This window comes from Equus caballus, chromosome 25 (genome assembly GCF_041296265.1).
Source record: "Equus caballus isolate H_3958 breed thoroughbred chromosome 25, TB-T2T, whole genome shotgun sequence".
In the NCBI taxonomy this organism is placed as follows: Eukaryota; Metazoa; Chordata; class Mammalia; order Perissodactyla; family Equidae; genus Equus; species Equus caballus.
Genome location: NC_091708.1, coordinates 18,858,008 through 18,930,096, shown reverse-complemented (window position 1 = coordinate 18,930,096; position 72,089 = coordinate 18,858,008). Strand labels below are relative to the sequence as shown.

General features: G+C 36.3%; 2 protein-coding genes and 5 pseudogenes across 2 annotated transcripts; 4 read left to right on the top strand and 3 right to left on the bottom strand.

Moving 5' to 3' along the window:
* On the bottom strand, nucleotides 7,046–7,966 carry OR13C19P (olfactory receptor family 13 subfamily C member 19, pseudogene; annotated as a pseudogene).
* OR13C9P (olfactory receptor family 13 subfamily C member 9, pseudogene) lies at nucleotides 9,649–10,166 on the top strand (annotated as a pseudogene).
* On the top strand, nucleotides 17,125–18,081 carry OR13C2 (olfactory receptor family 13 subfamily C member 2). Its single transcript, NM_001391134.1, is given in 1 exon segment — nucleotides 17,125–18,081. A coding segment is annotated over 1 exon segment (957 nt).
* OR13F9P (olfactory receptor family 13 subfamily F member 9, pseudogene) lies at nucleotides 32,012–32,957 on the top strand (annotated as a pseudogene).
* On the bottom strand, nucleotides 39,926–40,869 carry OR13D2EP (olfactory receptor family 13 subfamily D member 2E, pseudogene; annotated as a pseudogene).
* On the bottom strand, nucleotides 56,631–57,179 carry OR13AB1P (olfactory receptor family 13 subfamily AB member 1, pseudogene; annotated as a pseudogene).
* OR13F1F (olfactory receptor family 13 subfamily F member 1F) lies at nucleotides 66,743–67,702 on the top strand. Its single transcript, XM_023629785.2, has one exon. It carries the CDS (start codon nucleotides 66,743–66,745, stop codon nucleotides 67,700–67,702), a length of 960 nt encoding a protein of 319 aa, XP_023485553.1.
* Nucleotides 67,703–72,089: the final 4,387 nt, after the last annotated feature.

The window sequence follows — 72,089 nt, the reverse complement described above, 5'->3', positions numbered from 1 at the left end:
ATTTGAGACTTTCAAATATGAGCTCTCTTAAATTACCTTGCAAATTTGAACACTCATGAAAAGTCCCCAACAAAAGATCAAGTGGTTTGATCAACCCTAGTGCCCTTACTCATATTTATCTTATAGTCTGTACAAATATACTCTCAATGGATCATCTCACGGATCTCCGATCATATTGCTATTGTTAGAAACCTTGGGCATCCACATATTACATTTTCTATAATAATGCTCACATTTCTAGATGCAGATGAACAAAGTATTTGTTCGCCAAAACAAACCCCTAATAGAACAGGTTCCCCTTTGGGAATGGTCATGACTACAGCACAGTGATTCTGAGTCGAAGTGATGAACAGTCCTGTTACAAAGTGTGCCAATTAGCATGATTATCTATTTACCATTCTTTACCTACTTCCATTTATCATCCTATTGGCCCTGAGTTGCACACTTGTGCCATATTTAAATATCATTGCAGGTTATGTAAATTCAGAGTTAGAAAAAAATCTTAATACTTATTGAATCCTACTCTAGGCAGGAGGAGTCTTGTTCAGCATTCTCCTTTATAGCACCCTGACTGATTGTCCTGGATTCATATGACTACTGGAGAAAAAGAACTCTCCACTTCTAAAGTTAGAACTATTTCCAAACAACTGTAATAATGTTTTAAAATCAAAACATTAATTACATGGGCTTTCAGTTAACTTCCCAGGATGAAAATGGATTATCTGCATGATTTCATGTCTTCTGGGAGTCACAAAATGAAATATCTTCAGTGCTATGCAGTGAACGTATTTGAGTAAAACAAGCTGGGTCTAAAGCAAAATAGAGGGGTGAGGACTGTGTCAAATCTCTTTAATTCTACGAGATTAAACAAAATGCCTGTGCTATCATATTCCCTTTCCCAGCAGTTTATCACCTCTGACTCTCTACTCAATATTTTCACTAGAATGTGTCTTCATTACCCTGTCTGATTGCATTTTATGAATGATGGGTGATGGCAGTGCATAGAGGAATGCTTTCTCTCCACAGAATCAAATGATTCTGCTCTTAGAATTTTCCACATGATGATCTCATATACTCTTTTATTTCCTTTTAGTTGGAACCAAGGAAGAGAAATGAATCTCCCAAGAAGAGTTCCAGATCCCCCCTAGAAATCTTGTGGAGGAAAGAATGTTGTTGCCAAAAAGTTACAAGTTTACTTTAACAAGCTTGACTTTAGTCTGTGGCACATGGGATCCCATCCTTATGTAACCTATTTGTACCTTAATATCAGAGAGAAGTAGGTCAGTCAACTTTTAATGATGTCCTCTGAGATGTAGTTCCCTGCTCAGTGTAAATATCAGACTGTGTTTTATATTACTGTGAGAAGAGATGACCAGTCTACGAGATAGCAAGTAGAAAAGAAATGATGTCTTCCTAGGTCAACTAGCCTCTTTAGACTCCTGTCTTTTCTCAGCTAGAGGTCATATAGAGCTGAAAATTGTCCTTTGTCTTTGGCTAAAGAGATGGATAAGGAGGTCTTTTAGCAGTCAAAAAAATTGAGATATATGATGAGGTGAGGGGAAGTGTATGAATTTTGGAGTCTGTTTAGAGCTCCAATCCCCAGTGTTCAACTTCCTAGCTGTGTGACCTAGGGCAATTTGGATAACATTTTCAGACTCCACATTCCTTATTGTATAAAACTGTGTACATCTTTAGGTTTTCATGAGGATTCATTGTATCTGTAATGTAAGTCATGTTTAGTGTGTTCCCTTCCCTGAGCTACTGACGACATTAGTCACTGAAGTAGTTGCTTCATTTTTAATTAATCTGCCAACAGTCAAGAGGATTCTTCTTTCCTTTTCCTATTTCTCTGGAAACCTCAAGAGGGTTGTTCAGAGATAGCCATGAGAATTTACTATCTGGGCTCAGTAAAATTGTTTCTCTTTTTTCTTTATTTAGGGTCCTACTGATCCTATGACAACTTTGGATTTATTCCTGGTGGCTCTCCAGCCTGTCCTACAGGAGCCATTCCTGAACCAACTGGGTCATCTTCCCTCTTCTTCACATTAATATCTCTCATATTGCCAAGACCCATGTCTCCAATTTCCTTTATTGAAGTTGGGCTATTCCCTTTTAGGCTTCTTGAGGTTCTCCCTTTTGTGATCTTGATGAGTCTACATAGTCATGCCTCTTTTTGTACCTTTTGGGTACCTACTTGCCTCTCCTTTTAGTGGCTCCACTTCTTTCTTCCCTGAAAATTGGGATGCAGTTAGTGATGGTTGTGCTGTTTTTCTCAGATACTGCAAAGAGCTTACCTATAGTATTTGCATCAAAAATAATATCATCTACAGCATCAAATGGAATGTCCATAATTAGTGTTTAAATTTTCATCTCCATATACTGGCTAGATGCCATCAACCTGGTGATCCACCATCACCACAAGCAAACCTGGTTATTGTTGAATTCTCCCTATTCCTCAGGCACCTTGGTTTTTCAAATGCAGACTCTTTCTCTAGAGTGAGAGAAGTGCTGTAAAATGTGGATGAACGAACTGGCACGTTTAGTCCTCCCAACAGATGAGAAAGTGAGGTTCAGAAAAGTTGAATTCCTTGCACAGGCTATAGATTAGTAGACTAGATGTGGAGGTGTGATTCCATTCTAAATAGTTTGACATCACATTCAGTCTCCTAACCAGTAATGTTTCCCCACTTCCCTCGATAAACTAAAAATTCTCACAACCTAAAAATCCATCTTTGCTAAAGTACATCAGATTGAAAACCCATGACCTTGGGTTTAATCAGCAATTTTCCAGTTGGTTAAAACACTCGGTTCCCAGTGATTATCTGTTATCTGTAAGCACAGGGATATCAATTAATTTCTAGGGAGGATGATGCAATACTGGGCTCATGACAAAATCAAAGTATTATCCACTCTTATTCATGGCCTTTGCCACAATCACCAAGGATTTGATCATCATAGTCCCCTGAATTCCCCTTGTATCCAATTAACAACTTTGGAGAAATACTGAGGTTAAATCCAAGAGGAAATCTTAACTTTCTTTCCCTCTAATATTTGTAGATTAATTTTCCTGATTCAGATGGAACTGGACTTCAGGATATTTCCCTCCTCACTAGGAAGCAGTAGAGAAAATAATAACTTTATAGAAAAAACTACGGTTTGAAAACTAGATTTCTTACTTAGAACCTGTATGATCTTAACTTCTATGTGTCTTAGTCTCTTCATCTACACATTGAGAGCACAGAGATATACCTTTTAAGATTATTATTAAGATTTAGTAAGAAATAATTAGATATGAATATATAGCACAATGCTTTGTGTATTGGCTTTGCATTAAAATTCTCTAGATAGTTCCTTATTCTTATCTTCCTTTTCTTTTCGTTTCTTTCTTTCTTTCTTCCTATGAAGCCAAGTTTCCCATAGAATTGAAGTATGAGCATTTCCCTCAAAAAACTGATTTTCCTGTATCCAGTAAATTTTAACTTGCAGTATTCAATTATATTTCATTTCTTATCAGAGTTTCTATTGAAAATATTTTACAAAGACTATGACACAGCTACCACCCAATCAGAATGGACACTAAGCTGTGAACAACCAGTACAGATATATCAATGAGTACAAGCTCAGGTCTAGTTTTAATTTTTTGGTTGTAATTTTTCCTCTGATCTATAAGTAAAACTGAAACTTAGCTGGCATGTATTACTATGGCCACATTGATAGCATATGGCAGGTAGTCATACTTTTATTGCGGCACTTGCCATAGAAGCTGTTAAATATTTTGAATATCACTGCTACTCATTAGTCATTTAGAAGTGCGATTTAGTTATCATAGATTATGGGGCTTTTTAATAAATTAATTATTTTTAATTTAACTGAGATAATATGGACTGTTTAATATAATTTGCTTGAGATTTGCTTATTTTTTCTTTTAGTCTAACAAAATATCAATGTTTGTACATGTTCCATGTGTGGTTTAGAAGAATGTGTGCTCCATAATAGTTGGGTTGTTAAATTTGTTAATGGTTTTATTCAAATCAAAGAGTTCCCACAACCTGGTTGTGATTTCAGGTATTTCTAGTTTTCTGAAACTAGATTTTCTGTTTGTAAATTTGGGGAAATATTAGCTCCTTGAAGAGTTACCATGAGGCTCCAATAATTTCATCTTGATAAATCATTTTGGAAACTATTTGTAGCCTCCTGAAAATTGTTTTCATTCATTATTTACTTGCTTATACATTAATTCAACAAATTTATAGAAATAGCATAGTATGTGCCAGTAGAGAAATTAGGTGGGTGCTACATATACATGGGTGAAAGGAAAGAGGTATACTCATGCTTGTTTCTCTCAAGGTCCTACGTTTGTCCCTTCTCACATGTATTTCAGTGTTTGGTAAGCTACTCAATGTTTTCCTTTCATAGGATCATATGGTTATTATTATGTAATTTTATAGTATACCAAAGAGATTTTCATAATCTACATTTTAGACACAAGAAAGCAGCTGCAGAAGAAACACAAATGTCTTTCCCAGGACCTTCTGTTATTTAGTTGTGTATGGAAATGATAGTCTGACCAAAGCTAGTGCTCATGCTCCATCTGAGTTGCCAAATTTCTCAAGCAGAGAATTGCATATTCCATTGCTTTTCAAGATACCTCAAAACAGAGTAAAGAGTTGACATGGCTATTCATTTACAAGAAGTAAAAGCTGAGTGACAGATTCAAACCTCTGAGGAGGTGGCACTGGTAGGCTACTGGTCCTGGGGTACAGAAAAGAAGACACAAAAACTGAAACCAATACTGGAAGCAGCTAAGGAGCAGCCATTGTCATGGTGAAGAATCATAGCTGGGGAGATGCTGACAGAAACAAGAAGCAAATAGGGAGGCTCAAGTCCCCTATCTTCCTCCAATCTTCCTTTCTCTCTCTGCCAACTCTTTTGGACGAATTTAACAGAAGCCTGCTAGGAAAGCAGAAATATGGTTTTCAGTGTCCCAATCCTGACTCATACATCAGAGCATAGGAAAGTGGATTTGAAGCTGAGAGACAATATTTTGATAGCATCAAAATTCTCCATAAAAAGTAAGGATGAAAATCTTGTGGTTACTCTAAGCATTATGACCTATTAAAGTGCACCCAATGCTATTAGTTTAAAAAACCCAGCTAATGTTTACTAGACATTTAGGATTTTCTAGGCGCTATTTAGCACTATGCATGAATTAACTTATTTAATCTTATGAGTAAACCCTAATTACGTGTTAACAAGAAAGGAAGATATTATGGGCTTACTTTTACAATTTGGAAGTAGCTATAGTCTTTTTCTTTAGATTTGTGTTCTGTGTTTTAAATATCCTAGACTACTCAAAGGGCTAGAAAAAAAGAATACTTTCCTCTATTGATGTATCTAACTCACGTCCTTCGATGGAAATAGGGCCTCCATTCTTCACATTGACAAAGCCGCACTCTTTAGACAATGGAGATTAGGTCAGTTTTGCACCATATTTGTCTTAGCCCCCAATGGCCAAAACCTTGTAGCTCCTCGGTTTGATATCGACCCTGATATCAGTTTCCCCACATTAAACCCAGTGTATATGAGGTTAAAACTAAAACACTCATTCCCTGCTTACTCTCTGGCTTCCTGGCTCCAGAATCCACTATCCTCCATGGAGACAGACACCGTCAAGGACAAGCACCTGGACTATCTCCTCCCGCAAAGAGATATGGGCTGGTGGGAAAGCTGCTGACCAGCAAGGTCATGAGCTCCCTCCTCTCTTCAAGTGTCTCAAGGCCAAAGACAGGCTGGTGGGAAAGCTCTGACCAGCAAGGCCGTATGCTCCCCCTCCCCTACCTAAAACCCCAAATAAAAATCCTTCCTTTTAGCTTTTCGGGGAGTTTGGGATTTGAGCGTTAGCTGCCCTCTCTCCTTGCTCAGCGCTGTGCAAAAATAAAGTTCCTACTTTCTTCCACCACACACGGTGTCAGAAATTGGCTTGCTGAGCAACGGGTGAGCGAACTCACTTCAGGTTCGGTAACAGGTTCATTGAACAACTTGACTCTCTCTTTTGCCACTTCTTATCCTCTTATTGCAATTTTTGTCAGTTACCAGTTCTTTCTAGTTCTCCTACTGATTAGGAGATGTATGGTCCAATGAAGAGAAGAAAGGAAGTCTTCATTCCTACCAGATATTGAAGTCCATAAGGAGTTCTCTGCTACTATGTCAGCTTTATTTTATTAGGTTAAAACTTCAGGTGCATTACTAGGGGATTTTTCAGTTGTCTTTGTTTCATTATGTACCGAATCCAGAAAAGTTATGGCAGCTGGTGAATAAAACCATTTCCTCAACAATATAATACACATCACATAAAAAAGAAAATGTAGTACTTTATTAAGGAGTTCATATGATAAAATGCCAATCTAGTTTATTTAGAAAATATTATACAGAATCAAATTTCGTTTTGAGTAACCTTTATCCCCTCAGATATATCAAATATAAATTTCTACTTTTATAATGCTATAGTTCTCTTATTTATTCAAAAAATATTTATTGAGCATCTACTATGTGTCATGTTATATTCTAGATCTTTGGGAGGTTTTAGGGTAATTACAGAGAAGTTCCTACTCTCAGAGAGCTTATATGTGTGGTGGACACACACAGTAAATAAATGAACAAATAAATAACGAATATACAATATGTCATGTGCTGATTAATAATTGCTTGCAATAATTAATTAATAATGTACTTATTTTAGTTTACAAAGTGCTTTTTAGAACAACTTTTGCCTTTTTTATTTCTTAAAGGTTTAAGAGTGATTATTTTTTGCTGGGACTTCCTAAGAGATTTTCAACTTTTTACATTTCCATAATAGTATTTTGTAAAATCACAAGCATGCTTTACTTCTGCAGTTAGAAAAAAACTAATAGTAATAACTGCAACCAAAATATTCCTGTATATAGTTTTGGGTGACAGGTGGTGAATTTTTTTTCACATGGTGATTTTCTCCATTTGGAGTTTGTGTCTGCTGCAACTTTGTTATACTGAGTCACGTAGTGAAAATCAGTATGTGTTCCCTCAGAGATTTTCCTACCCAGCATGATCTTCACAGCAGTCTTCACATCCTTGTTCCTCAGACTATAGATGATAGGATTGAGCATGGGAGTCATCACTTCATAGAAGAGGGAGATGAGGGCCTCAATGATGTCTTGGTTATCTGGACCAACAGAGCTTTTAGACTTGGGCTTTGCCTATAGGAAGAACATGGTTCCATAGAATATAATCACCACTGTCAGGTGTGCTGAGCAGGTGGAGAAGGCTTTACGTTTTCCTTCAGTGGAAGGGATCTTCAGAATAGTGTCAACAATAACAGTGTAAGAGATGGAAATTAATAGCAATGGAATAACCATAAGAATATATTTCACCCTGCCATACTGATCACATTGATTGCAATATCAGCACAGGCCAGTTTTAGAATAGCCTGAATTTCACAGAAAAAGTGGTTAATGACATTGTTAGCACGGAATGATAATTGTATTGTGAAAGATGTTGGCATCACTGAGTCAACAAGCCCAGCAACTGAGGATGCAGCTGCCATGGGCACGTAGGCACCTTTCCTCATTATGGCAGGGTATCTCAGTGGGCAGCAGATGGCAGCATAGCGGTCAAGTGCCATCGTGCCCAGAAGCACTCACTCTGTGGCCCCCATGGCAAAGGAAAGAAATATTTGCACCATGCACTCAGAGAAGGAGACCCTTTTCCCTCCTGTCAGGAAGCTGTCCAGAATTAGTAGGATGGAGGAACTTGTGTAGCAAATGTGCAGGAAGGAAGGATTACAGAGAAAGAAATACATGGGGGTGTGCAAGTGAGAATCACAGAGGATTACTGAGATGAGGACACTTTTCCCAGCAGGATCAAAATAGACTAGATTCATTTCTTTTAAACATATGTCAAGACAGACTAAAGACTTCACAGGGCTATTCATTTACCAGAAATAAAAGCTGCAGTGACACAATCAAACCTCTGAAGAGGTGGAACTGATAGGCTACTGGTTCTTTAGTGTATAAAAGTATCCCAAAGTATAAAAAGTGGTGTTGATTAAAATAAAGGCAAAGGCAAAATAGTAATCAAAAATAAGTACCCTAACAATGGCCAAAGGCAGACATAGATAGTTAGAAGCTGGCTGAGATAGGTCCAAAGGATTCAATTCAGATGTAAAATTTGCACCAAGTTTCATGTATAAGGAGAAATGGTCTACATATTAAGTGCCTGTTTGTTTTGTGAATGAATTAGAGCACTTTCAATGGATTCTGTGTCTGTGAACAAGGATATTACTGGAAATGTGTGCGTGTTGAGAGAGAGGAGCTTTTTCTGAGGAAAAGTTAAAAGGAATGGCCTGAGACTTTATGTGGCAACATCTTTGAATGCAAAACCTACTCTGTCTGCTCCCTGTGTGATGACAGTGGCTATTTCCCTGAGGAATCACCCAAGCTGAGAAGTGTCAAAGAACTGCCCTGTTGGAAGATATCTTTTGGTCTTACTCTTTCTGTGTGTCCCCTTCAATTGGACTTAAGCAGCAACCAGTTAAAATGTCAATTAAAGCTGTTTATATTAAGATAATGTGAAGACAAGTCACACACTTATAAACAACATACGCAAATCATACATCTTATAAGTAATTCATAGCCAGAATATATAAAGGGCTCTCAAAACTCAACAATAAGTAAACAAACAACCCAGTTAAAAATGGGCAAAAGACATGAATGATGCTTCACTAAAGAGAGTAGAATGATGTCAAAAAACCCCAAACCTGGCCAGCCCTGTGGTCTAGTGGTTAAGTTCTGTGCCCTCTGCTTTGGTGGCCTGGGTTTGGTTCCCAAGCATGGATCTCTACCCCTTGTCAGTGGCCATGCTGTGGTGGCGACCCACATACAAAATAGAGGAAGATTGGCACAGATGTTAGCTCTGGGTGAATCTTTCTCAGCAAAAAGACTATAAAACAAAAAACACCCAAACTATAGTCATTGGGGAAATGCAAATTAAAATCATGGTGAAATATCACTACATACCTATTAGAATGGGTAAAAAATATATACTGATAATACCAAGTGTTGATCAAGATATGAAGCAGCTAGAACTTTCATACATTTCTGGTTGAAATGCAGAAATGTACAGCCACTCTGGATAACTGTTTGGCGGTTTCTTTAAACTTAAATATTCATGTCTCATATCATCCATTCTGCCACTCCTGGATATCTACCCTAGAAAAATGAAACCTTATATTCACACGAATATCTGGGCATAGATATTTATAACAGCTCTACTCATAATTGCCAAAAACTGGAAAGAACCCAAATGTCTTTCAAGAGGTGAATAGACAAACAAACTGTAGCATATCCATACAATGGAATATTACTCAGCAGTAACAACTTGGATGAATCTCAGAGACTTTATGCTAAGCGAAAGAAGCCAGACAGAAATGGCTCATATGATTCCATTTATATAACGTTCTGGAAAAAGTAAAACTATAGGGATAAAAGTCATACTAGTCTTTTCTAGGATTTGTTTCTTTTCTTTTTTTTTGTGGGGAAGTTGGCCCTGAGCTAACATCTGGTGCCAATCTTTCTCTTTTTTCTTGAGGTAGATTGGCCCTGAGCTAATATCTTGGAAAGAAAGACCATCTGATTCTCTGGCTGTGCAGTGCAGATGTTCCTCGGCTTGGCCATGGGGACAACAGAGTGTGTGCTCCTGGGCATGATGGCCGTTGACCGATATGTGGCTATCTGCAACCCTCTGAGATACCCTGTCATCATGAGCAAGGATTCCTATGTGCCTATGGCAGCTGGGTTCTGGATCATAGGAGTTGTCAACTCTGCAGTACAAACTGCATTTGTGGTACAGTTTACCTTCTGCAGGAATAAAGCCATCAATCATTTCTCCTGTGAAATTCTGGCTGTCGTGAAATTGGCCTGTGCTGACATCTCAGGTAATGAGCTCATCATACTTGTGGCCACGACATTGTTCACATTGATGTCCCTGCTTTTGATTGTCATCACTTACTCATTAATCCTCAGGCAATATATAAAGGTGTAAAGAACAAAGCTGAAGAGAAATCGTAATTAAACAACTTAGTGTTAGTATTATCCTTTGGATTCATTAAAATCTTCATTTATTTTGGCCCACTCATTTTATGTCTAGAATTCTATCCTAACAAAATAATTTGAGCTTATTTTGTTAAAAATAAATTAAAAAAAATAAAAAACAAGAAAGAAAAACACAAAAGAGAAGAAAAAGAAAAAATATTGCTCAAAAGTGTCTATACTTAAGGTGCCTCATTGGATACTTAGGAGAGAGGGGCAAATGATTTTAACCTGAGTTATTATATTGTTTTACAATGAAGATAAGTTTCTTTTTGAACAATGGTTATCACTAAGTTGTTTAATTATAATTTATCTTCAGCTTTGTTCTTTATACCTTTATATACTGCCTGAGGATATGGTTTCTTTCCTTGTCTTAACTTCTTTTCACTTCTCTTTTCCCCTTCCTTCTTTCCCTCCCATTCCCTCCTTTAGAAAATTTCCTTCTTCTTTTACAATGACTATGTATTACTTTTAGAATATTTACAATAAAAATATTGATTCAAAAAATCTACATTTACTATAAGCTAAATGCATAAAGTGAATATAAAATTTTTCTGTTCAGTAAATAATAATACTTCCAAAATACTGTATGTGTGTGTGAGAGAGAGAGAAAGAGAGAGAGAGAGAGAGAGAGAGAGAGAGAGAGAGAGAGAGAGAGAGAGAGAGAGAGAGAGACTGAGAGACTGAGAGACAGTTCAGCTGGGGAAACTTTGATGACAATACAGGAGCCCCCTTCTAATTTTCGGTATGAAATAGCATAGCAGGCCTGCTGTAATTAGGTCTTTAGGGCTTTGTTTCCGAAGTCTCATAAGTTTTGTACATATTTCATCTCTCAAGCAATTTAAAGTTGTCCATGGAGGTTTATAGAGATCCTTAAGAACATTTAAATTGTGTCCTAAAGGCTGATGCAGATTCTTTGGTTATTTCTGGATCTCCACAATGGGACAAGATTTCAGTCTTGGCTTCAGGGTCAAATTGCCCTATTCCCAGAATTTATCGCTAAATATCAATTTTCTTTCAGGTTTGAACTAAAGGAATCTAATGATGCTTTACCTGAACTAGAGAAATTTATCCTAGTAATCACACCCATAACAATCCTGTTTCTATAAATGTCAACAAACCTATCAATTTCCATGACAAAATTATTACTCACCAGTAGCTGCCTCTTTAAAGGTTCAGCTACTACTGAGTCATGAAGATTGGCTGCAAGGAGAAAAGCAAGAGGAGAATATCTGTTGTTGCTGCAACCTAGAAAGAGAGGCAACCTCTGGTTTGGAGGTAAGTTATTGCAAACACAAGAAACAAATTCTTATCAATTATAAGTAACAGTTGGACTGATAGGTTAAAGGTGTCAAGTTTGAAAATGGAATGTTCTTCTCACTGAGGAGAGACTGATTACTGGAAATGGAATTTAAGGGTCTATTCACTGAGATATAATAGGAACAAAAAGAGCTACGAGACCAAAAGAGCAGGACTGCATGCAGAGACAGCTGTGCAACAAACTGAAAGGCATTTGCCCTGCAGGTGTCAATTACTTTTTGTGAGTGTGTAACTTTCTAGTGCAGTACCGAGTATTTGGACGCTCTGTCATCTGCTTTAGCTAATTGAGGCTCACTACACAGTAGACAGCTGCTTCTGTGTTCTGCAGTATAAAATTCATAACAAACAAGTCTTTGCTGGTCCCCAGCAACGACTCAGTTTCATTTGGTTCAGTCGACTGAGAACCAGGTGAATTATGTCAGGTGCTGTGCTGCAGACTCTTTATACAGACTCTTTATATTCTTAACTCATGAGGAGGATACTATGACCAAAATGGATTAAAAAAGGAAAATGAGCATAATCGTTTCCTGAGATCTGACAAAAATAATTTACCAAAGCAATGGACAGCCAGAAAGAGACCCGCTTGGACATTATCCTGTTGTGTTTGCATGCAAAACTGGTGACTATTTTGAATATCTGCTTTTCTATTATTAAGCTTATAATTGTGAAGGTGAGTGATTTTCTTTTTCTTTCTTTATGTTAAAAGGCTTGCTAAAAAATGTTAAAATACCCTTAGTCAAAAAAAAGTTACCCGTGTATTTTAAGACAAGGAAAACATTGACACCTTTCTAAAACTTTATTTTTATGGAGTGAATTGAATCATTTCGGTGACTTTTCCTTCTTGCCGCCTAGTTTGTTGGTATCCAAAGGATTGGAGTGGCTGTGATGAAGTGTTTTTGGATTTGTACGTAAGATGAAAATACTACCATTTATCAGAACACTGTGTGTGATCTGATTAAGCTTTTAAGCTTCATATACTTCATGCAAAGACAATGATGACTGGTTCAGAGATGTCAAAAGACTCTTAACAGGAGGAACCACAAAGAAAGGCATAAAGGAAACCATTAACAATGGAAACCGTTATTGTGCTAATTGAATTACATACACCATATCATTTAATCTTATCAACAAATATATGGTATAGGTACAACTTTATCGTCATTCTATAGCTGGGGAAGGTGATAATCAGGAACATGCTCAGGTCATCTAGTTAACAAGTGGCAGAGATGACCTTTGAACTAGGCCTACCTCCAAGGCCCATGCTCTTGACAATATTATGGAATGTGATTGACAGAATATCAGGTAGCCTGGAGGTAGCTCATGGAACAATGGTTTTTGCAGAGACGACTTTTACAGGTGTATGTAGAAGCTCTGCTATTCATTGAACTCCATTTGTACCCAATGCCCTTTGGGATCTCAAGTGGTTTACACTGTAACCCAGAAAATATGAAAAATTCTTTAAAATTCAAATTTGATATAAAGTTACAGAATGATAATAGCTGAGGATAGGAAGAGTTTTTGTTATTGTTAGTGCCCTCCAGTCAATTCCGACTCCTAGTGACACTGTGCACAGCAAAGCAGAACCCTACCTGGTCTTTTGTGCCATCCTCTCACCTTCTGGCGCTATATCAGACAATGCTCTGCAGCTATTTAAAAGGTTTTCATGGCCAATTTTTTCAGAAGTGAGTGGGCAATCCTTCTACCTAGTGTGTCTTAGTCTGGAAGCTCCACTGAAACCTGTCTACCATGGCTGACCCTGCTGGTATCTGAAATACTGGTGGCAGAGCTTTCAGCATTACAGCAACACTCAGCTGCCACGGTATGACAACTGAGAGATTGGTGGTGTGGTTCCCTGACAGGGAAGCAAACTTGAGCCACAGGCAATCACAGTGCCAAATCTTAGCCGCTAGACCACGAAGAAGATTAGAATAGGGAAATCAGTTTGGGTTTGGAGTGATCTTATGTCCTGAAATTGAGAAGATGGTCCTGAGACTTAGAGCAAAGTACCTCATAAAGTTAGATGGACAAGGGATTCTGAAGTGGGAAGGCTCTTGGGACTTGAGAATGGAACAAGAATAATAGCTAACATTTGCTGAGCTGTAATTTTGTTCCAGGAATTTTACTAGCTCATAAAAGCACTAACACATTTAACGGAAAAGAAATGACATGACTTGGAAGGATAGACCTTCAACCAGCTCAAAGAACAGTTTACAGCTTGATGGCAGAACAGAAGATGGTTATGGGCCTGGAAATCCTAATGATACCATGACAAGTCTGGAGAATTGAGAATGTGACTACATTTAAAGTATCTTCTATTCTTCAGCAATTCCCATTTAATGTGTGATACTGAACAAATGAGACCAATTTTCAAACATATTTGGTTTTGTCCTATGACAATGGATGCTTTCATGTGGTGTACCATTGGAAAAGTGAAAGGAGAAAGGTTGTGAATCTTACAGGCAAGAACTCTAGCTTAAATGTTATTTATTTTATGAATAGGTGATATACCCACAAGGTTCAAAATTTAAAAAGATACTAAAGGATATACTGTAAACAGCCTATCTTCCATTCCTGTCAATAAGTTATCTACTTCCTTTCTTAGATATGAGAAACTAGTCTTGTTTACTTTTCTAAGATATTCTATGTGGGAGCAAAAATGTATGTGTATATATATATATATATATATATATATATATATATATATACACACACACACGGACATATATAATCTTTTTTACACTAATGGTAGTGTGCCATATAATCTGTTCTGAACATTACTTTTACACTTAATATTTCTTGAAGATCCTTCTATATCAGTGCACAAAAAGCTTCTTATTCTTTTTAATAGCAGAATAGAATTCCATTATTTCTATGTCCCCTTCTCATGGAAACTTAAATTGCTTTCATACATACTATTACAAACAATACTTTAATGAATCAATTTGTATGTAAATCTGTTTACACATGTGCCAGCATGACTGTGTGATAATTACCTAGAAGTAAACCTGTGGTCAAAGTTATAAGTATGCATTTATGATTTTGATAAATATTGACAAATTGTCCTCCACAGAGCATGTACCAATTTGTGTGTCCACTGAGAATGTGTAGGAGTGCTTGTTTCCTCATCCTTAGGAAGCAAAGTCCTTAGACATGAAACCATGCCTCATCCCTGTGAGCTATTAGTGCATAGTCACCTGAAGAATACGTCACAGTAAGAGGTGTCAGGAAATTTCTCTATTTGGAAATTCCCTGGGATTTTGGTCTCTGAGATTTTTTAACACTTTTTTCAGCTAATATATATACATTTATTTATAGATATGAATTTTAAACTACCAAATAGAATGAAAAATGTCAACTAACAGTAACAGTCACAATTCATATACACATATGTATGTATATACCTATTATATATTTTTGACTTATATACTTATATATTGTGTATTATACATGTATTTGTTATATATAATATGTAAGTATATATTGCATATAATGTATATAATTATGTGTATTATTTCCTTAGCATATATTCTTAAATGTAGAATTTGTAGGTCAAATGCCATGCACCTAAATAAATAAATGAAAAGGAAGATATTTGATGATCTATAAGAATTTAGATAATATATTACTCACATTTTCATCTGAGGGAAATTCTGCAAATATACTCTAAGGAAGCAAACATAAACTAAAATACAGTCCCCAAGAGAAGAAAAGAGAATGAGAAGAGAGAGATACCAATGGTGATCAATGAGTAGATACATACAGAGGTAGTATATTGGTGAATAAATAAAGACTGACAGTCCAAGTTCGTGTAATGTAAGGGCCGATGAAGAACTCTCAAAAAGGTATATTGTAAGGAAATTATAAACACTTCTGAATTATCTCAGTAACATGTGGGACTTTGAGGATGGAGATAAAAATGGAGGAATGAAAGTTTTCCTGTAGTTCTATCTTCATTTAGTGTTTGAGGGAAAATTTAGGAGATTAGACAACATTCTAGTGGAAAAAATAGGTAATCTTTATGAGCAAATGGTTGGGTCCTGTAAGTCAAATTCTGAGTGCAGAGAAAGAGATGGTACCACTTTTGGAATGTTAAAAATGAGTAAAATGTTCAAGTTAATGAAAACAAATAGTGACTGAGAACTTAACCAGCAAAAATAAGAAAGTTGGAAAAAAGAGAATGCATTAATACCAAAAAAGTAGGTATAAAAATAAAGTATATGAAAGAATAAAATGAAGTACATTAATAGTTGTATTTTATAATGAATGGACTGAATACTCTCATAAAAGAAACTGAAAAATGTGCATGGGATAATCTATCCAAAAGCTTTCCTTTTTTTCTTTTTTGGAGAAGACCTAAAATATAGGAAAGCCCCTTGTGACACTAATAAAGAAAAAAAATCAGTGAAGAATACTAATGAAAAAGGAGACAGAACTTCTCATATAAGGGAGATCACAGAATTATAAGGATTAAATGGGACTCCATGACAGCACATTTGTTGTCATTCTATGAATGTCATTCTATTAATAATTTCCTAGCAAAACATAAAAGATCAAAATCAACTGCTCTCAAATTGCCATGTTGAAGTCTTACTTCTTTCTGACCAATCACCTTTTTTGGTTGGATATTTCTTTTGAAATGCTAGTACTGTCAATTAGATGACAAGGTATTGTAGCAAGTGTGCCAAGTTGTCTGCAAAATGAACAGTTAAGAGCTTGTACCTGCAGCCATGTGGCTTGGGTTTAAATCCTGGTCGTACAATTTATTTAGCTACATGACCATGACCTTAAGCACAATACTTAACTTTTCTGTGCCTTATTTTCCTCCTCTATATGATGAGGAAGATGATGCTTATAATAACAGTTGCCTAATAGGGTTGCTCTTCAGACTAAATTAGATAATGCTCAAAGAAAACAATCAGTAAAGGATTGGTACAGAGTAAGAAATGAGAGTCATTATTTTGTCACTGATTTTATTCATTTATTTAACAAATATTTTTGAGCATCTATCTCTGTGTCCGCTGTATTGTAGATACTGGGACTGTGGCAGTAAAGAAGAAAAAGTACTTGCCTATATAAAGTTTACATGCTACTGGACAAGACAGATAATAAACATAATACCGTATAATTTCAAGGAGTGACAAGATCACTATCTATTGTATGGCGGTCTGTAGCCAATAAAAATGGATTATTGTTCAGTTACACATAACACAATACTCATTTTTATTATAACCTCTAGTTAACGTTTGTGATGAAAAATATGAGAAAAAACTCAGGATTCATCAAGGAAAATTTAGGTTTGAATCTTAACTCTGCTATATGTATACTGTTAGTCAAACCTCCTTCAGATTTCTGCTTTGATTTATTTATCTGTAAAATGTGGATAATAATACCTCTCTCCTAGAACTGTGATGAGACTAAACGAATTACATGGCACACTGCATGTAGCTTGTAACATGTTAGTTTCCTCTTCCCATCCCTCTCTCCATTCATGCCTTCCCTCTCTTCAGTCCACTTTTCTTTATTTCTTCTCTTATTTCCTTGGTCTCTTCTTTTTTTATTTTCTTTTTTTCTCTGGGAGTATATGGTACTTGTTTGTTGGCACACAGTAGAAAGTAATCATAGTAGAATACATCTTTTGTTTCAACATACTCTAATGTCTTACAGGTAAAAGAGAAACAGGAAAATGGAATGGGACAACCAAACCATTCTGGTGGAATTTTTCCTGAAGGGGCTTTCTGGGTACCCAAGGCTTGAGCTACTCTTTTTTGTGCTCATCTTAATAATGTATGTGGTCATCCTTCTGGGCAATGGCACCCTTATTTTAATCAGCATCTTAGACTCCCACCTTCACACCCCTATGTACTTCTTCCTGGGGAACCTCTCCTTCTTGGACATTTCCTACACCACCACCTCCATCCCCTCCACACTGGTGAGCTTTCTCTCAGAAAGAAAGACCATCTCCTTTACTGGCTGTGCAGTGCAGATGTTCCTCGGCTTGGCCATGGGGACAACAGAGTGTGTGCTCCTGGGCATGATGGCTGTTGACCGATATGTAGCTATCTTCAACCCTCTGAGATACCCTGTCATCATGAGCAAGGGATCCTATGTGCCCATGGCAGCTGGGTCCTGGATCATAGGAGTTGTCAACTCTGCAGTACAAACTGTGTTTGTAGTACAATTGCCTTTCTGTAGGAATAACGTCATCAACCATTTCTCCTGTGAAATTCTGGCTGTCATGAAATTGGCCTGTGCTGACATCTCAGGTAATGAGTTCATCATGCTTGTGGCCACAACATTGTTCATATTGACACCACTGTTATTAATCATTGTCTCTTATACATTAATCATTGTCAGCATCCTCAAAATTCGTTCTTCTGAGGGGAGAAGCAAAGTCTTCTCCACCTGCTCAGCCCACTTGACTGTGGTGATAATATTCTATGGAACCATTCTCTTCATGTACATGAAGCCCAAGTCTAAAGAGAAACTTAATTCAGGTGACATGGACGCTACTGACAAACTTATATCCATGTTCTATGGGGTTGTTACTCCTATGGTGAATCCTTTAATCTACAGTCTTAGGAACAAGGATGTGAAGGAAGCAGCAAAACACCTACTGAGAAGAAAAGTTTTTAACAAGTAAAGAGGAAAGGGACAGGAAATTTTTATAATTACAATGTGGAAATCAATTAGAGAAACCAAAGAGCCAAACAGATAGGTTCTTGCTGCTATGTCAAATTCATCTCTTGAATCTCTCAAGCTCTAAAATATTCTTTTTTGATTCAGTACATGGTGAAAGTACATAAATGGTATCTCTGTTTTAGGAGTCAGTGACTGTAGTTTGTTGTTGTCATTGTTGAAAAGCTTGTGTGTGATGGCAACTAGAGGAATAGTGTAATAGGCAGGGAGATTTCCAGACAGGAAAAGTTATACTAGTATTAAAACGTTAAGAAAATTTTTTTGATAAAATTATTTCCAAAACTAATTTAACACTTCTTTACTTCCTTTACAAGACAGCATGAAATCTGGTTTCAGATTTTTAAAACTTATATTATGAATTTGCAATACTGTAATTACCAAAATATAATTTAGTTTACTTGGAGTCTATTCAAATATGTCATGCTAATTGTCCTCTGGCTAGGTATTTACATACTATTAAACTTTCTGGTTCTATAATAGTATTATTTTTATAACATTTTATTCATCTCTAACTATGAGCCATTAAATTATTATGCTTTTATACTTTCAACATGTCTACTTGTCAGTCTTCTTTCCAAAGAACTTTTGATACATGGGATCTAATGCTTTGGACTTGGAACCAAATAACTAATTTTTAAAGCTGTTTGAAAATTAAATGTAAACAACTTCTGAGTCAAATACCCACTGAGAAAAATAGAGCTATATTTTTTTCTCTGTCCCATTGGCTCTCCATCCATGAAGTCTCTTGCTGATCCAAGAGGAATCTGTTGTTAGGGAATGCTGGATCTACCTTTTATATGTTTTTTACGTTTGATTTTTATCTGGGCTTTATATGTCTTTTCTCCAATATGATAACCTTCAGCTTTTAAAAAAATTTTCCTCTTTTCATTTCGTTTCTTCTTGATCTGAATTTTACACTTCAAATTTTCATGTTGGATTTTAATATTGCATGTATTTTCTTTGTTTACCTGCTATCATATTAGCTTCAGAATTTTTTATTTTAACTTTTATGTTGTTTAGCTTATGTTTCTTTCAGAATTTTTTTTAAGATTTTATTTTTTTCCTTTTTCTCCCCAAAGCCCCCTGGTACATAGTTGTGTATTTTTAGTTGTGGGTCCTTCTAGCTGTGGCACATGGGACATGGCCCCAGCATGGCCTGACGAGTGGCACCATGTCCACGCCCAGGACTCAAACCGGTGAAACCCTGGGCCACTGAAGCAGAACGCGCGAACTTAACCACTCGGCCAAGGGGCCGGCCCCTTCTTTCAGAAGTTTAGAAAACTTTAAGATATTAAGTTACTTGGTTTTATTCTTTTATATCAGTTTGATTGCTTTAGCTTTTTAATGCTAGTCAAAATCCAACTTTGTTAATTTTTATTTAAATTTTATAATATTCTTGCTTTTCTGTTTTATCATTTACAAAATCTTTTTAATATTGTGTTTACTTTTTTTTTTTGCTGAGGAAGGTTCACCCTGAGCTACCATCCGTTTCCAATCCTCCTCTTTTTGCTTGAGGAAGATTTGCCCTGAGCTAACATGTATGGAAAATCTTCCTCTATTTTGTGTTTGGGTTGCCCCACAGCATGGCCACTGACCAGCGGTATAGGACTGTGCCCAGGAACTGAACTTGGGATTCTGAAGCCCAGTGGGCTGAATTTAACCACTAGGCCACCGGGGTGGCCCATCTTGTGTTTGCTTTTAACTGTAAAGTAGATACCCATTTTCCTCCTTATAGTTCAGAAATGAGGCAACAAGGAGTGTTATATGGAACACCACACCACAAAGAGGGAAGTTGAATGGCTCCTTTATCTCATTGCCGTTCTACCTATCTCTGTCTCTGTATCAATCTTTTAGCTCTATTAGTAATTGTTTTCTGAGAATGTCCCGCAAGATTTAAAGAACAAAAGTTAATCCTTTCCAGATCCTTTATCTCACTTAAAAAAAAAGATGCTTCCTCTTGGAATATGTGCTTTTTCAAACTGTGTGTGGGATAAATGTTTTAAGATGTAGTTTCTCCAATATAGTATAAAACTGTTAGACTTGGATAAACAGAGGAAAAATTAGTCTCAAAACAGAAGCTGTCAGCATACACAACGTGGTCATGACAGATTTGATTGACAAACCACAGCAGAGGTTTTGTACCTAGGTTCATAGCCTAGTTTTATATTAAATATATTTATTCCCAAGATGAAGTTCTTAGGAATATCTTTTCTGGAAAGGTCATATATATTATTTTTTTGTGTTTTTCCTTCATATTAGTTTCTTTCATCATAATGGTCAATGAGAAGCTGACTAGAATTCAGTTTATCCAAAATAAGATTTTTAAAAAATGGCATCAGAATTGTTCCACTGATTCTCGATTTTCTGACCTCATTGGATTCAGACTGGTCATTCTACATCTGCCCAGAAAGTGGGACCGCCATATTACAAATTGATCCTTCTTCGGAAAATACTTAGGAAAAAGAGAGACCAGCAATTTTTAACCTTTAGTTGACTTTCTTAGGAGAGAACAATGTGCCATGAAGAGGGAGATAGAATACCTGAGGGTGACCGAATGGGAGTCTTTAGAGACTCCTGGTTGTGACTGATCATCCCTTGTTCTGGACCATTATTTAGGCTCCACTGCTGGTCATTCCTGCCTGTTCTTCAATGTCATCAATGTTGATGCAGTACTTTTTCCACTTTGCATGGTACAGCTAGTTCTGGGCTTCTGTTTACTAACAGAAGGTTTAAGGAAGAGACATAGAAGAGAATAACAATGCAGAAAAGGAAAAAATAAAACCCTAATTAGACATCAGATCTCACTGTTCCTAAACTCCACCATGGGTTTTCATGATGATTCCTTATCATCCAACTCTCTCCTTAACCCCTGGTCTCCTGTTATGTTAACAGGGTTCACTGTGCCTCTGATTAGAGTTATATCTTAAATTTGTTATCAATTTGAGCCCCAGGGAAGTGCGTTATCTGTCCAGAGATTATTTCCCCAGCCTGACTTCCTGAACTTAGGTCTGGTCCTTGGAAGTGATCTGGTGAAAGACAAAGCTTAAGTAGTTGTTGCCAGCCAGTGCATGAACAGTACTGTTTTCGGATGCTGGTAACAAAGTATGATGCCTACATTTTTGTAAAACCTCTTGTGACTTGGGAACATTACGGTTTTAGTGGAAACAAACTTGAAATGGTGACCATACGCCTCTATTTGCTCAAAACTAGTCTAGTTAACACCAGTTGCCCTGGTGTAATTAGTAATAGTTCTCCCTTTCATTGTCAAAATTGTCCTGGTTTTGATCATCTAACATATGGTCACCATAAACAATGGGACCTATTAGAGGCAGCAAGAGCATCAGATTCCAGGGACCTTGTGGGAACAGCAGATAATAACATCGTGATGGCAGTGTCCTGAGGGGGACAGAGTGGACGTGTAATATTCAGCATGTGTGAGATACTCCTAGGGACTCTTCAAATTAAGTGGGTGGGTCTTTCATCAAGTTTGGAGATACTCCCTTAAAAAACATGCTACAAATTACATTTTAAATCGCCACTGAAAAATTGTGTAGCGCCCACCCATCATAACAAGTCGATATTGGATCTGTGGACTTTCTTTCAGGCAATAATTAACTAGAATGGTTATTATTTCTGGTAGTTCCTTTTCAGGATAATAAAACTGTATCCTCTGTTTATAAAAAACTGGTTTGTCCTTTTCTTCTGTATTGTGGAGGACTGGCAACCAACTCATCTAAAATGATATGTGATCATTAAATAACAAGTGAAAAAATGAAGATACAAAACAAAGCACCTCTGTGTTTTCCCCCTGGAACATGTTAGCTTTTTCATCAGAAGATCTCTCTTGTTGGCTCTGCCTCTTCTGAGATGAGGAGTATGGAATGGGAAATCTATTTTGAGCTTTTAAACCTTGGCCTATTACTCATCTTTAACATTAAATATTAGAATATAATGGAGTAGTGCCTACAGGCAAATAGGAATAATTTCAAATACTTCCCTATTCTGATCATTGCTAGGGATTCAACAATTCTCTTAAGGTGAAAATTGTCCAATAGTCGTACATTTGCACATATATTTTTCCTCTGTCCTATCTATTTGCATATCTCATTGTTTAAAGATATTCCTTCATCAGACATCCTTGATATTCTTGGTAATGGCCTTTGAAGGCCATGATAGACTTGTATATTATTTTAAAAGATAAATAACTTAGAATCTTCAAAAATGAGATGTCATTTGTGATTCCATAAATTCTGAGGTAGCTTGAAAATGTTAAGATGTGTTTGCCATGGCTCTGAAAAGACTGACACTAAAGCGTACTTTCCACTCTCCACTAGATTGGGGAAATGAGTTTCTGGGATCTGTATAAACCTGGGACAAATGTACTTATTTAACATGACCTTGAGTTATCACATCCATGAAATATCTTGATTCTGAAGGATAACAAGTTCCTCAAGTTTCTAGGAATGGGCTATTAACCGCCTTCTTTAGGTTACCCTGAAGCTCTGGGGAAATTATGCCCTGAATAGAGAAGGGGTGCTAAGGAGAGATCAACTAAGGCTACAAGTAAACTAATAATTTTTCTTGCTGAATGTTTCCATGAGTCATAAACAACATTTTTCTGGACAGGTGTAGGTTTGTATCTATAGCCTGCCGGATAACCATGGAAAATATTGGTCTGAAACAAAAAGCCATTTAGCTACTGTTAAATTTTTGTAGAGTTTGATAGAACTTAATGAAATAATAGATCCCTACTTATTGATGAGTACGGCTGTGTTCATTTTTGAATGTTTGGATTCAGTTAGAAGGGATGTCAGGCTATCCTTGATAACACTGACTCAATTTGTGTAGATCAGAGCAGTTTCTCATCTACTCCTGATATAAATCTTCAGGTATATTTTTATCAGCTTAAGTTTTTAAACAAGCTCTGTGATATGTGAAAGCCATTAATTGGAGCCCAGGTGGCAAGTAGCTTGGGACATAAAATCTTCAGGACAATTGACCTTGGTCTGTACTAAAATATATGAAGATTTCTACTGAGGTCTTGGGCCTCCATCACCTTGACACAAGTAATTCTGTAACCAACTAACTGCTTTGGGTAACTCAAAGGAGGTTTCAAAAGCACTTAACTGTTTCTCTAAGTTTTTTTTCAGTTACGTTAAGAGATGCAATCACCAACCACCCTGAACCGGTCCAAACCCCACCACAAGAGTGAAATTTGCATAGACTGGTCAAGTAGTGCCCAAAAGTTTGCTTTATTTTAATGTTAAGATCTAGCCCCAGGAGGAGCTTAAGACTTAATAGTATAACATGTGATATATGCAAAAGCATGTTTTCAGACTATGCCTGTGCAAGCTTAAACTCACCTCTACATGTGATGATGAAAGTTCTCTTTCAAATATTCATTCCCCATCTGAAATAAAAGGCACCTGCTTTTCCTTGTTTGGTGAGCCACAGATTTTGAAGTGATTCCCTGTGGTCTCCTTGTTTGCTGCAAATAAATTGTACCTTCTGTGACAACTACTTCTGGGGAAGGCTTTGATTTCAACTCACCAGAAGCAAACCCACTTTGGTTGGTAAAAATTTGATCTCAGAATCGCTCATGTTGCAGATCCATTGGCTAGATCAGATCCACCCAGATACTCTATTTATAATGATATCACAGTTTAATTCAAAATTTATAATTTACTTTACATTTGTTAGAAATCAGATCGTGACAAGGCATTTTTTACTTATTTTTATTTCCTCTGTTCTGTCTTACTAAAATAATTAGAAATATATCTTATAGGATTCCTGGGACCTCATTTATACCTGGTAATAAGAAAATGGAGTTTACCTTTGCTATACTATTTTGGAGCTAGAAATATTTTCTGTTTTCTGGAATCTGCTTGCTTGTGCTGCAAGGGACATCTTGAGTTTTAAGGAATGTAACACCTGGTTTTAAATAGTCCATTGCCATTTTGAGGCAACGATAAATTTTTCAAATAAAATTCTCTCATTTTACCTAATTTTTTTCTCAGCTCTTGAATATTCCACTGTAATAGTAAATATTGATGAGCTCTGCACCAACTATACCCTGGGGTAAAGATTTTTTCCTAATCTAGAATATCTATTGTAAACAGAGTAGGGTAGCACAAGAGGGAAAACACTAATATACTCAAAAGTAGTAGATGTTTGCAGAGCAGTAAGCTGGAAACAATCTTCCTTTCACAATAACTCACGTTTTGGGTCCACAAAAGACATTTGCTTCAATTCAAATAAATTTTGTGGTGTCTGATATTTTCTTAGGACTCTTCCAGGAACACATGATACGTTGCTGAACAGAACAGGCAAACATTCTTGCCTTCTGAGGGCTTACTTACACCCTAGTCAGGGAGACAGAAAAAAATGTGAAAAAACTATTAACAATATTGAACGTCTGAGTGGAGTATCTGATGGTCGCATTAAGAAAACTAGAAAAGCTGGATAGTATGATCTTTTTTAGTGAATGAGATTGCTTCTGAGGAAGTCAGGATATGAGGAGATAAGATTCTGGAGAGAAGGGAAACTCATTTAAGTGAGCCAAACATTGCATGTTCCTCTTTTTTTCCTCTTTGGGGCATTTGCTGATTCTTCATTGGTGCCTGTTGGTAGGCTAGAAACTAGGCAGAGGAATGCTACTAAGAGGCAGAAAAGTGAGAATAGATTTTGATAATCTCATGGGTCTGGGAAGAAAAAGCTTGTATTTTGGACCTGTGAAGAGGTTGGCATTCCTAACTGAAGGGAGACCAAGGTCTTTAATTGAAGGGCAGTACAGATTAGTGATCCCAGCAGTTGTCATTGGTTCTCCAAATGAGGCATTTACTGATACTTAGGCTGCTCAGAGTAAGAGGTCTGGAAATTGAGCAAAAAGGGACTAGAGACATTAGGGGTGATAGTGAGATCAGCAGTCGCAAGTGCTTATGAGAAAAAAATTGAAGTCTGAGACCCATTAAGGAGAAAGCTCCCTCATAAATTCTGGGTTCTCATGTCAGACCCTAGAAGGATAAATCTGAAAAAAGAGATGACTATATTTTGGCTAAGCCCTACAAAATCTTAAATCCAAGTCTAAATTTTCTCCATCTCTCTTTTATATAAGTCAATCTCTCTTACCCCAATTTTCTATCAGAGGATAAAGTGAATTCTCTTAGTATAAATAAAACCTCATCCAGAGATTCTGCATCTTTTCATATACAATATCTGACATTTAATAAAAAAATTACCAAGCATACTAAGATACAGGATCAAGAGACAAAAAGAGACAATTGAAGACTCTTAGGTGATCCAAATATAGGAATTATCAGGCACAGATTTTTAAAATAACTGCTGTTAACATGTCCCTCAGCACACATAACAAGATGAGGCATTCACTGTAGAAAGGGAAATTATACAAAAAATCAAGTGGAAACTAGGGAGCTCAAAAATACAACTGGAATTAGGAACTAAATAGATGAATTTAGGCACAGATTAGACAACATTGAAAAAAAGCTTAGCAAACTGGAATATAGATCAGTAGAAAATATCCAGATTAACACGTGGAGAAGAAAAAGGAAGGAAAATACAGAAAAGACTGTAAGAGCTATATGAGATGTTGTAAAAGTCTAACATATGTATAACTGTACACTCAGAGGGAGAGGAGGAAGAGGAAATGAGGTAGAAAAGCAAATGGCTAATAGCAAATGATTTTCTCAAACCTATGAAAGACGTCAAACCACAAATCAGGGAAATCTACAATGTCAAGAAGGGTAAGTGAAAAGAGAGCCACACTTAGGAACCTCATTGTAAAATTTCAGAAACTGACAATAAAGATAAGTATAAAAAACAGTCACAGGAAGAAACAAAGACATTTCATCAAAGAGGCAGCAACAAAACTTAGAGTTGACTTTTTAACAGAAAAAATCAAATTAGATTATAAAGAACACCATTTTTAAAGTGTTTAAAGAAAATAACCACCAACCAATAATTATATACTCTGTGAAAATATCCTTCAAAAGTGAAAATAAAAATGCAAACATTTCCATATCCTTTCTTCCAACCACTCACCCCCTACCAACATATACATCACACATCTCTAGCAGACTTGCCTTGAAAGAAATTGTAAAGGGATAACCATTCAAGCAGGAAAAAATGAGATCAGATAGAAACAAATAATAAGGAGTAACAAGCATGGGGATGGATGAATATGTGGTTCAGTCTAAATGAACTTCAAGTCTACAAATAACAATCATAATGTCTTCAGCTTCTAAGCTATATGTAGAATTTTAACTTACATTACAAATAACACGAAAACTAAGAGTGGTTAAGTGGAATTAAAGGTTTAGCATTTTCTAGGAAGCGATAAAAGTATCAATATGTTATAACCTTACAGTCAAGGATATATATTTTTACCTCTATTGTTAGCATCTACCCCCCAAATAGTAAAAAAAGAATATAGGTAAATGGAGGGGAAATGACAGATTGCTCCAAAGAAAGCAAGAAAGGAAAGACAAAGGATAACAGAACATTTGGGACTAATAGAACACAAAAAGTAAAGTGTTAGATAAAAAACTCATATATGTCAGTATTTATAATAAATTGAGTAAAAGATGGCAAGAATGCATGTTGTCAATGACAAATGACATAAATGAGAAAAAAAGTCATCATTAACATATGACACTTATGTGTATATAGGAAATCCAAATCGTCTAAATGTTTTTGGAATAAATAAGTGAATTTAGCAAGATTGCTGAATACAAGTTTATCATGGAAAATCATCCATATCAATAAAAAAGGTAGAAAATGGAATTTAAAGCACAATTTATAATAGCATCACAAACATACAAATATATGAATAAATGTAATATAATATGCGCAAGGCATTTATACAATAAAAACCCGTACACTACTGAGAGAAATTAAAGAAGCCCCAAATAAATGGAAGGCTGTTCTTTCCTAAAAGATTAGAAAATTCAATAATATAAAGATGTCAATTCTCTCTAAATTGACATGTAAACTCAAGGCAATCCCAATCAAAATTCTAGCAGGTATACCATGAAAATTGATAAGCAGATGCCAAAATATATGAATGCCAACACCAGCCAAGACATCCATAAAGAATAAAAAATTTAGAGGACCAAAAATCAAGATGTATTATAGAGGTATAGTTAATAAGTCAGTGTACTATTGGTGCAAGGATAGAAAAATAGACTAATGGAACAGAACAGTGGGACAAAAATAGATCCACACGTAAATGGTCAATTAGTTGGTCAAAAGTGACTCTGTAGTGCAGAGGGAAAGGGATCTTTTCAGTAAATCATGTTGAGTCAAATAGTATCCGCATAGTAAAAAATAAATCTTGACCTTTGCCTCATACTGTACACAAAAATTAATTTCAGATGGATTGTATTAATTCCATATCTCAATATGAAGGTAAACAATGTAAGCCTTCTAGAAAGTAAGGTAGGAAGCTTGTACTACTCTGGATATTCTCTTATGGATAAACATGGGATAGACAAATGAATAAAATTGTGATTCTTTTAGAAGAATAAAGGTCCAGGTGAGACAATGTTGCATAGGTAATGAAAGCATATTGCCACCTCAGTCTTACATTGCTACAATGATGCAGTAGAATAAACAACCATAAAATGTCAGTGGCATACCAAAATAAACATTTACTAAAGCCAATAAGATGCAGCTTATCTTTGCTGGAGCCAGGAGATCTCAACAAGATATCCTTGTGTCTCAAATTATCTGTGAGTTGGCTTATTGATTGTTTCTGGGCTCACTCATTTGTCAGGGATTGACTGACTCCTGGTTTAGGTAGGATGGGCTTGGCTGTGGCAACTGGGACAACTCAGTTCTGCTAATGTGCATTTCATCCTCCAGTAGGCCAACTTGGACACATTCTCATCACAATAGCAGAGATGGAAGACAGAGGGCCAGCCTAATTATGCAAGTGAGTTACAAGTCTCTGCTTGCATTATGTTTGCTAAGGACCAGTGACCAAATCAAGTCACACGCAGAGGGCCAAAATAAGAGTAGATGGGGGGCTGGCTCCGTGGCCGAGTGGTTAAGTTCGCGCGCTCCGCTGCAGGCGGCCCAGTGTTTCGTTAGTTCGAATCCTGGGTGTGGACATGGCACTGCTCATCAGACCACGCTGAGGCAGCGTCCCACATGCCACAACTAGAAGAACTCACAACGAAGAATACACAACTATGTACCAGGGGAGCTTTGGGGAGAAAAAGGAAAAAATAAAAAAAATTAAAAAAAAAAAAAAGAGTAGATGGGCCTAGGAAGGAGTGAATCGATCCAATTAATATACCATGACGGTATAAGATCACTTGGCTAATCAATAGTTAAACTCAGGTTCAATCCACAACACTTTTACTTTAAGTCCAGTACTCATTCTAATGCGTTGCTTCTTCAGTGATTATTATATAATCTTAATAAAAACAAAACTATTGGCTAGGAACTTAGTGTTTTCAAAGGGCATTTGATAGGAATAAAATATCTGATTGATCAATGCTTTTGCTTCACCGTGCAGCCATTTAAAAGCTCAGTAAGGATGTTATATCTTCTGTTACTCAGATAACAGAGATAATGGGAGAGATTTGTGAAAATAAATAGGCCACTTTAGAAGCTCAGAGGCCATATGGGAAGGCATTTCTACAATTCTATCAATTGCAATGTTTGCTGTGTAATTAAGGCAACCTACAGAAGGAACAGAATGCGCAAATCACCTCCTTCACTTCTGCTTGCAAAAATGCTGCTCAAGAATCAGGCTTTTTAATGAGCCAAATGATCTGAAATAATTTAAAACGTTTTACCTATTTTTTTTTGTCCTGAATTAATGAATACAACTTGGAGATTCAGATCCTTGAGAACTGGAAACTTTCTCATTTTCTTTAACTTTGAGAATCACAACATTAAATTGTTAAGGGAGTTGCAAGGTCCCTAATAGCAACAGGAGACTTTCGTAAACTTAGTTCCAGGTATAACTTTTGGAAGTTTTTTGGACCAGATCATAGCTGGTGATTTGGCAGAATGAATCTTCATGTCATAATTTCTCTTCAGAAATTATTTTTGAATTTTTAATTAAAAGGAGCTATGTATGTTGAGAGTTTGTGAGTCAGACAAGATTTGTGTTGATTTTTGCAAACCAAGAACATCCATATCCTTTTTCATTGCAGTCTTCTGAATAAAAATACCTGTGTACAACCAAGTTAAACATAGCTTTCATAGAATATGATCATAATTACAAAATTCATCATCTTTTACTATTTTGAGCACTGCACCAGACTCACAAGAAAGACTGTGCTGAACATAATTTTAACTGTAAACATTGACGCATACATTAACCAAGAAGGAAGATGCTCATCACATGTGAAGAGGTAAATGGGAGCAGACCTTGTTTATCTCTTTCTGCTTTCTCAGATTTACACAATTTATTGATGAGTCTCAGCTGGGTTAGGAAACCAGAATAGAGATATTTACCTTAAAAAGAAGTACCAGTTTGTAGGAAAAACACTGAACTGAAGAAATGAGTGTATAATATGGGATACAACTTTTGCCTGTAAGTTCCAGGTTTTCTCATTTACCTCAGACAAGTAATAAACCCCCTGTAGCATCTCTCAACTTTAAAATAAGAAGTTGCATCAGAAGTTCTCTGAGTTTATACTGGCTCTGATATTTAGAAAAGAAGGAATGGAATGTGTTGGAAAACATTTAATTACTTTAGCCCTGGAATCAGAAATTATTTCAGAAAAAGAGAAAGTATCTACATAAAATGACTTGTGATAGGTGAGACTCTGATGAAGAAGTAAGACAAGGGTAAGGGAATGATGGGGACTCAACCTGCATGAGAAAAGGAGAAGGCTCCAGTGCTTTGTTTCTGAGAGGGAGGACGAGAGAGTGGTAAAGAGAAAAGAAAAGGGGAGGGCAAGAGAGGAGCGGGAGCTAGAGCAAGGACACTGGGTGCTGGGTGGGAATACCACTGGATGAACCCTCAGTGGAAGTGGTGGTGTGTTCTGACCAAAACGGACTTTGGTGATCAGAAACGTCCAACTTTCACCTTTCTGGAAATAATCAGTAAAGTGTTTCACCTTCACCCGTAGATTGGGGGTTGAAATTTTAATAGATTAGGAAGAAGGTGTGAAGTTTTTTCTCTGAGCCAGAGAAGCAAACAGGCAACTATGGTTCTAGACAGCAGGGAGTTCAGGAAATCACAAATGCTTTGTGATTCTCTGAAATATTAGAGAGGCCGTGGAGTTGGGGTGGTGGAGGGAGAATTTAAAACAAGTGAATCTAGATCTCTGAGATCTGCACAAGATAGGAATTATCATCCTCCTTGAATAGACTGGACAACCAAGTTTCAAAAAGGACAAGTGATTTGCCTAATTTTGCACAGCAGTAAGTAGCCTGTCTGGATTTAGATACCAGATTTCACACTCTGAAGACAGTGCTGATTGTTTGGGAACCATTTCTATCTCCTTTAAGAGTATGAGTGATCATTGTCTTTTCCGCCTTCTCACTCTTCATCAAATATTTAAAGCTAAGAGCTCATCACCTTCTTTCTTAATTCACCTAATTCTTTAATGTCATAGATAAGATTGCAGATGTAGATGACAAATTGAGAATTCTTCCGGCTTTTATTTTGACACAGAAACCTATAGTGAAAATGTACTTATTTTTAACGTATCAAAAATGTACAATGTTGAAGGTAGCAATGTATTATAAAAAAATTTGAAATATAAGTTATTACTTTGCTAATGTTGTGGGGAACATGTTCTTGAGAAGCTCACAGTCCAATGGTGGGAGCAATAGCAATCTGCACATATGGGTATAGTTCACGTGTTACAATTGAGTAGCATAAGCATGTACAAAGAATGAAGCCGTAGTTAAGACTATGGCGTACAGTTCTGATGATTGGATAAAATATTCAGGAAAGACAAGATTGGTGCTGGGAAGGAAGGGCACTCCAGGTAGATAAACTGTAGATTAAAGACATAAACATATAAAATGCCATGGTAAGTATGAGGAACCACAAGCTCTTTGTTGTTCAGACCAGAGTGTGGAGGTGGAGTGTTGGGAGATGAGGTTGAGAAGTAGGCAACGATAAGAATGTGAAGCATATGTATTTGTGACTGATTTCATTTGAACTCTATTTTGTGAGACAGTGAGTGATCAATTGTGAGATATAGTGCAAGTATTTTGATTTGCATTATAAACTAGTTAGCATTGAAAATGATTTTCTTTCTAAGAAAGTATGGGTTCAAGATTATTCCATATTCAAAAATGCTTTCTTGGAGACAGAAATCAAATAGTGCTGTAGTGATTGGACTCTTGTAGATCTTCTATTTGTGTTTCTTACTGTGCAGCATATTCATCTGTTATCTTACATAATCTGCAACTATATGAATTGCAACCATATTGTTTCTAATTGCAGATTTTACAGTAAATTTTTCCGTGACCAGCAAAGCTACCCTGGTCCTTAACTTCAGTAGGTCCAAAGTGTTTTTTTATTGAGCCAGTTCTTAAAATGTCTCACTGAGAAGCACCCCCAACAAAGAGTTAGGATTCTTACTCTATGTTTGCCTAGTACCCTGGGGCATACTTATGTTATGGTAATTGATTAATACTTGTCTGGGTCTTGTATTTTATTGTGAGTTGCCTTTTATGTAAAGCAGCTCTAGATCTTCAGTGACTCATAGCATATTCAGTAAATGCTGGATACATGAATGAATAATTAATATGGTATTCCCCGATAATGATATTTTGAGTATCCCTAAAATGAATCTCTTGAATGTTGGTAGAGTTTACAATTTTAAATATCTACAATGTATACTTTTATTCACTACTACTAATGAACAAGGAGGAATAAAATGGTCAAGACAAACTTGACAGTCATTTCAAATTTTACTTTTCTGGGATTTTCCTACTACCCCAAAGTGGAAATAAGCAATTTTGTGCTGTGCTTGCTGATGTACTTAATCACCTTACTGGGTAATATGATTCTGATCTCTGTCACCATCCTGGATTCCCACCTACACACACCCATGTACTTCTTCCTCAGCAACCTCACCTTGCTGGACATCTGGTACACCTCTTCTGTGCTCACTCCAATGCTGGCAAACTTTGTTTCAGGGAAAAACACCATTTCATTCTCAAGATGTGCCACTCAGATGTACTTTTCTCTTGCTGTGGGCTCCACTGAGTGTGTGTTCCTGTCCATGATGGCATATGACAGGTATGTGGCCATCTGAAACCCCCTGAGATACTCCATCATCATCAACAAGAGGGTTTGTGTGCAGATTGCAGCTGTCTCCTGGGTAACAGGCTGCCTCACTGGCCTGGTGGAAACAGGGCAGTGCTGCATCAGTCTCTGTGGAAACAGCGTCATCAATCATTTCGCTTGTGAAATTCTAGCTGTCTTATGTAGTTCATGTAGACATTTCCAAGGTGCAGTTAATCATGCTGCTTATCAGTGTACTTCTTCCTATGCTGATGCTCCTCATTTGTATCTCTTATGCGTTCATTCTGTCCAACATCCTAAGAATCAGTTCAGTGGATGGTTGAGGCAAAGCTTTTTCAACATGTGCAGCCCAGCTAACTGTGGTGGTTTGGTTCTATGAGACAGCTCTCTGCATGTACCTGAAGCCCTTGGCTGTAGATTCACAGGAAATAGATAAATTTATGGCTTTGATGTATGATACATTAACCCCCATGTTCAATCCTATCATATATAGTCTATGCAACAAAGAGGTGAAAGTGGCTGTGAAGAAATTGCTGATTAGGCACCCTCTTTGTGCTCGTTTCATCCCTAGTAGCAAATAACATCAAGAAACATTTATCTAAGGGATGTTTAGTGGTCATTATACACCAGAACATTGGGATAATGGGGGAAGACACTCATTTTAAATGAGATGTGTGACTTCCTAAGTCTCTTCTTGACTGACCACTGAAAATCTAAGATAATATAAATTGTCTTTATGAGCATATCTGAAATCTTATACAAGTGGTTCTCCTGATGACAAAATTTAATTTTTGTTTTGGGTTATAGAGTGTTGAAGAGAAATGGAGGTACTCTGGACAATCAGACTGGAACAGCTTCAGGGCAGATGTGACTCAGCATGTCTGCTGCAGGCTGTGCATGCTCCCACCATAATGTAATTACCTTATGTAACCTGCACCTACATAATGTAAACATTGCCCATTGGCTGTATGCTGTTTTTGTCTAGTAATCATATAAAAGTGGCCATAAGGGGAACTAGTGTGCTTGCCTCCACTGTCTGTCAGCCAGAGTGAAGTAAATAAAGGATACATCTGTCCTGCCATTGGCTGCTCGCATGTTCTTTCGACTCCCTGAGCCCCATAATTCAGCCCTCAGATGTTTCTCTCCTGCATACGTGTCAATATGATTTTAAGCATTGTAAGTGTACTGTTGAATATTTAAAATTGTGTACATTTAATGTACAAATGTAATAAATCAGTCAATTGTTTAGCTAATTTATGATTAACCTCTATTTTAGGCTGAATTGTGTCCCTCCCAAACTGTCATGTCGAAGCTCTAACCCCCTAGTACCTTAGAAAGTGTCTATATTTGGAGATATGGCCTTTAAGGAGGTGAACAAGTTAAAATGAGGCTGTTAGTGTGGGCCCTCATACAATCTGAGTTGTGGCATTATAAGAAGAGGAAAACTGGACATACACCAGGAATACACCAGATATACCACGGATGCTCACCCACAGAGGAAAAGGCACAGTGAGAAGGTGGCTATTTGCAAGCCAAGGAGAAGGCTTAGAAGAAATCAAACCTGCCAATACCTTTGTCTTGGATTTTCTAGCCTCCAGAACCATGAATAAATACATTTCTGTCTTTTAACCCACACAATCTCTGGTATTTTGTTATGGCAGCCCAAACAAACTAATACAATCACTTTTTCAACTTGATAAATGTAATGGAAATAATCACATATTCTGTAAATGTGTGGCTGTATTTTCCATGTGTGGACATATCTGTTCATGCAGATGGATACGTGCAATGTGAATGTCTATGTTCAAATGTGAAAGGTATGCACAAATATATCCTTAATAGAAGTAGGATGGAAGAGTGCCAGTCAGGAAAAGTAAATCAGAATTTAGTGATACATTGTTGGTCTTAGGATACTGACATTATTTTGTAAACTCAAAGAAGCCACAGGGTGTTTCAGTGAAACTATTATTACCCTTTTTTATTGTGATTTTCCCTGACACTTGGTTCCTTAAAATCAAGGGTATAAGTGAACCTGTTGCATTTAGAAAGAAAAGACATATCTATCATATAGAATTTATAATACCCCAAGATCAATAAAGTGGTATGAAATATATGAATATATCTTATTATATAAGCCACAGAATATAAGGAATTAAAAAATGTACACTCAGCAGCTTTCACAGTATTTGTATATCCCGTCTGAACTAGATGACTAAATGTGAGGTCGATTTGCAAAACTTATTTGTTGTTTATCATAGAGTTGTCACCAGAGTCTGTAGAATTGTTGTGATGGCTTGAACCCAGGTTGAGGGGTGCCCATTTGTGTAGAAGAAAAAGACAGAAGATGTTCTTGGGTTAACTTTACGCATGTGAGAAAATCATAGCAAAGATTTATCTAGTCTGTCCAAAGGTGACAACCTCATCCAGACAGCTGTTAAACTGGGGTTAATGGATTGACCTATCATTATCCAATGATAATCCTTGAAGGCAATGATCTATGGCCATTGGAAGAGTAATAGAAGGGTGAGAGAGTGGAGGTAATAGACAGAAGGGGAGTATACACAAGTATACATAAGTAATAGCTAATGCTCTGACTAGACTTAAGGCAGTTTTGAATTACAACTATTCATATTCACTCATCCTATCCTCATGCAGAGATTTCACCTTCACTGCCTGCATAAGGGCAGGATGAATCTGATCTAAGGTGAGGAGGGAGAAAGTATCCAAGAACAACAAGGCTCTATTTCTATATGTAGTCTTCCTAAGGAAAATTTCTATTCTTCTTAAAATGTCCTGTTATCTCTCCTCCAGTTTATTATCTCAACGAGGCCAGATTGTTAAGAATCTTTTACTACTGAGCTTTATTCTATAGAATATGGAAAATCAATGAAGATTTTTTTGCATTCCTGTGATGTTATCTGGTTAAGCTCTTAGGTTAGAAATACTGGGCTTGTGACAGTATAGAGGATTTATTCAGAATGGGAGCGGTGACTTAGGGGTCTTTTGCAACAGTGTCCGTAAAGGTGATGAAGACTTAAACAGAAAGGAATGGAATGAAGAAGATAGGATGAACAAGGAAATCAGAGGGTTGTAGGATTGGATTTGGGGATCTCTCAGATATGGACAGATAGTCATCAAAGATTACTCCAATAGTCTAAAGAAAGAACATACAAGGCAGCCATTGGTTGGATGAGAGGAGAAGCTTAAGGATGATGACTTCACAAAGATAAGGATGTACATTTGTTTTCTGGTGACTACTCATTGAAGGTCAGACTCCCATGTGGAGGCAGACTAGTACAGGCCAGGAGAGAAATCAGAGTTAAACCTACACATTGGGAAGTCCTTTGCACAGAGGTGAAAATAGAGCCCCAGGTGTGGATGATATTGTCTAGGGAGAAATTTAGGACAAATTTCTTTAAAATGGTTTGCTCTGTTTTCTAATAATTGGTCTGAGGTGTGGTATAGGGGAAAGAAGAATACAGTTGGGATCTGGAGGAAAGAATTCTAATTTGCTTTTTCTATACAAGCTGAGTGATCTTAGGCAATTTCTTACACATCTAGTCTAATTTTGTCTTCTTTGAAATTGATAAAATTTATTTAATATTTTTATAATTTTAATATGCTTATGATTGTTATTTAAGAATTCTTACTTGCTAATTCCAAAAGACCACCTGTCAATCAGCTAGAGAGATGGGATTATCACTTTGATACAATCCATTTTTGATTTTTTTTTCTGACTAGACTCTAGCTTCAGTTATTTTGAATTTTCCTGTATTTCAATTAAATTGAGAAGCATTTATCAGTGTATTACAAGGCTAGGCTTATCACCCTGGCAGTACTTATGGATATAAGCATAAAGTACACCATGGTCTCTCTCTCTCTTCCAGCTTTACTCCATAGCCACCCATACTAGAATATACTAAACAAAATTCCCTTTGGCGAAAACAGATAGGTGAGTAGGATTTAAATTTCTGCCTCTAACCTAGATGAAGTAACAGAGATCAGATTTGCCTTTCTACCTGAAACAATAAAAATAAAACAGAACTAATACATGAACAACTAATTTTAAGACATTGGAAATCAAGCAACATAGGACAATGATTTCTGAGAGATGAGAAACAAATGAAGTGAGCCCTATAATTCTCCCAGCTTACTTCCTTGAGTGAGTTTCCAGGTAAGAAGATAGAGAGAAGGAACCATGTGGAGTCTCGCTGAGTTTAGAGGATGGAGTTGAGAGGCCAGGGAGAGCACAGCAGCTAGTTTTCAAGAACAAAATACCAGGGGGGAGGAGGAAGCTACAGAAAGAAGAGCTCTTGAGATCCAAGGGGGATGTCCCTCGAGTCCTCAACTGAGTACTAATCAGCACAGGTGTGTGAGGAAACTAACTGGGCCTGGGAAAGAGTCACTCGAGAGGATTAGAGGGAATGATTTTCAGAGCTCATACAAGGCCTGGAATCTTAGCACACCTTACACCCTAAAAAAGACATGTTATACAACCTAAATAGAAAACAGTTTTTATTTGTTTATCATACTTCAATAAAACTAAAAGAGAGGAAGTCTATTTAAAAAGAAAAACAGACACAGAACTGATACTGATAGAATTACTAGACAAGGCATTAAAAATTATTCTAACTACATACCATACATTCAAGAAGATAGAGAAAAATTAAAGCACGTTATTTAAGATATAGAAGATTACATTTAGAGATAGAGAAATAAATATAAAATATAAGATCTAGAAATGAAAAATACATGTAAATAAATATACCCAATATACATTGGGTGAAATTAAAATAATTGGGCACTACAAAGAAAAGATTGATGAATTTGGAATCACAGCAATAGTAACTCTTCAAAATGAAACACAGAGGAAAAAAGACTGAAAAAGTGAACACATCATTAATTGCTGGGAGACAAATTTAAGTGGTCTGGTATACATGTAATTGGACTCCGAAAAGGAAAAGCATTGGCAGAATAATATTTAAAGAAAGAAATAATGGATGGAACTTTTCTAAATTTGATGAAAATAAACATACAGACACAAGAAGCTCAACGACCAAAGAATAACAAACGAGAAAAAAACCCCACCAAGGCACATCATAATCATGTTGCTTAAAATCAGAAAAAAAGATAGATTAAGTTCTTGAAAGATTCTTTGTTCTTCTCTAAAACAACAGGACTTCCCCTTGGACAGTGCGAGGCAGAGACAATGGAGCAGGATCATTAAAGTACTGAAAGCAAAACAACTGTCAATCTAGAATTCTATATCCATGTACATTCCTATCAAAATTAAGATTTTTCCCTTCACCATTTCTGGAATCAGCCCTGGTTCCTTTTAGTGATAAACTGCATTTGGAAATCAAGATCAGATACTAGATGTACAATTACTATTAGCATATCACTGCCAGTAGGCATATCTGCAGAATAAATATATGGTTTTATATGTATGTATGAACATGTGTATATACACACACATATATAAACATTTACATCCATATTAATTTATATGCATATACCTGTATCTAGCCATCATTTATATTTATCTTTCTATATGTACATGTACATCACTCTATATATCTCTATATATTGAAAACCATGAGTTCACACTAACTCCAATTCTGATGCAACACCACAGGTTTTGTTCTAGTTTTCACCCTTTCCACAATTGTAGCTCCTTCTCTGACAGTGAGAAATCTGTGTCACCGACACAGTTGATCATTTTCCTCTCCTCAGGTGTGCCCTTCTCACTCAAGTTGGTCTTTCTTCAGGGACTCCCTTTTACACCTCTCTCAGCCTTAGACGTCCATGATCTAAATCATTCCCCTGTGGACACCTTCCTCACCTATTCAGGCACTAACAACTTATGCCAGGCCACCTGCCCCACTCTTTCCTTTGGCTAGTCGACATTTTCTTTATCCTGCTGTGTTCTAATATGTTCTTCTGGGTAGTCTTCCTTTGCAGATTTGCCCTCAACTGGTGCTGGTGTCTACACATTTCTCTTGTATATATGCCCTTTTCATCCTGCTTGTATTCTGACAACCTGAGCTGAGCCATTCCCTGTGTAGATGTCCTCTTCATTCTGCTCGGTTCTGGCAACTTGAACTGGGCTTCCCTTCAACATTGACGTTTCACTTACTCCAGTCAAGCTCCAAAGCACCATGCTGGCCTGAACAACCAAGGATGCCTTCCTGAACCATATTGAGTTACTAAATCTTTTGCTGGGTGACCCTTGAGTAGAGATGCTCTCCTCATCCAGTTCAGGCTATGACCATGAACCAGGTGGCTCAACTATATACCAAACAAATGTATATGAAATGATATTATACAAAAAGAATGCAGCTGTGTATTATTACTCACTAGCAATTTCAAGGGGATTTTTTGAAAGGAAAATATTTAAAATGAGACTATTTCTTCTGAAAGTGAAATTGTCAGTGTTCTTTAAGAATTTATACAATTGGTGTATTTTTCTCGGTGATGGCTTATTAGAAAATGATATACACTGATATGATTTTTGTTTTACCTAACTCAAATGACCTCTTCCGTATATTTTATTCAATCTTTTTCCTGCCCTTGTTTTTCCATAAATTTAAAATTAGCTGGTGGTTTACCAAAAGCATTTGGATTTGTCACTTGGTGTATGAAATATTACATAAATTAAAGTTCACTTATCTCCATGTATTATGTCAAGTACTTTGACTATATCTTATTATCCTTTTATAATTTTAATTAGCTAATTAATTCAACAGTTAATTATGGCTACTTTTTAAAATTAACTTGACATTGAACTTCATATAGAGAAAATTGAGTTCTGCCATTGGGGAGATTTCAGAAGCTAACAAATGATTACAGTGTAAAAGGAAAATTGCTATAATGAACATAAAGTTCCAGGCAGCATAAAAGATGGAAGAAATAACTCTGGGTAAATTTTAGAAGGATTTCCAGGAAATATAACACTTGAATTATCTTTAATGAGGTTGCAGGATGTTACCATAGAAGGACAGATATGATAATGAGATTGAAGTGGCATAAGCTCTTGTCCTTAGGTGTGAAAGAACTTGATACTTTTGGATAACTACATGGTGAGTGGAGCTCAGCATGTACTAAGGATTTGGGAGAAACATGGAGGGGGAAGAAGAAGGGGAAATATGTACCTGAAAATAAGGTTGAGGCCAGCTCAAGTTCCTGGGTGAAAAAAAAAAATCAATAATAAGCAAACAGAAAAACACAAACTCAAATAGTTCTCTCAAAAAGGGAACTGAAAAATACTTAAGTAGACATATGAACTGGACTTTCTTGGAAAAGCATAACTTCAATTTTTTTATTTCTAAAAGTTTACTCTCACTTCTTAGTCTAGCTGTCTTTACATTTTCATAACAGTCAATTTCAAAAAAGATAAAGTTAGATTAGTATGTGGAAGTTTCTCTCTAACTCTTAAACTCTGTGATTCTATGTATCACTTTTATTTCTTTTGTTCTCTTTATATTAAAAACTTTGCCTCCAAAATATGATCTTATTTTGTGCATGAACTCCAAGATGTAAGTTTCTATCTTTTCCTCCAGAACCAGTGTCTAGTCATCAATTTTCTCATAGCTGCATACACCTCCGTATTCCTCAGGCTGTAGACCATAGGATTGAGCATGGGTGTGACTACTCCATAGAACAGGGTAATCAGTTTTTCGAAAGCAGAGTCTTTGGACTTTGGCTTCAGATACATGAAGCGGATTGTCTCATAGAACATAATCACCACTGTTACATGGGCTGAGCAGGTGGAAAAGGCCTTTTTTCTCCCTTCTGCTGAATTGATTCTTAGGACAGTGGAAAGGATGAAAATGTAGGAGATACAAATCAACAGTAATGGAGAAAACAAAAATATTACACTACGCAGCATTATAGTAATCTCATTCAAGGAAATATCTGTACAAGCCAGCTTGACAAAGGCCAATATTTCACAAACAAAATGATTAATGACATTTTTTTTTCCCACAGAAAGGCAACCGTACTCCGAGAATAGTTTTTGTTAATGAGTTGAGAAAGCCCAATCCCCAGGAGAGAGCTGCCATCTGAATACAAAGGGCCCTGCTCATGATGATGAGGTATCTCAGAGGGTTGCAGATGGCCACGTAATGGTCATATGTTACCACTGCTCGGAGCACACACTCTGTGGACCCCATTGCGTAGGACACAGACATCTGAACAACACATCTAGTGGAGATGTATTTTCTTTTTTTTGGATAGAAAGTGTATCAGTGTCGTGGGGATAGAGGAGGATGTGTACCAAATATCTAGGAAGGAAAGATTACCAAAGAAAATGTATGTGAGTATGTGGAGGTGGGAATCCAGGAGAGTTAGGATGATCAAGGTGCTATTCCCTAGGAGGGTCACCAGGTACGTCACCAAACACATTGCAAAAAGGAGCTTTTCAGCTCTTGCGTACTCAGAAAGTCCCTGCAGAATGAACTCAATCTCTGTCCAATTGGTCCTTTCCATTTATGTTTTCATATCTGGAGTAATTCAGAAGAGAAAATTGGATGTGAATGTAAGGAGTACATACAGTATTATCATATGAAGAGGGGGATGACTGGAGTAGGAGGGGCAACAAGCATGTCAGCACTAGTTGGAGTGGTGGTCACCACTGTGAGTTTAGCTTTTGAAGTTACTCTTCTAGCTCGTGAGGCAGGAGATAATAATAATAATTATTATTATTAGAAGACAAGTAATAATTACATTGGTGGCTTATTAAATATGATCTTCCGTATTCCATTTCCTGAGGTTGTGATGCTCAAGTTCTGGGGCAGGGAAAAACTATTTGCATTTTTAACAAGCATCTGTAATTTCCCATTCAGTTGACCCACAGACCACTTTGAGTCTCATTGTTTTGGAGAGACAATGCTTAATCTGTTAAAAAACCAAACATCTATTTATTTGATTTTATACCATGCCCATCATTAACAATATCATTGATTTAGGGTTTTACAATTTACAAATATGTTCACACATATTATTGATTTTATATTCTCTATAATTCTCTGAGTAAGATGAATTTCATAGAGGTAAAATATGTATAAAAACACAGTAGGTGAACGAACTACTATTCCAATGTGCATTTTCTGACTTTAAATCCCCCATTTTTTAAGACTACATGCTTATTGCTCTCCCAAAATTATGCATTTTGTCTAAGGAATGGGCATCAGGCATCGTTTTTTAATAATACCATCCAGGCACTTCTAATGTGCAACTGAGGAAGAGAACCACCCATCTCATGGAGTGCTCCCAAATTTTAGTATGCATATGTATCACCTGGAGAATCTTTGTAAAAGATTCTGAATCAGTGGATCTGAAGTGGTTTATAAGAGCTGCATTATTCCAGTGTTCCTGGATGCTGTTTATCTACAGAACACATGTGAATAGCAACGCCTTTTAGACCATCTCTCTCAGATAAAATTGGAGAGTGCCATTGGTTCTTCCATTGTGTGTAGGATAGTAATTGAACAATAGACAGTGCAAAACTGAACATTCTGCTGAGACTTGGAGGTGAGACCTCTGTTTAAGTATATTACAATAGTTTTGTGTTTAGATTTTAGATATTCGTGTCCAAATTACATACAGAAGAGCCTGCTTTTTATTTCTATCTATATGAAAGTCATTCCTTTTCAAATTGTTTAATTTGCAATTTGGGTCAATATTTTCCAAAAAAAGAGAATTTAAAGTCAGTTCAAGCATCTTAGTGGAGCATGGAGCAAACAGGTTTACTTTGAAAAAATGTGGAGTAAATATTAGTAGTTAATCTTCTTTATAGTAAGTAAATCAAAGAACATAATTCTGAATATACCTCTCCATTCTCATGGTATTCTACCCAGCCTTAAGGTATTTCTAGAGGAAAAAATGATTGATCCAATGGATGAGTTTCTACTTAGTATTTTCAAACAATGGCTGTGCTTCTGGTGTAGGATTTGCCATTTCTCTCTGTCACAGTTATTGGTCAACGGCTTCTGTTACTTTCTATGAAACTTCAGTTTACAATGGCGAGACAATTTAATTAGCATAATAGAATATATATATGTATATATCTGTTGGTTATGGAGATGAGGACTCTCTTCCAATTCAAGCTTCATCCTACTTTGTAGGCATACATTCCAAAGAGGGTAGGAAGAGGTGGGTAGGCCAGGATATACTTCTACTTGGTATTAAGATTTGGAATTTGATTGACTGTAGGGGCACATATCACCCTACTCAATCTGGGAATAACATTCTGATAGAGGCTTTGAAGGAGCGTCAGTTGTCCAGGGTCTCTGATGAAGTTTTTGCAGGGATGATGTGAATCAGGTCAAACTCCTTTTCTTTTCTTTTCTAGGAACATCTCCTAAAAGCTGATTCCTATTTGGAAATTTCTTCCAGAGAATAATTATGATGTGCATTTGGTATTTTAACAGATCTGAGATAGATGCTGCAAAAAAAAATTCAGTTATAAAAATTTATAGCAGAAACCACCAATCTGCTTTAATGCTTTCAAATGGGGAAAAAATGGATAATGGACAGTATAGAGGAAATTATTTTCATTACTCTTGCAATGCTGGTGTAACTTTCAAGGAACAATCAACAAACTCTCTATTAAACAGTGTTGTGCCTGGAATTTTTTTCTCCATTTAAGTTTACTTTCTGTAAATGGATTCCAAGAATCTGGGAATAAGGGAATGAAGATTTTAAGATTCTTCATAGTTTTTAATAAATACTTTCCAGTGTACCTGTATATTGGATAATTCTATAATTACTAGATCTCTGTCATTACTGGATATTATCTTTTAAAACAGTATTTCATTCTTGGCTAATTCTAGGGAAATTGTTAAATAATCACAGCACATTAACTTGATGGGCCATTTTGCACCTATTAACATCGCATTTGTGAGGAATTTGTATTAACATAAGAATGATTTTTAAATTATCTTAAAATGCTTAAGTGAAGGCAAAAAAAAATAATAGTTGCCACATTGTTTGCAAAACCAAAAGAATAAAACCTAGGCAGAATAGAAATAATGGAATGAAATATCCAAAACATTAATGATTATCTTAGAGACCTTTTTTCTACTTTTCTGAATTACCCAAATTCTAAAATAACTATGCATAAAGCAAAAACCACAGTAAAAAAAGAGAAAATCCCTGAAGTAGGTGTCCAATTATGTTAGGAAGATTAATTCAGAGTAAGAAATGGGAAAACAATTTAAATAGGAGAGCGATTGTATTAGGTGTCTAGAGACCACACACCGAGGCTGAGTTGTACTGGTGTGCCTGTCAGTTATCCATAGGAACCCACTATTTCTGATGGACCTAGAACACTTATAATACCTATTCTCAAAAGCTTCCAGGTCACAGTGTTTATTGTTTTCAGGAGGTACACCAAGATAAAGAACTTGAGTTCTTGACTTAATCATATGGTCTCGAAAGAGATTGCAAACCATTGATGCCTAGAACAGAATTGTCACCAGAAGATGAAAGTCTTATTTTTTAACACTCTAAACTGGCCTGAATCCTAGTCATCCTCTAATTCCTGTCTTCCAACTCCTGGTCTTTTATAAGAAATAAATACTCTATGGCTCAATGCTCCGAGACTTCATCTGGGTACTATTTTCATGTTTTAACAGACCTAAGGAAAATCTGTTACTTCTTTACTTAAAAATCACTTTTTATCCAAGCCAGAAGTGAAGCTCTTTAACTTTCTATAGTATTGGGCTTTGTTTTGTTTTATTAACTTAGCTACTTGAAGATCTAATATAAAGTATTTAAAGCACTAAGTACTTAGTACTTAAAGTATTAAGGTTTTTCAATGAAAAACACAAGGCATCTGTTCTCTAAATTCTCACTAGAGGAAATAATCCTATATCCTCTCCAGCTCTTTTAAAAGATCGATTAAGACAATTGATTTGTACAAAGAGCAATCCGCTTGGTTGATAGATTGAAAGATTGATAGATTTTATAAAATCTAATCTTCAATCTACTATGAGGAAAGATGTATTATTTTAGCCCACTATGAGAAGAGTTATTGACAACATGTGTGGTCCTAGTATCCTACTATGTATTAGGTACTTCATATAATTTTAATCATTTAATCATCAAAATAACCCAAATGTTACTATGAGTTTTTTACCTATAAGAAAATTAATATGAAATTTCAAAGGTTTAAGTACCATTTTCAATATCTTATAGTTGGTAAATACTAGAACTATGATTTAAACCCTTATCTTTATGATTCCTAGACCCCCATTTGTACTACTGTATTACTATGTCTACTAGTTTGTAAAATTTTTCATAAAGCCACAATTGAATATGATGCACTAAACTTTCATCAAGGATTCGTATGATAAACATACATGTAAAAATGTGTTTACCTCTTTTGAAAAAACTGGAGACATAGATTGTCTTCCACTTGTGAAGACATTATCCACAATAATGAATTCAAATGAGAAATATGCCCCAAATTCCTTTTGGGTGCAGTTGGAGACTTAAGGTCCAGGGTAGTGTTACCTGATTTATTATATAAATGAGAATATTTTTTCCCTTGCTTAGCTGCCTGAGGCTCAGACTAACACTCAGTCATAATTACTTCTGCCTACCGTTACATATTTTTTAATTTCTTTTCTTTTTTTTTTTTAGGAAGATTAGCCCTGAGCTAACTACTGCCAATCCTCCTCTTTTTGCTGAGGTAGACTGGCCCTGAGCTAACATCCATGCCCATCTTCCTCCACTTTATATGTGGGACGCCTACCACAGCATGGCTTTTGCCAAGTGGTGCCATGTCCGCACCCAGGATCCGAACCAGCGAATGCTGCCCAGAAGCTGAACATTTGAACTTCACTGCTGCACCACCGGGCGACCCCTTATTTTTCTATTTCTAATCCAATTTTTACCATAAACACCTTTAATTACAGTTTCTTCAAAACCTTATTTGGCAGAGTTTATGTGTGAATTATAAAGAGCTAATCACCATGAGCTCTCTCTCCAGATAATTTTTACCAAAGATTTTGGTGAAACAGATAATTAAATGCATTAGCCATTAGCCTATTGTTTATAAGGGTCTGTTGCATTGCAAACGACTTTCTTTTCCTCATTAGTATCTTTCACGGACTATTTTGGAATTAAAAAAGATTATAATATCCTTGTCTTGGAGACGATACTGGATTTTTGTATTTCTTCCTTCATATAGAAAAGTATATATACATGCATACGTATTTTTGAAATCCCACCAGCAATGATCACCTCAACTCAAATATCATTATATTTATTGATAGGATGTTTTTCTTCCGAAATAATTTTAATAAAAATTTCTCTCTTTCTCCTACCTCTTGACTGGGTTTTAAAATCATTCACACCATTTCATTCTATTAAGTAATAGAAAAATTCCTAGGAATTTGGATTTCATTTGCATTTTTCAGATGAGACCAGAAGATTCTCAACTGGAAAGATGGTTGCTCCTCCTTCCTAAAAGGAAACATGGGAAAGAACAGACACAATCAGAGAATTTGTCTGTATGTGAATCTTCTTAAGAGGGTTTCAAGAAAATAAAACATACTAAAAATAAAGATCAATGATGCAACTCCAGTTTCCCATGATTTTTCCTAAAGTTGACATTTACTCCAGAGAGAGTCAACCTTTTTGGGAAGTCAAGTTCACACTCATTTTTACAAACTTCTTTGATCCCTAAGGTTGTGAGTCAGAGACTCAGGATTCCCTAGAGATAAAGTCCCTGACTTCTGCACATTCCAAAGACCCAATTATCTTGACTTAAAGAAAACCTTCCCCAGCCATACATTTCTCGGAAATTCATACTTTCACTGAATATGTCTGTAATGTATAGCCTCAACATAAGTTTGGGCTGGAATCAGAATATGTGTAAAAGTTCTCAGAAATGTTAAACTTTCTCCCCAATTTTTTTTCTTTTTATTCCAGAAATAATACCAGATCAATCCTAATAAAATCCTACGTAAGTCATTCCACCTCTTTAGACTATTTTTATGATTCATATTCTTATTAATTCTATACCACACAAAAACCAATTTTTCTTTATACCAATATAATTATAGTATAGTTAATTTTCAAGTAGTATTTGCCGCTTTATATCAATAACTTTCTGTGATTTTTCGTAGTTTTTGTTATATTCCCTTTTAATGTTTGAAGACTGTTTCATTCAATAATTCCATACGGTGGAATCACTATAATCTGGCCTGTGATTTTAATATTATTGGAAATTTTAATTTGTTTCTAATTTTTTGAGAGTTTGTTATAATGACCATTGACATCCACGCATCAGACTATCTAATCTGCTTTTCCTTCTCCTGGAAATAACTTAAGGTAAATCTCTAGAGATAGGATCATAGAAAGAAAGGATGTGAATGGAGAATTCTTAGTACACATACAAAGCTATTTTTTCAAACTTACTTTATACTGCTAAACTGAAGTAAATGCACAAACCATTTTTCATATATTTTCTAGAACTTGAGAAGGTGTTTATTCTTTTCTCTTTGCATAAAACATGATTTAGTTTTAGTTTTTCATTTCTATGATTGCTAGTTAAATTGAACATTTCCTCTATGTTTATGTATTTATTTTTTCTTTTGTTGTCCATCCGCATCCTTTGTTTACCTCTCACTTGGTATTTTGACAGATTTCCTCTTGATTTGTATGAACTCTTAATTGATTAACACTTTGCTCTTCAAATTTTCTGCACTTTTCCAACTTATGATTTTTCTACTCATTATAGACATGACATTTTAATTTTCATTGAGGTAAGATTTTCATATGATTCCTGAAAAAATATGAATGGAATTTTTTTCTCTGAATGGATTTTTTTTTGTTTCATCCAAATGATAACTATGTGGTTATATGTCTCAGACATGGAACAGATTGGTATTTTAAAAATATTAACTAATTTTTCCAAAATATTTTATTAAAAATGCATCACTCTCTTTCCTCCTTATTCATCTGCCAATTATTTACTGAGTACTTGTTACAAGCCAGGGATTATGGTCAACATTGAGATCAACTCGGACATAATTGACAGAAAAATTTACGTTCAAAAATTTTAAAGATAAACATGAGAAGCATTATATTATACGGCATAAAAATTTGACCTTTATCCATCATTTATATCTTCTAATGCTTGACATAGGTCATAAACAATTTTTCACATATCATCAAATACTCAGGGAACATATGTTTATAATGGCTGTATATTATCCTATTATATTAATGTTTCAAGATTTATTTAATCTATTCTCATATAATGGGCATTTGCCTTGCTTTCATTTTTTTCTTACTATTACAAACAATGCTGCAATAATAGTCATTGTGTATTTTTAAGGGGAATTCTTATATTTTATTTATTTTTGGAATAATTGTGAAAGTGGAGGTAAAGATAATAAATGCATACTCTTATACAATCATGCCAGTGAAATAAACAAATTCTAAATGATTGAATCCACAAGCCAGAATTATCTTAAAATTAATCTAGTTCTTGGGACGGCCTGGTGGCACAGCTGTTAAGTTTTCACGTTCTGCTTCGGTGGCCCCAGGGTTTGCTGGTTCGGATCCTGGGTGTGGACGTGGCACCACTTGGCAAGCCATGCTGTCGTAGGCATCCCACATATAAAGTAGAGGAAGATGGGCATGATGTTAGCTCAGGGCCAGTCTTCCTCAGCAAAAAGAGGAGTATTGGCAGCAGTTAGCTCAGGGCTAATCTTCCTCAAAAAAAAAAAATTAATCTAGTTCTAACTAACTCCTGTGAGAAAATAAAATCATGTCTACAGTATGGTTGATAGTTATCTTGCTTCAGTCCCCAAACGTAGTGATGGTTAGAGCACTTTATGAGACCACATAGGTTATTTTTGGACGATTCTCATTATTAGAAATTTCTTTACATTTAAATGTATATATGCTTCTTTATGCAACTCTCATCTTTCCCTGTGGAACTACAAAAAATAAGTATATACTCCTTTTTTCACGACAACTTTTCTAGTATTTACAGATTGCTATTTCTGAGTCTTTCTTGTACCAGGCTACAATTCTTTGTTCCTACAGCCGTTCCCCAGTAAGAATGTGCATTGCTGAAGAGAATAATTTTAGGATTGTGAGGTTCTCCATTGTAAATAAAGATTGCTCTTTTGCATTCTGTTTCTGGTTACCAATTTTGCCTGACTCTACAGGACCAAAGCATTCTCTGCCATTTAGGAGGTAGGAGAATGAGATGGTTGAGAACATTGGATTCTGGAATTAGACAGCCCAGCTTTGTCATGTACAACCTCTACCACCTCAGCGAAGTCACTGCACCTTAGCACCCCTGGTTCTTGACTTGTAACTTGATGACCTTGACTCAGCTATTTAAGCTGTAAAATCCGTATTATCACCACCTTGTAGGGCTGTTATGTGATAAAAAGTACTTACCATGGTTCCTGGTATTTAATAGAGAGTTGGTAAAGGACAGCATGATTATATTTGCTTGTCAATCCGTGAATCTGAGGCTAGCTTGCCCACTGTTGATGCTAAAAATAATCATTTCCAGTTGATTTTGGCCAATAAAAACGACATAAAATCATTCTGCTCCAATCAGAAGCTATAAAAATCAATAGAAAGACTGAAAATGAATCACCGTCACCAAAGATTGGAATCTATTCCTTGATGAGTTGAGGAAAATATGAATTGTTTGTAAGACACAAATTATGTAACATTGAATTTAATTACACAAAATCTTGACAACTCATTTAAGGTAATTCCATCTAAATTAGAGAAGGCTCCTTTTTCTTGAAAAGTGTGTTCAAGTCAATTGAACTCAACTGCACATTGGCAGACCAAAAAGCTGTGGGAGACACAGAGATGAGTAATGCACAGCCCTGACAAGTACTGAGAGATCCCATTTCTGCACTGGCTTTCTAACTGGTCTCTCAGCTTCTCTCTTGCTGTCCTTCAATGTATTCTTCAGACAGCAGCCTGGGGGATCATCTTAAAATGTGATACCTATCAAACCACTGCTCTGCTTAGAGCCTAATGTGTCAATCCCACCAGGTTTCTCTTCAGATTTGCTCTTGCCTTTGCCTTATTTGTTAAACATGCTTTTGAATATCATCCTTTGTCAGGACCCAGTTTCACATTCGTACTAACGGTAAAATAGCCGCAACTTGAGATCTTGTGAGGACCATCTTCTGGACAGTAAAGTTTATCTTAAGATGAGAGTCGATGCTGCAGTCTGACTACATGTTCTCTACTTTCACCTGCAGCACAGGTTCTTAAAAAAAAAGTGGAAAATATTTGCAGGAAGTAGAGCTCATACTTTCAAGGATCAAGGCTGTCATTCCCATGCTCATCTTTGGCTGTTTCATTTGCAGCCAGGGCTATGGTAGCATATTTTACTTTTCCTGGAGCTTTGTGTGAAGTGGAGGTGAGTGAAGAGCAGGGTATGACAGGAACACAGGAGTTGGCAGGTCAGCATGGCCTGATTCCCTTCTCACTGCAGATGCCTGTGTCCAATGCTACCAGATACCAAAGGGACAGATGCTGGTAAATTTTTAGTTATGACGAGTGCTAGATAATGTGAAAAATTACATATTTATTTGCGACTTTCAAATATGAGCTCTCTAAAATTACATTGCAAATTTGAGCACTCATGAAAAATCCCCAAGAAAAAGATCGAGTAGTTTGATTGACCCTAGTACCCTTATTCACATTTGTGTTGTAGTCAGTACAAATATACCCTCAATGGATTATCTCATGGATATCTGATCCTACAACCACTGTTAGAATCCTTGGACATGCATATATTAAATTTTCTGTAATAGATGCTCACATATCTGGTGGCAGGTGAACCCATGGTTTGTTCATTTCTATCTCCCCAAAGAACCCTAGTAGAACGGGTTGCTCTTTGGGAGTAGTCGTGACTATTCCACAGTGATTCTGAATCGACGTGATGAATAGTCCTGTTACAAAAGTGAGCTGATTAACATGATTATTTACTTACTATTCTTGTTTACTTGCCATAAATCATCTCATTGGCCCTGAGTTGAGCACTGGTGCTATATTTAAATATCATTGTAGATTATGTAAATTCAGAGTTAGAAAAAAATCTTCTTACTTATTGAATCATACTCTAGGCAGGAGGGGCCTACTCAGGATTTTCCTTTATACTGTCCTGACCCATAGTTGTCCTGGATTTATACGAATATTGGAGAAAAAGAACTCTCCATTTCCAAAGTTAGATCATTCTATTTCCAAACAACTGTAATAATTTTTTTAAATCACAAAATTAATTATATGGGTCCTCAATTTCCCAGGATGAAACTGGACTATCTGCATGATTTCATGTCTTCTGGGAATCACAAACTGAAATATCTTCAGTGCTCTGCAGTGAATGTACTTGAGTAAAACAAGCTGGGTCTAAAGCAATATTGAAAGATGAGGACTGTGGCAGATCTCTTTAATTCTTTGAGAATGAACAAAATGCCTGCACTATAAAATTCTCTTTCCCACCAGTTCATCACCTCTGACTCTTTACTCGATATTTCATTAGAATATGTCTTCTTTGCCCTGTCTGATTGCGTTTTATGAAAGACAGGGTGATGGCAGTGCATAGAGGAGTGTTTTCTTTCTACATAATCAAATGATTGCACTTTTTAAATTTTCCACATGATGATCTCATATACTCTTTTATTTCCAGTTTAGTTTTAACTAAGGAGGAGAAATGAATCTCCTAGGAACAGTCCCAGATTCCCTCCAGAAAACTTGTGGAGAGAACAGTGTTGTTGCTAAAAAGTTACGTTTACTTTAACGAGTGACTTTAGCCTGTTGCAGCACCTGGGACCCCAACCCTGTATAACCTATTGTACCTTAATATCAGAGAGAAGTAGGTCAGTCAACTTTTAAAGATGTCCTCTGAGATGTAGTTCTCTACTCAGGCGTAAATATCAGACTGTGTTTTGTATTCCTGTGAAAGGAGATTATCAGGCTATGAGATAGCAAGTAGAAAAGAAACGGTGTCTTTCTAGGTCGACTGGCCTCTTTGGGACCACATATTTTACATGAGTAGACATCATATAGAGTTGAAAATTGTCCTTTGTTCATTTGCTAAAGAGATGGATAGGAAGGTCTCTGAGCTTTGAAAAAAATTGAGATATATCATGAGGTGAGGGGAAGTGTATGAATTTTGGAGTCTGTTTAGAGCTCCAATCCCCAGTGTTCAACTTCCTAGCTGTGTGACCTAGGGCAAATTGTATAACTTTTGTGGACTAGACATTCCTTATTTTATAAAATCATGTATAACTTCTGGATTTTATGAGGATTGAATGTGTCTGCGGCATAAGTGATGTCTAATGTGTTCCCTTCCCTTAGCTACAGAAGACATTGGTCACTGAAGTGGTTGCTTCATTTTTAATTAAGCTGCAACAGGGAAGAGGGCTCTTTATGTCTTTTCCCATTTCTCTGGAAACCTCATAGTTGTTGTTCAGAGATAGTCATAAGAATTTCCCATCTGAGCTCAGGAAAATTGTTGCTCTTTTATCTACATTTAGGGTCCTACTGATCATATGACAACTTTGGACTTACCACTATTGACTTTCCAGCCTGCCCTAGAGAAGCCATTCATGAACCAATTGGATCTTAGTCCCTCTTCTCCACATTAATCTCTCTGATATTGCCAATGTCCATATCTCCAATTTCTTTTCTAGAGTTATATTTTCCCTTTTAGGCTTCTTGAGGCTTTTCCTTTTGTGTTTTTGGTGATCCTACATAGCCATGCCTCTATTTCTACTTCTTGGGTGCCTACTTGCCTCTCCTTTTGGTGGTTCTACTTCTTTCTTCCTTAAAAAAGTGGAGTTTGTTTAGTAATGGTTGCTCTGCTTTTCTCTTATACTGCAAAGTGATTACCAGTAATATTTGCACCAAAAATAACACCATCTACAGCATCAAATGAAATGCTCATCATTAGTTTTTAAATTTACATCTTTATGGGGCTGGCCCCACGGCCAAGTGGTTAAGTTCGCTCGCTCCGCTGCAGGCGGCCCAGTGTTTCATTGGTTCGAATCCTGGGTCCGGTCATGGCCCTGCTCATCAAACCACGCTGAGGCAACATCCCACATGCCACAACTAGAAAGACCTACAACGAAGAATATACAACTATGTCCCGGGGGGCTTTGGGGAGAAAAAGGAAAAAAATCTTTAAAAATCTTTAAATTTGCATCTTTATATACTGGCTAGGTGCCATTGACCAGGCCATCAACTATTACCACAAGCAACCCTGGTTATAGTTGAATTCTCCCTTTTCCTCTACCTCCTTGGTGTTTCAAACTAGACCTTTTTTCTAGAATGAGAGAAGTGCTGTAAAATGTGGATGAATGAACTGGTATATTTAATCCTTACAACAAATGATACACTGAGGTTCGGAGTAATTAAGTTAATTGTATGGGCTATAGATTAGTAAAGCAGAATTGGAGGCATGATGCTGCCAAGACCAGCTAGGCAGCAAGCTGAAGGGGCGGGCAGAATGAATGTACAGAACACGTCTATATAATAGGCACAACACATTCTATATTATTTAATGGGACAGGGGACCATCATCCTCTAGGACTGAGGTGACATCCCTCTGATCGCCACGTATTTATTTGCAGGCCAAGAAGTACAAGCATAGCAGGAACTCATGCCAGCAGGTATATGCAAGTGAAAGCTCAGCAGTTTTAATCTTCCCCCCTTCAATGTACCTGGCCCTACACAAGGCCATTCTCTGAGGGAGTATCCTGGGAACAAACAATCTGGCAAGTTATGCAGACGGCATTCCGTTCCTACAAGGGCCCAGCGTTCTTAAGTCCCTTGTCTTCATGTTTGATAAGATACTACCTTCTGGCCTTTGATTCCAAAGCACAAACAATCTAACACAGTAATTTCTGAGAATTAGCAAGTTGCATATTTCTCAGTCATCCATTTTGTAATTTGTTCTTGCTAAGCTTAAAGCCTTGCAATAATGTTGCTATGCTCTCCTGCAACAGCATGATTCCAAACTAAACAGTTTGACTTTACATCCAGTCTCCTAACCAGTAATATTTTCTTCCCTTGATAAACTAAAAATTCTTGCACACTAAAAGTTCATCTTCCCTAAGTGCATCACACTGAAAACCCAAGACCCAAGGTTAATTGGCAATTTTCTGGTTGGTTAAAACACTTTGTTCCTGGTGATTACTGTCTGTTACATGTCAGTACAGGGATATCAATGAGTATCTCAGAAGGATGATGCAACGCTGGGCTCGAGAACAAGTCAACATACTATCCACTCTTATTCACAGCCTTTGCCATAATCATCTTGGACTTGATCATGAAAATTCACTGAATTCACCTATATATCCAGTTAACAGCTCTGGAGAAATTCTGAGGTTAAATCCAGTTAGGAAATCTTAGTTGTCTTGCCCTCTAATATTTTTGGATTAATTTTCCTGATTCAGATGCAAATGGACTTTAGGATATTTCTCTCCTGATTAGTAGGCAGTAAAGGAAATAATGTCTTTATACTCAAGACTATGGTTTGAAAACTAGATCTCACTTAGTGTCTGTATGATCTTAACCTCTATGAGTCTTAGTTTCTTCATTTATAAATTAAGAGTAAGTAGATATACCTTTCAAGATTATTGTGAAGATTTAGTAGGGAATAATTAGATGTGAATATATAGCACAATGCCTTGCATATTATTCTAGCATTCAAATTCTCTATATAGTTCCTTATCCTTATTTTCCTTTTCTTTTTCTTTCTTTCTTTCTCTCTTGCTTATGAAACCAACTTTCCCATAAAATTTAAGTACAAATCTTTCTCTCCAAAAACTGTTTTTTCTGTATCCAGTAAACTTTAATTTGCTGTCTTGAATTATATGTCATTTCTTAGCAGGTTGCTATTGAAAATATTTTACAAAGACTATGGCACAGCTACCAACCAATCAGAATGAACACTAAATATGAACAACCAGTACAGCTATACCAACGAGTACAAGCTCAGGTCTGGTTGTAAATTTTTGGTTGTAATTTTTTCTTTGCTCGATAAGCAAAGCTGAAACTTAGCTGGCATATGTTACTATGGCCACATTGCTAGTTTATGGCAGGCATTCATTATTTTACTAAGGCACTTGCCATAGAAATTTTAAATATTTTGAATATGACTGCTACTCATTAGTCATTCAGAAGTGTGTTTTAGTTATCTCAGTTTATGGAGCTTTTTAATTAATTAATTACATTTAATTTAATTGAGAGAATATGGGCTGCTTAATATAATTTCTTTGAAATTTACTGATTCTTGCTTTCAGCTACCAAAATATATGTGTTTTAGAAGAATGTGTATTTTATAATAGTTAGGTTAAGTTTGTTAATTGTTTTATTCAAATCAAAGACTTCCCACATCCTGGTTTGACTTCAGATATTTCTACATTTCTGGAACTAGATCTTCTCTTCTGTAATGTTGGGGAAGTATTAACTCCTTGAAGATTTCTCATGAGGATCCAGTAATATGATCTTGATAAGTTATTTTGGAAACCATTATGTACCCTTATGGAGATTTTTTTCATTCATTTATTTACTTGCTTATTCATTAATTCAACAAGTTTATAGAAATAGCACACTGTGTGCCAAGCAGAGAGCTTAGGTGGGTACTAGGTATGCATTGGCAAAGAAAAGAATTTTACTTATGTTTCTTTTTCTCAAGGTCCTAAGTTTATCCCTTCTCGTATGTATCTCAGGGTTTGGTAAACTAAATGTTTTTGTTTTATATGATCATATGATTATTATTATGCCATTTTAGAGTATAATATAGAGATTTTCATAATCTACATTTTAGCCACAAGAAAGCAAATGCAGAAGAAATACAAATGTCTTGCCTAGGACTTTCTGTTGTTGAATTGTGTATGGAAATCATAGTCTGGCCAAAAGTATTGCTTATGCTCTATCTGATTCACTACATTTCTTAAGCAGACAACTGCATATTTCATTGCTTTTAAAGATACCTCAAGACAGACTAGAGCCTTGATCAGTGCTATTCATTCACAGAAGTAAAAGCTAAGTGACAGATTCAAACCTCTGAGGAGGGGGCCCTGGTAAGCTACTGGTTCTGGGTTACAGGAAGAAGAAATAAAAACTGAAACTAATGCTGGAAGTACTTAGGGAGCTATCATTGTCATGGTGAAGACCCAAAGCTTGGGTGACCATTACAGGAACAAAAAGGAAATAGGGAGGCTCAAGTCCTTTATCTTTATCCAACCTTCCGTTATCTCTCCAGCAACTCTTTTGGATGAATTTAAGAGAAGCCTGAAAACAAAGGAGAAATACTGCTTTCAGTATCCCAATCCTAAATCATAAACCAGAGCATAGATAAGAGGATTTGAAGCTAAGAGACAATAGCTTCATAGCATCAAAATTACTCCATAAAAAGTAAGGATGAAAATCTTGTGCCTACTCAAATCATTATGGCCTCTTAAAGTGCATCCAATGCTAATAATGAAAACTAGCCAATGTTTAGTGGACCTTTAGTATGTTCTAGGCACTATTTAGTGCTATGTATGAATTAACTTATTTAATTTTATGAAGAAACCATAATTACCTGTTAACAAGAAAGGAATATATCATATGCTTACTTTTACAATTTGTCAGTAGCTGTCATCTTTTACTTTAGATTTGTGTTCTATATTTCGATTCTCATTCTCAAAAGTCTGGAAAAAAGGAGTGCTTTCCCCTATTCACATATCTAATTCAATTCCTTCAATGGAAATGGGGCTTCTATTCCTCATTTTGACACTGCTCCACATGGCCACACTCTTCACACAATAGAGATTATCTCAGTTTTGCCCCATGTTTGTTTTATCCCCCAGTGCCCAAAATCTGGTAGCCCCTCAGGTCATTGAACAACTTGACTCTTTCTCTTTGGACACCTCTTATCCTCTTATTGCAGTTTTTGTCAGTTACCAGTTCTTTCTAGTTCTCCTACTGATTAGGAGCTGTATGGTCCAATGCAGAGAAGAGAAGTCTTCGTTACAACATGACCTCAAAGTCCCAGAGGAATTCTCTGTTACCATGCCACCTCTGTTTATTTAGGTTAAAACTTAGGGTGCATTACTAGGGAACTTTTTCAGTTATCTTAGTCTCATTATGTACCAAATCCAGAAAAGTTATGGTAGCTGGCAAACAAAACTTGTTGCTCTACAATATAATACACATTGCATGAAAAAGAAAAGGTAGTACTTTATTAAGGGAGTTCATATGACAAAATGCCTACATAGTTTACTTAGAATGACATTGTTAGCACAAAATGGTAATTGCATTGCGAGAGATGTCTGTACCAGAGTCCACAAGCCCAGCGACCCAGGATCCAGCTTCCACAGGCATGTGGGCACCTGTGCTCATGTTGACAGTGTATCTCAGTGGGTAGCAGGTGGCCACATAGTGGTCAAGTGCCATCATGCCTAGAAGCACACACTCTGTGGCCCCCATGACAAAGGAGAGAAATATTTGCACCATACACCCAGAGAAGGAAACCCTTTTCCTTCCTGTCAGGAAGCTGTCAAGAATTGGTGGGACAGAGGCGCTTGTGTAGCAAATGTGCAGGAAGGAAAGATTACAGAGGAAGAAATGCATGGGCGTGTGCAAGTGAGAATCACAATTACTGAGGTGAGGATTATATTTCCCAGCAAGATCATCACATACATACACAAAACTAGCACAAAAAAAACTGTCTGGGGCTTTGGGTGGACAGAAAGCCCAACTAAGGCAAATTCTGTCAACATGGAATCATTGGTCATCTCCATATTACATATGCCCTTTCTCCAACTTTCTCCAACAGCACTCTGTGGATGACAGAACAGAAATTTGTTAATACAGTGTCTGCAAGAACTTCTCTTTTAAGATTCATATTCTGTGTTATCATAGTTATCTATTTAGATACAACAATATAGTTATGAGAGAAATTTTTTTTTCTGTGAATCCAGGCCAGTAGAGCAGGAATCCTAACCTGATTTTCTCAGGGTTAAGAGAGAAGATATTTGATTATAGGACATTTGGATCCTAAAGCAGTTTATTACCATTCCTACTAGTTTTGCCTCTTAACACATGACTGCAAATCAGTGCCCCAGAGCCTGGAGGCAGCAGAAAGGTGGACTTTTTTTGGCAGTGACTCCTGCACCATATTTTAAATTTGAATTAGAAGACAACATTTTAAAAGCAGGAGAAATGGGATAAAAATCTATGCTTTCAGCTTGTCTTCAAATACATTATAATATTTGAAAACATTGGACCCATTTTCATCATGAAGGTCAGTTACACATGACCCATTAGATCTGAAGCGTGTTCCCCATTCTACCAGAGTACCCTCCTCTCTCTCTTATCTGCTTGTCACTGGAGATGAATATTAGTTGCCAATTAACATGTTACTCCTGGTTAGTATGCATCATTTATATTACCTGACACAATTTTATATGTATGTGAATTCTTGACCCCTGGCTGCAGGGCTGACTTATCCCCTAGGCCCAGTAAGCCTAGTATACTGTTAGGAGCCTATGAAAATGTTTGATTTCTTTTAAAATCCAAGTAAAACAGTGAATTTTTAAGTTTTAATATATAATATTAGCATATATATCTTTATACCAATGCAGATGTAAAATATAACTTTTAATATTATTTGATGGAAGAAAGGGCCCATGAAGGCAAAAGTGTCTAGCACTCAACAGGTCATAATGCAGTCCTGTGTAGTTGAGTCTCTTTTTGTTGCTCATTATGGTCTGCTAGTAGTATACACAGTCATTACCTATTTGCAGATAGCCTCATTGAAGACAGTAGCCCCATTGAAGGGACATATCTTTACATCACTCCAGTATGTACCTTAATATGATGTGGAAGTAGTTGCTCAATAAATGTGCTTTATTTAATAGAAATGAATCAAAAGTATTTACAAAGCTAATTTTATCATTAATAGAGATATGTAATGTTGTGTATTGTAGGCCCCACTTAATTTGTTTATTTTCACCTCATGAGAGAACTATCACTTAGGGATCAACTGTAATAACAGTGTTTTTATTCAAAATATATACATTTAACTAAACCAATTATATTTAACCATTATTTTTTAGCAAATAAAATTTATGCAGAAGAAAAATATATAAAACAAACAAAAGTTTCTCTGGTTGAAGTTACAATGGTTTGCAGGGAAGGAAAAAGCATTTCCCTTTAGCACCTTATTCACTCTTCCTCCCTCAATTCAGTTGTTAGAGGATTCCAAGGGGCATACTTTGAAAACCACCAATGCAATAAATAAGAAGCAATATTAATAACAATCCTCATTTTTAAGAATTTTATTAGCAACAATAGTAATAGTTATACGTGTATTGATTACTCTATGCCAGATATATTTTAAATGCTTTTATTCATAAGAAGCCAAGGAAGTAAGAACTACTGTTGTTTGACATACGGATTATCCTTCTGTAAACATTTGATAAACATCACCAATAAATCAAGAAAATAAAAAGTAATTACTTGAAGAGATGTAGGAAATAATTTTGGTGAAGTTCAATTCATAATTTTCATGTAAATTATTTGCAGTTCACAAACTGAAGTTAACTTCCTAATCTTGAAAAGAAACTATATACCAAAAACCTATGGCAAGTTACTACTATTTACTAAAAATTAATAGAGACAGTGTATACATTCTTATTAAGATCTAGACTAAGAGATAAGGATGCCCACTCTTACAGTGACTATTTAACATAGACTTGGTAGTCCTGGTCAAAATCATAAGACAAGAAAATGGCAGAAGTAGCAATAAAAAGAGACTAAAAAATTTATAAGATCTGATGAGAAAAATTAGTAAAACTTCTGTATGTAAGATCAATGGAAAAATCAGGATATGAAGAGTTAAGATCCTGGAGAGAACGGAAGCTCATTTAAGTGAACCAAATGATATGTTCTCTTCTTTTTTTATCTTTGGTATTTACTGATTCTTCATTGTGTCTGTTGGCAGGCTAGAAACTGGGCAGAGAGATGTTGCTAAGAGGCAGAAAAGTGAGAATAGATTTTGGCATTCTCATTGGTCTGGGAAGAAAAACTTGAATTTTGGATCTACCAAGGCATCACATTTTGAATTGAAGGGAGGCCAAGGTCCTGAATTGAAGGGAGGTACAGATAAGTGAGCCCAACAGTTATCATTGGTTCTCTGCCTGAAGCATTTGCTGATTCTTAGGCTGCTCTGAGTAGGAGACATGGAAATCAAGCAAAAAGGGATTAAAATGTTAGATGAGACCAGCAGTCCCAAGAGCTTATGAGATAAAAGTTGCAGTCTGAGACCCATGAAGGAGAAAGCTCCCTCATATAAATGTTAGGGTCTCATGTCAGACTTAGAAGGATAAATCTAAAAAAGGAGATGAACCAGATTTTAGCTAAGCCTTACAAAATCTGAAATCCAAGTTGAAATTTTCTCAATCCCTGTTTTACATAAGGCAATCTCCCCTTCTCCAGGTTTCTATTAGAAGATAAAGTGAATTCCTTTTGTGTAAATAAAATGTCATTCAGAGATTCTGCATTTTTTCATATACAGTATCTGGCGCTTAATAAAAAATTACCATGCATGCAAAGATACATAGTCAAGAGATAAAAATGGACAATTGAAAGACTCTCAGATGATTCAAATACAGGAGTTATCATACACAGATTTTAAAACAACTGATGTTAACATGTCCCTCAACACAGAAAACAAGATAAGGAATTCACTGGGGAATTGGAAATAATATTAAAACATCAAGTATAAACTATGGAGCTGAAAAATACAACTGGAATTAGGAACTAAATAGATGAATTTAACCATGTATTAGACAACATTGAAGAAAGGCTTAGCAAACTGGAATATAGACCAGGTGAAAGTATCCTGACAGATACATGGAGAGGAAAAAGGAAGGAAAATATAGAAAGAAGTTAAGAGTTATATGGGACATGTTGGAAAAGTTTAACATATGTATAACTGAACACTCAGAGGGAGAGGAGAAAGAGGAAATGAGGTAGAAGAGCAAATAGCTAAAACTGAATTTTCTCAAATTTATGAAAGGCATCAAGCCGCAAACTCAAGGAGATCTACTATGTTGAGAAAGGTAAGTGAAACGAAAGCCACATTTATGAACCTCATTGTAAAACTTCAGAAACAAACAATAAATATAAACATCAAAAGCAGCCAAAGGAAAAAACAAAGACATTTCATCAAAGAAGTAGCAAGAAACTTAAAGGTGACTTCTTAACAGAAACAATGGATGCTAGAATATAAAGAACAACTTTTTAAAGCATTGAAAGAGAATAATTGCCAACCAATAATTATATACTCAGTGAAAATATCCTTCAAAAGTGAAAAAAAATATGAAAATCTTTCCAGACCCCTTCTTCCAAAGCCCTCTCCAAGCACACACACACACACACACACACACACACACACACACACACAAATCGTTTGTCTCTAACAGGCTTGCCTTGAAAGAAACCATACAGGGAGAACTATTCAGGTGGAAATAAAATGAGCTCAGATAGAATCCAACAGTAAGGAATAATAAACATGAGGACAGATGAATATATAGGTCAATCTAAATGAATATCAAATATAACAAACAATAATCATAATGTTCTCGGCTTCTAAGTTATATGTAGAATTAAGACATAATAGAAATAACACAAAAACTAGAAATGGTTAAGTGGAATTAAAGGTTTGGCATTTTCTAGAAAGTGATAAAAGTATCAATATATATATTATAAGCTTATAAGTCAGGGTTGTATATTTCTATCTCTAAGATTAGCATTGCCCCCAAAAAAGTAAAAAAAAAAAAAATAAACAAATGAAAGGGAAATGACAATTTGCTCCATAGAAAGCAAGAAAGGGGGGATAAAGGATAAAAGGTAACACTTAGGATTAATAGAAAAGAAAGAGTAAAACACTAGATAAAAACTCATATGTATCAGTATTTATAATAAATGAAATAAAAGATGGTTGCAATGTATGCTGTCATCACTTATATTCAGTATTGTACTGGAGTTCATAATCAGTACTATAGGTAATGACAAAGGCTATAAACAAGAGAAAGTAAAATCTGTCATTATTTACAAATGACACTATGCATACAGAGAATATCCAAATGACCTACAAACTATTGGAATTAATAAGTGAATTTAGCAAGATTTCTGAATACAAATTTTGCATAGAAAAATCATAACATACCAGTAACAAAAAAGTAGAAAATTGAATTTAAAGCACAAACACTTTATCATAGCACCAAAAACATAGAAGTATGTGAATAAATTTCACATAATATATGCAAGACATTTATAGAAAAGAAACCAATACAACCTTATTCAGAAAAATTAGAGAAGACCAAAGTAAATGGAAGGCTACATCTTCCTGATGAATTAGAAGATTCAACAATATAAAGATGTCAATTCTCTCTAAATTGACATGTAGGTTCAAGGCAATTCCAATAAAAATTACAGCAGGTATATTGTGAAAATTGATAAGCAGATGTTAAAATTATGAATGCCCAAACCAGCCAAACCATCCATAAAGAAGAAAAAATGCAGAGGATCAGAAATCAAGTCTTACGGAGCTATAGCCAATAAGACAATGTAGTATTGGTGTGGGGATAGAAAAATAGGTTACTGGAACAGATCAAGAGGCCAAAAACAGATCCAGACATACCTGGTCAATTCGTTTATGTCAAAAGTGACTCTGCAGTGCAGAGGGGAAGGGATCATTTTGATAAATAATGTTGAGTCAAATGGTATCCACACAGTACAAAGTAAATCTTGACCTTTGCCTCATACTGCACACAAAAATTAATTCTAGGTGGATTGAGTTATTTCCATATCCCAATATGAAGGTAAACAATGTAAGGCTTCTAGAAAGTAAGGTAGGAAGCTCGGACTACTCAGAATATTCTATGGATAAAAATGGGATAGACGAATAAAATTGTGATTCTTTTAAGAATGAGAAATGTTCAGGGGGGTCAATGTTGGATTGGTAATGAAAGCATCTATTGACACCTCAGTCTTATATTGGTACAATGATGCAGCAGAATAACCAATCATAAAATCTCAGTGGCATACCAAAATAAACATTTATTAAAGTTGACAAGATACAGCTTATCTGGGCTGGAACCAGGCAATCTCAACTAAATTATACTTGCTTCTCAAATCAGCCATGAGTTGGCTTATTGATTGTTTCTGGGCTCACTCATTTGTCGGGGATTGACTGACTCCTGGTTTACCTGGGACGGCTTTGGCTGTGGCAACTGGAATAACTCAGTTCTGCTTAATGTGCATTTCATCCTCCGGTTGGCTAACGAGGACATATTCTCACGACAATAGTAGAGATGGAAGAGAGAGGGTTAACCTAATGGTGTAAGTGAGTTGCAAGTCTCTGCTTGCGTTATATTTGGTAATGCCCAGTGACCAAATCAAGTCACATTCCGAGGGCCAAAATCAGAGTAGGTGGGCCTAGGAAGGAGTGAAGAATTGAAGTCATTAATGTGATTAGTGTACCACAACTATATAAGATTGCTTGGCTAGTCAATAGTTGAAATGAGGTTCAATCTACAACTCCTTTGCTTTACGTCCAGTGCTAATTCTATTGCATTACTCTCTCAGTGATTATTATATAATTTTTATAAAAACACAAATATTGTGCTGGGAACTTAGTGTATTCAAGGGGCATTGCATAGTCATAAAGTATCTGATTAATGCTTTCCCTTTACTTTGCAGCCATTTAAATGCTCAGTAAGGATGTTTTGTCTTCTATTACTCAGATAACTGAGATATTTGGAGAGATTTTTGAAAATAAATAAGTTACTTTGCAAGCTCAGAGGACAGAGGGGAAGGCATTTCTATAGTTCTATTAATTGCAATGTTTGCTGTGTAATTTAGGCAATCTACAGAAGAAACGGAATAGGCAAATTGTCTCCTCCAGTATGCTGCCCAAGTTCAGGCCCTTTTCTGGGCTAAATGACTTGAAATAATTTGAAACTATTTACCTATTTTTTTTTTTTTGTCCTGAATTCGTGAATGTAACTTGGAGAATCATTCCCTTGAGCACTGGGAATTTCTTAACTTCCTTATGTTTCAGAATCATAACATCAAATTGTTAAGGGATTCGGAAGGTCCCTAGCAGCAACAGGAGACTTTAGTAGTCTGAGTTCCAGAGATAACCCTTTGGAAGTTTTTTGGAGCAGATCACAGTTGGTGATTTTGGCAGAAGAAATCTTCATGTCATGATTTCTCTTAAGAAAGCGTTTTTAAGCTTTTAATTAATAGGAGCTATGTATGTTGAGACTTTGTGAATCAGGCAAGGTTTGGGTTGATTTTTCCCAAATCAAGAACATCCATATGCTTTTTTCTTGGAATCTTCTGAATAGAAATACCTCTGCACAACTGACTTTAATACAATTTTCATAGAATATGATCATAATTACAAAATTCAGCATCTTTTACTATTTTGAGCACTGCACCAGACTCAGAAGAAAGACTGTGCTGAAGATCAATTTTAATACTAAAAATTGAAGCATACTTTAACCACGAAAGAAGATGCTCATTACATGTGAAGAGGTAAATGGGAGCAGACCTTATTTATCTCTTTCTCTATTCTCAGACATAAAAAAAGTTATTGATGGGTTTCACCTAGGTTAGGAAACCAGAATAGAGGTATTTCTGTGAAAAAGAAGTACTGGTTGGTAGGGAAAATATTGAGTTGAAGAAATGAGTCCTGAATGTCAGATACAACTTTTGGCTATGAGCTCCAGATTTTCTCATTCACCTCAAACAAATCACAAAGCCCTTCAAGCATCTCTCAACTTTAAAATGAGACGTTTGGATCAGAAGTTCTCTGAGTTTATTCTGGCTGTGATATCTAGAAAAGAAGGAGTGGAATGTGTTAGAAAACATTTAATTATCTCAGCACTGGAATCAGAAATTATTTTAGAAAAAGAGAAAGTAACTACATAAAATGATCCAGGACAGGTGAGACTCTGAAAAAGAAGTGAGACAAGGGTAAGGAATGATGGGGACTCAATCTGCATGAGAAAAGGAGAAGACTCCAGAGCTTTGTTTCTGAAAGGGAGGACAAGAGAGTGGTGAAGTGAGAAGAGAAAGGGGAGGGCAAGAGAGGAGCCAGAGCTAGAGCAAGGACACTGGGTGCTGGGTGGGAAGACCACTAGAGAAACCCTCAATGGAAGTGGTGGTGTGTGCTGACCAAAATAGACTTCGGTGACCAGAAATGTCTAACTCTCATTCTTCTGAATTGGGGGTTGAAATTTTAATAGATTATGAAGAAGGTGTGAAGTTTATTATCTGAGTCACTGCGGGCGAGCACTGGAGCAGTATACAGGCAATTGTGGTTCTAGACAGCAGGGAGACCAGGAAATCACAAATGCTTTGTGATTCTCTGAAATATTAGAGAGGCCGTGGAGTTGGGGTGGTAGAGGGAGATTTTAAAACAAGTTTACCTAAATCTCTGAGATCTGTACAGGATAGGAATTATCATCCTCTTTGTGTAGACTGGACACCAAATTTCAAAGATTCCAAGTGATTTGCCTAACTTTGCACCCCAGTAAGTAGCACGGTTGGATCTGGAGTCCAGGTCTCACACTCAGAGGACAGAGCTCTGATTCCCTACAGAGGACAATTGTTTGGAAACCATTTCTACCTCTCTTAAGAGTACAAGTGGTCATTGTCTTTTCCTCCTCACTCTACATCAAATATTTAAAGTTAAGAGCTCATCAGCTTTGTTTCTTAAGCAGCTAATTCTTTAATGTTGTAGATAAGATTGCATATGTAAATGACAAGTTGAGAATTCTTCAGGGTTTATGTTGACACAGAGACCTATAGTGAAAACGTACTTATTTTTAACATGTATCAAAAACTTACCATTTTCAAGGCAGCAAAGTGTTTTTAAAAATCCTAAATGTGAGTTATTACCTTGCTAGTATTGTGAGGAGCAAGCTTTTGAAAAGCTCACAGTGCAGTGGAGCCAGCAATAGGGATATGCACATATAGGTATAGTTCAGTGTGTTACACTTGAATAACAATAAGTATGTACAAAGAATGAAGTCGCGCTTAAGACTATGGCATACAGTTCTGATGACTGGATAGAATATTCAAGAAGGACAAGATGGGAACTGGAAAGGAAGGGCTCTCCAGGTAGACAGGCTGTAGATTATAGACATAAAAATTTTAAATTATATTTTTAAATAAAAATATAAAATAAGTCCTTATTCAAACACGGCTCTCACTGATTCCAGCTGGATTTGCCACTGTGCCTACTATGACATCTCAGTAGCATTTTCTTCAGTGAACCAAAACCAAATTAGGATGGCACCATTGCTGCTGGTAGTTCAGGTCTTGTGGGAGGCAAACCAAGACAAACTCTGTTTCTTGAACTCATCCCATTTTAAATGATAAGATAGAAGGATCATAGTATGAGGATGCAGAAGCTGGTTGTTGCAGACCAGAGTGTGGAGGCAGACTGTTGGGAGATGAGGTTGGAGGACTAGGCAACAATGAGAATGTGCGGTATCTGTATTTGTGATTGATTTCATGTGAACTCTATCTAGTAGGACTGTGGTTTTTAAACACGTCTCCATGTGTGATCAATTGTCAGATATATTGCAAGTAACTAGATATGTACTTTAAAATACATAGCTTTGAAAATGATTTTCTTTCTGAGAAAGTATGGGTTCAAGAATTTTCCGTATTCAAAAATGCCTCCTTGGAGACAGAAAGCAGGCAACGTTGTAGTGATTGGACTCTTGTCCATCTTCTATTTATGATCCTTACTGTGCAGCATATCCCTGTGTTATCTTACATAATTTGTGGGTTTATGAATTGTAACCAAATCCTTTCTCATTGCAACTTTTACAAAAAATTGTTCTTGGCCCAGCAAAGCTTCCCTGGTCCTTAACTTGATTAGATATGATGCATATTTTTATTGAGCCAAGTCTTAAAATATCTCACTGAGTAGCACCCCAAAGAAAGAACTAGGATTCTTACTCTGTGTTTGCCGAGTACCCTGGGGAATACTTATATCACGTTATTGTGATTATTTATTACTTGACTGGGTCTTATATTTTACTGTGAGTTCCCTGGGAGCCACTTTTATATAATTCAGCTCTAGATCTTCAGTGACTTGTAGAGTATTCTATAAATACTGGATGCATGAGTGAATAATTAATATGATATTGCCAGGATAATGATCCTTTTAAAGTACCCCAAATGAAAACCTCTTGAAAGTTGGTAGAGTTTACAATTTTAAATATCTACACTGTATACTTTTATTCGCTACTACAGAAGAACAGGAAAGAATAAGATGATCAAGACAAACTTGACTGTCATTTCATATTTTATTGTCCTGGGATTTACTCAGTATCCCAAAGTGGAAATCACTGTATTTGTGCTGTGCTTGCTAATGTACTTGATCACCTTGCTGGGTAATATGATTCTGATCTCCATCACCATCCTGGATTCCCGCCTACACACACCCATGTACTTCTTCCTCAGCAACCTCTCCATTCTGGACATCTGGTACACCTCTTCTGCACTCACTCCAATGCTGACAAACTTTGTTTCAGGGAAAGACACCATCTCATTCTCAGGATGTGCCGCTCAGATGTACTTCTCTCTTGCTGTGGGCTCCACTGAGTGTGTGCTCCTGTCCATGATGGCATATGACCGGTATGTGGCCATCTGCAGCCCCCTGAGATATCCCATCATCATGAACAAGAGGATTTGTGTGCAGATTGCAGCTGGCTCCTGGGTGACAGGCTGCCTCACTGCCTTTGTGGAAACAATGTCTGTGCTACAGCTGCCTCTTTGTGGAAATAGTGTCATCAATCATTTCGCTTGTGAAATCCTGGCTGTCTTGAAACTAGTATGTGCAGACACTTCCAAGGTGCAGTTAATCATGCTGGTGATCAGCATACTTCTTCTTCCTATGCCGATGCTCCTCATTTGTATCTCTTATGCATTTATCCTCTCCAACATCCTAAGAATCAGCTCAGCAGATGGTCGAGGAAAAGCCTTTTCAACATGTGCAGCCCACCTGACTGTGGTGATTTTGTTCTATGGGACAGCTCTCTCCATGTACCTGAAGCCCTCAGCTGTGGATTCACAGGAAATTGATAAATTTATGGCATTGGTGTATGGTGCATTAACCCCCATGTTGAATCCTATCATTTATAGTCTACGTAACAAAGAGGTGAAAGCAGCTGTGAAGAAAGTACTGATTAGGCAACTTCTTTGTGCTCTTTTCAGCCCTAATAGCAAATAATGCCAATTAACATTTATCTAAAAGCTATGTAGCAGTCAGTATACACAAGAATATTGGGATAATGGGGGAATACACTCATTTTAAATGAGATGTGTGATTTCCTAAGCTCTTCTTTGAAGGACCACTGAAACTCTAAGATAATATAGATATGTCTTACATAAGCATATCTGAAATCTTATACAAATAGGTCTCATGACGACAAATTTAAATTTTTGTTTTGAGTTATAGAGTGTCGATATAACTTTAAACATTAAGTTATTGTATTGTTGAGTATTTAAAATTGTATAAATGTAATATACAAATATAAGAACTCTAGTAGATATTTTAGTTAATTTATGATTAACCTCTGTTTTAGACTGAATTGTGTCCCTAGACACATTGTGACAGAATGTGTCTCTATTTGAAGATATGGTCTTTAAAGGAGTGATTAAGTTAAAATGAGGCTGCTAGTGTGGGCCTGCATACAATCTGAGTTGTGTTGTTATAAGTAGAAGAAATTTGAACACGCCTAGATACAGCAGGGATGCACACAAACAAAGGAAAGACGTAGAAGGTGGCTATCTGCACGTCAAGGAGAGGAATTAGACAGAATCAAACCTGCCAACACATTAGATTTCTAGTCCCTGGAGCTATGAGAAAATGAATTTCTGTTGTTTGAACTAACCAATCTGTGGTATTTTGTTATGGTAGCCTAGCAAACTAATACAACCTGTTTTCAGCATAGCTCAATTTAATAGGAATAGTCACATATTCTGTAAATTTGTGGTGGTGTTTTACGTATGTGGATATATCTGTTCATGTAGATATATGTGTGTGATGTGAATGCCTATGTTCAAATGTAAAGGGTCTGCACAAATATATCCTGAATAGAATTGGTGTAGAGGAGTGTAAGTCAGGAAAAAATATCAGAGAATTAAGTGGTATGTTGTTGGTCTTAGGATGCTGACATTATTTTATAAATTCAAAGAAGCTACAGGATGTTTCAGTAAAACTACTAGTACCCTTTTTAATTGTGCTTTTCCCTGACACGTGGTTCGTTAAATGCAAGGGTATAAATAAACCAATTAGCACTTAGAAAGAAAAGATATGATATCTACATTTAAATAATTTGTAATACCCCAAACCCACTAAATTGGTATAAAATGTTGAAATATATGAATATATCTTACTACGTAAACCTCAGTATAGAAGGAATTAAAAAATGTATTCTCAGTAGCTTTCATAGTGTTTGTATATCCCCTCCAGACCAGATGAGTAAACATGAATTCAATGCGCAAAACTTGTTTGCTATGTATCATGGAGTTGTCACCAAGTCAATAGAATCATGATGGCTTGGACCCACATGAGGGTTGCCCATTGGTATAGAAGAAAGAGACAGAAGACGTTCTGGGATAACTTTAGGGCAATGGAGAAAAGTATACCAAAGATTTATGTAGTCTGTCCAAAGGGTGACAGCCACATCAACACAGCAGATAGATTGGAGTCAATGGATTGACCTATCACTATCCAATGATAATCCTTGAAAACAATGATCTATGGCCACTAGAAGAGTAATAAAACAGTAAGAGAATGGAGATAATAGAAAGAATAAGAGAGTATACATAAGTAACAGCTAACACAGTGATAAGACTTAAGGCAATTATTAATTCTAACTAGTCATATTCGCTTGTTCTACCTTCATTCAGAGATTCGCCTTCACTGCCTGCATAAGGGCAGGGTGAATCTGATCTATGGATGAGAAGGGAAAAAGTATCCAAGACTCACAAGCCTCCATTTCTATATGGAGTCTTCTTAAGGAAAGTTTGTATTCCTTTTAAAATTTTCTGTTATCTGGCCTTGGTTTTACTATCTCCAAGTGGATACATTTCTGCAATTGACTTCAACAAATATCTCAAAGCTTATGATGGTGACCTCACTTTGTGAGGGCCACTTAGGCTTCTGATAGGATCATAGGCATTAGTATTGTAGTTTTCTCTGCCTGATTTGAGTCAACACAGACACTAGATCACCAAGGATCTCTCATTCTTTTATGACCTATGACTAGTCGTTTTACATTTCACAATTTGTTATTTTAATGAATGTAATAACAGGATGGGGTTAGCATTATTTATTACTTTTTAAATATGATGAAAAGCTGATACTGGAAGTCAAGGTTAATGATATATTCCATATAAGAAATAATCAATGCCTCAACACATAGAATGCCTCTGTATTGAAGAAGCAATAGGGACATTTCATGACAAACAAAACGGTTTGTCAACAAAGTGAGAAGCAATGTTCAGATGGTAATGAATATTAATTCAAAGAATCCTATTCGTTATCCTTTCTAAGGAACCCTCATTAGCACAATAAAATAAAATATTCAACAGCCTCATTCTCCATTAAAATCTCAAAGCATACTATTCTACATAATGTTCTGTATACTCCTGTTGAAAAAGAAAAAAATTATGGAAATTTGTGGAAAATTTACAATGTCAATACTGGTTAATTTAGTTATTGCTGTAACTGGAGTGGTAATGTGGTATTGTAAAAAATAATGGGCTTTACAATCAAAGAACTTAGGATTGAATTGCTACTCTTTTGCTTCTTAGCTGTGTGACCTGGAAAACTGAACTTGACCTCTCTGTGTTTTGGTTACTTTGTGTGGAAGATGGACACAGCAATATCTACGTCATATGTTTGTTGTGATAATTAAATGGGAAAATAAATTCAAAACCAGCAAGCAATTGCTGCTAATTTGGTTACCAAAAGCAAGAGAAGGGAGAGATCTTTTCAGGACCACTGATTATCATTCATGTAAAAGATGAAGGTGAAATGGTTTGAGAAGGCCAGATCGTCAAGAATTTTGTAATACTGGGCTTTATTCTGTGGAAAATGGAAAGTTAGTGAAGATTTTATCACACTCTTATGATGTGATAAGGTTAAGCTCTTAGGTTAGAAAGACTGGTCTTTTGACAGTATGGAGGATTGATTGAGAATGGGAGACATGACTTAGTGGTCCATTGCGACAGGGCCCATAAAGGCAATGAAGACTTAAACAGAAAGCAATGGGATGAAAAAGATAGGATGAACATAGGTACTACAGGGTTGTAGGATTGGATTTGAAGATCTCTCAGATATGGACAGTCATCAAAGATGATTCCATTGGTCTAAATAAAGAACTTTAGCAAAGCCATTGATGGGAAGAAAGCAGAAGCTTAAGCATGTAGATTTCACAAAGATGTGGATGTAAGTTGGTTGTCTGGTGACTATATATTGATGGTCAGACTTCCACGTGAAGACAGACTAATGCAGTCCAGGGAGAAATCAGGACTAAAGCTATACATTGGGAAGTTTTTGCACAGAGATAGAAATTGAACCCTAGGTGTGGATGTTGTCTAGGGAGAAATTTAGGACAAATGTCTGTAATATGGTTGGCAATGTTTTCCTATAATTGGTCTGAGCTGTGGTATATGGGAAATAAGAGTACACGAGAGATCTGGAGTAATGAATTCTAATTTGTTTTTTCTATAAAAACTGAGAAATCTTAGGCAATTTCTTAAACTTCTAGTCTAATTTACTCTTCTATGAAACAGGAATAATTTATTTAATATGCTTACAATAATAATTTTAATATATTTATAATAATTATTGTAAGGTTCTTGCTTTCTACCTCCAAAAGACCACCTGTCAATCAGCTAAAGAGATGGGCTTATCACTTTGATATAATCAGTTTTTGATCTTTTTTTTCTGGCTAGACTAGCTTCAGTTAGTTTGAATTTTCCTGTTATTTCAATTATATTGAGCAAGACGTATTAGTGTATTACAAGGCTAGGGCTATCCCCTGGTAGTAATTAGGGATATAAGCATAAGGTACCCCAACCTCTGTCTCCCTCTCTGTTTCTCTTTCTCTCTCTTCCAGCTTTACTGCATATCCACTCACACTAGAATATATATCTAAAAAATTCTTTTTGGGGAAAACAGATAGGTGGGGAAAGTTTCAGTTTCTGCCTCTGATCAATATAGAGTAACAGGGGTCAGATTTGCCTTTCTACCTGCAAACATAAAAATAAAACAGAGCAAATGCTTGAAAAACTAATTTTAAGATATTGGACATCAAGCAACATAGGGCAATGATTCCTGAGAGATGAGAAACAAACGAAGTGATCCCACAATTTTCCTAGCTTACTTCCTTGAGTGAATTTCCAAGTAAGAAGATAGGGAGAGGGAACCTGTTATCGCACAAAGGGCACGATATGCTTGCCGTGAGACAAAAGCCAATTGTCAAGAGGCAAGATGGTGGCAGAGAAAGAGCATTTTATTACAGCTTGATAGCAAGAGGGAGGATGGCTGACTAATGTCCAAAGGAACCATCTTATTGGGGAACAGAATCTGGAAGCAGCTATAT

Bases quoted from the DNA above. Each gene is read 5' to 3' on its own strand.
- OR13F1F (XM_023629785.2), top strand. From the start codon at position 66,743: ATGATCAAGACAAACTTGACTGTCATTTCATATTTTATTGTCCTGGGA.